Source organism: Rattus rattus, chromosome X (assembly GCF_011064425.1).
Source record: "Rattus rattus isolate New Zealand chromosome X, Rrattus_CSIRO_v1, whole genome shotgun sequence".
Lineage (NCBI taxonomy): Eukaryota > Metazoa > Chordata > Mammalia > Rodentia > Muridae > Rattus > Rattus rattus.
In genome coordinates this window covers 30,001,585-30,073,673 of record NC_046172.1, presented here as the reverse complement: position 1 = coordinate 30,073,673, position 72,089 = coordinate 30,001,585, and the positions used below count along the sequence as shown (strand labels likewise).

General features: G+C 41.4%; 1 protein-coding gene and 1 pseudogene across 1 annotated transcript; both read right to left on the bottom strand.

Annotated features, from left to right (window-relative positions):
• Positions 1 to 18,291: 18,291 nt before the first annotated feature.
• Positions 18,292 to 54,127, bottom strand: Prps2 (phosphoribosyl pyrophosphate synthetase 2). The gene is made up of 7 exons (XM_032889995.1): positions 53,690 to 54,127; positions 45,218 to 45,401; positions 36,637 to 36,735; positions 35,095 to 35,219; positions 24,580 to 24,753; positions 23,264 to 23,423; positions 18,292 to 20,894 (listed from the first exon to the last, which is right to left on the bottom strand). Exons 1-7 carry the CDS (start codon positions 53,809 to 53,811, stop codon positions 20,802 to 20,804), a joined length of 957 nt encoding a protein of 318 aa, XP_032745886.1. The 5' UTR covers positions 53,812 to 54,127; the 3' UTR covers positions 18,292 to 20,801.
• On the bottom strand, positions 35,688 to 35,805 carry LOC116889465 (annotated as a pseudogene).
• Positions 54,128 to 72,089: the final 17,962 nt, after the last annotated feature.

The following is a 72,089-nucleotide window of genomic DNA, read 5'->3' as shown; positions in this document are numbered from 1 at the left end:
AATAGGTGTTCCTCCATTACTATGTATGACAGTCACCAAGGACCACAAGACATTAAACTGTATGTGACCTTTGATGTTGCATCTCTTTAATTTCCATAAACCATAGAGTAGAAAACTGTTTCTGCAAAGAGCATTTTAGATTCTGTAAGTGGTACAGCTTCAGTCAACATTCAGTTCATTGACTAGTTGACCTGATGGTCCAAAAGCAGCTGTAGACCGACAAACAAGAGCACTATTTTGTGAGCCTGGAAATTAGAATTTAACATTACAGTATAATGGATTAGTAATTTCCTCACTGATACGTTTCAACTACTTATTTACTTTTTGTTTAGCAGCTCTGAGGGTTGAACCTAAGGCCTTGCGCATGCCAGGCAAATACTCCACCATTGAAATGCATTCATTTCTGGTGAAAATCCCCCAAGCATCCTCACATGAACAACCCAAACTCAGCCATATACATTTTTTGTGAAATTACATGATAGAAATAATCTATTTTTGGGTTTCAAGGTGGCTACCTGATTAATTTGGAATGACACCTTTTAATTCCATGAACTTCTAATTTTTAAAAACAATCATATTTAATTTATGTAGTAGATACCTTATTGCCCCCATTATTTAGCCATGAAAAGCAGTAACTGTACTTAAAATATTTCACTTTTAAAACTAATTGCTTAGCCACTGCAAACAGTTTGGTAGCTTTTTTCTTCTAATATTGATTGATGTCCCATCTATTTCATATGGTGAGGATCATGTTAGTAATAGCCAGCACTTTGACAGAGGGGAGATTTGGTTATAAAACTTAGTCTGCCATGCAAGAACTCTGGTTTTCAGGTATCGCTTTACCTATAACTAACTGGGCAGCTAAATCAGTTATCATGGTAGCTAAAGAGATGGCTGGGATTTTAAGAGAGCTTACTGCAGAGTTCCGTCCCCAGCACCCATACTAGACACCTCACAACTACCTCTAACTCCAATCCCTGTGGCTCCCACAGGATGCTTTTGCTTGAACAGGCACCTGCATGCTTATAGTACACATAGACTCATACAGGCACACACAGCCACACACACAGCCACACACAGCCAAACACATCGGTACACCCAGAGACATACATAGTCTCTGCAACATGTAGAGCCATGGGTACCAAACTCCCATTGCATTACAAAAAGGAAAGGCCAAGGCCAAGGACGTAAGCAACTTTTTAAAAAGCACACTATTTATGTGAATTAACTAATTATTATTTCACATAAATTAATAATGCTTAAATAAAATAGATCTGTAAAATGGTTACATTCAGGGCTGTTTTGAAAAATTAAGGTATATAACACATTATTTGTATAAACCATAACTATAAATTATCCAGTGTTTAGTAGGCATCTAGAACTTATCTAGTGTTTGCATTAAAAACATCAGAAAATAAACCGCCCTTACTGTCCCCTAACCTTGCATTTCATTAAATTAAAATTACATTGTATCTTCTTAAATCATTCAACACTCTGTTTTCAAAATATGACTTGATGGCTCTATAACATTTCATTTAGTAATGTCCCACAGTGGTAAAATCTTTTCCTCTGGTGAGACATGTTGCCTTTGTCTTGTTGTGAATCCCATTTTGGCAAATAGTTCATCACCTACAAGAAACTCTTAAACTAGAGTGTCTAGAAATGGAATTTCCAGATTAAAGCATATGATGAGACTATTGGCAAGACTGGATATTTTGTCTTTATTTTTGGACCACTTGTACTTCTTATGAAATTGCTTTTAGGGGTTTTCACATCCGAGTACACAGACTTCCCCTTAGTTTGGGCCTCCAGTAATTGTTTTGAAAATTGTTTTTATGATTTTTCATGTAAAAGTACAGCAATTTTCCCTTAGTTTGTAGAATGATATCACAACAATGCTAACATTTGTTGAGTGCCACTGGGTAAAAGTGCATGTCAAGCTTGGTCTTGGAGAACAGAGCAATCTTCAAGAGTCCAATCTTCAAGAGGCCCAGCTTCAAGATGTGGGTTACAAGGACCATATCCTCTCTTTAACCTCTCAAGCCTCAGTTTCTTTATCTGTGCTTCAGACCAGCTTTGAGGCCAAAATGGAAGCACGAGCCTTGACTTACAGTAAGTGGCCAATGAATTAAACTCTCCTTTTCACCATCATCCTAGCATGCCACCCTTAGAGGGGCAAAGACAGATGTGGGCATGTGCATGCATTAAAATAGACATCATCTGAGTTTCTAGGAAATGAAACTCAAAGCAGTTCCCTCCTTTGTAGTAGTGTGGTCTCATGGGTAATGCATCATTAGACCTTAGACATTAAGCTTGGGGCTAACAAGATGATCTGGAAATTACAATGTGCTGCTAATTCAACTCTTTTCTTGGATTTAGTTTGGGTGAAAAAAAATCATTTCAGAAGAAACTTTTCTGATTTGGTTTGACCTACCTAATTAACACTTGCAAAGGTTTTGAACAAGGTACAGAGCTTCACTGTGTCTCTGTAAGATGACCAAGAAGAGATCAAAATGCTCATGTGGTCAAGAAAGTGAATTGCAGAAGACTGAGCTAAAATGTATGTAGTCTCTCAGCTCGGCATGGCAGAACCAGCCTGACTGAATTTCAGTCAGGCTGCTGAAAGCCCTAAGCCTTGGTATGGGTGCACTGTGCCTTCTTTGTTTTGCTTAGCTTAAGAAGTGATCTTGCTAGGATTTTATTAAAAACCCTACGTTGGTTTATTACCACTTCCAACCTCCCTACATCTTCCATGCCTCAGCCCCCACTGAATCTGAGCATTCTCATTCCCCTTTTCCTCCAGGAAATGCTTCCCCATCCCACCCAGCCTTCTTCAAGAATTCTGCCAGTCCACTTTATCTAGAACCCCAACATATCTGAAGAGTCCTCTTAGTAATTTTCCATCCACTGACTGTCACCCACTCTTTCCTTTAAATCCCATCGTTTCTGATGGTGTTAGGAATTGAGTCCAAGTATATCCTGAGGCCTCTGCCTGGATATGCTCATCCGAAAAACCCATTTCATCTAATTGTAAAATTCTGAGCATTTTCGACAGTAGTAGATCAAGGGGTACCCCAAATCCAGGTTCTCCATGTCTCCTGGCTTCATTCTTTCTGTACAGTCACTCAGATAGCAACATGTGGTAGAAAAAGCATTAAATCACTTCAGGGACCTGCATGGCTTTAAACCTCAGACTGGAGAATTTTTTTTAAAAAAATTGAAATTCTCAATTCAAAAATCTACTCTTGCTCACTACAGTATGTATTTAGCTTATAGGAAGTTGGGCAGAGCAAACAGTGACTAATCTCAAATTATGAAATACTACATAGATTCATTTTGATTATGAAACATCACAAAGCAGCTTCTCCTAGGAAACAATACTCTGGGCTTGGGACCCAGGGACTCCAGGCAAGTGTTCTGCTGCTAAGCTACATCTCCACTCCTCAACAATCCCTAAATATTTCTCTTGTCAACTGACTGCAGTTCTTAGCAGGAAGATTACCAATGACAAATGCAGGCTCCATAAATTGTTCTTACCATTTTCAGTTTTCTTTTCAAACTGGAATCAAGAAGTTTGGTGGAGGAGAACAGAGCCTGAGATAGACCAGGATCAGACGGAGAAGGGATCCAATGGCATCTGGAGTGAAAAACAGAGATCCAATGTGACACTTAAAAGGAAGCAAAGACACACTGGCAACATTGTTTTACAAGTGTGCTGTTGAGAATACATATAGTATTTATTTCATTAAAGATAGATACAAGAAAGACAGACTCCAGGGAAACTTTTCCAACCTTACTGAAAGTCTGTCTTGGAGGAATTGACATTTAGACTACAACATTATTTTCTTAACATTCTAAAACATTCTTTTTGGCATATGATTTAGATTCCTTCTCTTTGCATCCCCACTCCCTTGCAACAGCACATATATCTACTTACTGAAATTATCCCAATGTGTCCCAAAGCTTAAAATACCTTTCTTGAAGGCACGGAGTAGTTCTCTATGTGGAGTCCTCTGAGACAGAGAGAAGGCAACAGAAAACCCAGACTTGCAGAGCCTTTGAGCTGCATGCCTTGGGGTTTCCAAATTTGAAATTGAGGCTGAGTAGCAGGAGGAGGGCAGGAAGGGGCATGACTACTTAAGACACTTCACACATGAGGTTTGCAGAAACACCAGGTTCCTCTTATTTCTATCACCAGATTTGAGGCAACATCTCTAAATCCAAACAACCTGATATACCATTCTGTCTTTATTTTTTAAAGCAGGGATTTTTAACTTTGCTATAATTGTGTGTGTGTGTGTGTGTGTGTGTGTGTGTGTGTGTGTGTGTGTGTGTGTGTGTGTGTGTGTGTGTGGTGGTGTGAAGGTTCAGGAAGAAGCTAGAAGGAGGACTTCAAGTACACATTCTATCACTCTCACTGCCCCTTTGAGACAGTCTCTTACTGAATCTGAAGCTAGACTGGGGTCAGCTAATTCTAGAAACCCTTCTATCTCCACACCCACAGTGCTGAGATTAGAGAGATTATCCTTTAATCACCACATTACTAGGGTTCTGGGAATTCAAACTTTAGATTTGTGCTGCAAGTTCTCTTCTCCACTGAGCCTCTCGCCAGCTCAGTATTGACAGTTTTGACTGCACCATTCTTCGTTATACTGTAGGATGCTTGGAGGCAGCCCTGCCCCCGTCTCTAGAAATTAATAGCACTGCCTTCTTCTACTTGTGATAACCACAGGTGTCTCCACAGATCTGAGAGTATACCGAGAAGGGCTGTGTGGTTTAGGTTGAGAGACGCTGCTTTATAAATATCTTCGAAGCAAGTCAAAGTTTGCTTTGGTTTTGTTCCAGTTTGAAGGGACACTAATTTTTGAGTAGTAGAAAACATTTTAGTTCCTGAAGGTCAGCCACACTTACGGTCTGGATCAATACAAAAAAAAAAAAAAAAAAAGGTTGCTTCTCCCTCCTGTACTGATTATGGAAGCCTTTTGGGGACACACTTAAATTATTGTAACTTTGCTTAAAGTTATTTATTATATCTATTTCATCAAGAAAGAAGATGCAGAGATTAGCATCTGGAGAACACCTAATAAGGACCAGGGTTAATATGCCAGTCTGCATTGGTACCCCAAGTTAGCTGAGAAAATATCGACTACAGGTATACCACATTTGCTAAGGGCTTGTTATGTTAAAACATGCATCTGCAATTGGTTCGTATTTATGTCATTAAATACTGAAAATAATGGTGCAAATGCCTTCAAAAATTTGTTAGATTTATTTACTTTACTTAATGTGTATAATTGTTTTACATAAAGGTATGATGTGTATGCCTAGTACCTGAGGAAGTCAGAAGAGGGCATTGAGTCCTTGAAGCTGGAATTGTTCTCATGGGTGGTGAGAAGGAGCCAAGTTGTTCAGTTATAGGGCCCAGAAGCCAGTGTCTTAACACTGAGAGTTTACAATCCAAATCTTGGTTTCTGGCAAGGCAGCTACCTTCTTTATTTGTTATAGCATGCCAGTCGCACCAGAAATAAACTTACCACTAAGACAACCCAGATGGTACCCTCTGCTTCTGCTTTTCAAGAGCGAGGATGGAAATTAATAGATTTTAAAAGGAATTAAAGTTTTCTTTAGGGTGACTATGGCCCCAACAAGGGAAAACTTGGAAAATATATAAATTAACAGCCTTCTCCCATAGAAACAACAACTGGTTCTGGAAGGGGAGAAGCCATTGAAGCAGGAAAATCTAAAGTGCGTGTGGAAAGAAAGAAGTGACAGGAAAAGCATTCAAGGAATTCAGGTGGTGTGACAAATAAGATGCTAACAGAATTGCATACTTACACTGAGGGCCTAGTACAGTCTTGCAGCCTTTCTATACACCTTTGAGAGGCTGGAGCCTGAGCTATACAAACAACAACACCTTGTTGGCTGCTGCTTTCTGATTGGGTTTCTGCAAAGAGAAGCTCTGACTACACATCAGAGGATATTCTCTTTCCACAGCTTCTTCCCTCTCTTTGGCTGGAATTGGTTGTAACTCTTATCTACCGATATTCTTGTCCCTCCTATGGTATTGTCCCCACTCAATGCTAGTAAGTGTTCCTTGCCCTTGCTACTTTGAGTTCAAATCAGGAATGCTCTTCTCTGCAATGCTGTGCGTCATCCCTTCTGATTTCCTTAAATCCAGCCCAACTGTACATTCACTGTGCTGAACTCATCAGTTTCTAAAACGGACGCGTTATCAGTTTCCTGTCAGGATTGTGGAAGCTGCAAACACGTAAGTGACATGAAATATATTGGGACTGGAGAAAGTGGCCACAGTACTGTGAACGAAATGCAAGTTTGGTTAAAATTGATTGGTAGTTGCTGTGCAATCTCAATCAAATACCAACAGGATTTCATGAGAAACTTGCCAGATTGACTTCAAATGGGGACATTTGTGGGAGTCAGGACTTTTTATTCAATAATATGAGGCAATATTATCTGTGGGTGCCTTCTTTTTTTTTTTTTGAATAATGAAGGGAACATTACCAAGTGTTCTGCATTTGAGTCTGATAGGGTAAAATCATATTTGTGCACAGCCAGGTAATTATGAATGAAAAAATGCTAAGTTGAAGGCTTCTCCCCTAGATATAGGAATCCATTTCCATAATGCTGCAATGCTAAAGCAGCATGATTCCCACTTAGCAAGAAAACAAAAAAGTCAGAATTAGGTAACTGCTCATAAAGGGTTATTAACGTCACTTTGATGGCAAAAGAGATTACTCTCAGGCAACTGGCCTGGAGTTTAGAAATCAGTAAAGATATTTATTACCCTCAATTACTTTCTTAGGATCCAAAATGTCTTTAAACATAACAAACAGCATATGGAGAGTGCTAAAAGAAGCCATAGTTGGGCTGGAGAGTTCGTGCAGTGGATCAAAGCACGGGCTGCTCTTTCAGAAGAACTGGGTGTGGTTCCCAGCACCATCATGGCAGCTCATAATCATCTGTAACTCCAGTTCCAGGGCATCCAAACACTTTCCTCTGACCTCTTCAGGCCAGCACCAGGCATGCATGTGGTCTGGTCCAGTGCATATGGACAAAATGCTCATGCATATAACATAATACAATGAGAGAAAACCATAGAGAAATTATAATTTTGAAGTGTGTACCGACAAGAACAAACAGCAACAATCCAATGTCTTAAAGAAACGATGGAGAAGCCAGGCATTAGTGCCATATGCCTGTAGTCTTGATTCTTAGGAGTCAGGGCAGTTCTAGGCCAACTTGGGCTATATAACAAAAAAAATCTGTGTCAAAAAAAGAAAAGGATGATGGAAGGAAGGAGGGGGGAAAGGAAGCACGGGAAGGAAGGAAGGACAATTGAGTGAGTAAATGACTAAAAATCAAATCTAATTACCCACAAAGGGAAGGATAATGCTGTGCAACCAGAGCGGACATTTAGGATTTCCATGCCAAGGGCCTGAGAGATCATGATATTTTATATTCTGCCTCCTTGTATTGCTATCTATCCTTGATCCTCACCTCTTAGTTACCCAACATTACAGTCCTACCAATCCTGTTCATAATTCCTTAAGCTTAAGAAATTGCTCTTTATTGATGATGAAAATGATCATGCATATCAAAACCAGGATGAATTTTGAGCGAAAGAGCATCAGGTAGAATCATTGACTGAAGTGGTCAGTAATCTTATTAAGGTCACTACCTGGTTGAATTAAATAGTTTAATCAAGTGCAGCCTTCTGTGTCATTCAGAATCAGTAAAGCATCTACTTTCTTCTTTCCTGGTGCAAGTGTATAAGGTACTTATACATACTCACCCTCACCTCCATTACCAGCCCCTTTCTCCTTCCTTCCCCTCCCGTTAGTCTCCTTGTTCCTCAGATAGTTTCACTTCTACATTCTAGCCATTGTACACATGTGTTTCTACATGTTCATAAAGTGAGATGCATATAGGAAAGAAAACATGCAACATTTATCTTTTTGAGATTGATATAATTCTCTTAATATGATGATCTCCAGTTGCATCCTTTTCCCTGCAATTGACACAACTCCATTTTTCTACAATTGAAAAAAATTCACTGTATATATATATATATATATATATATATATATATATATATATATACATTTCCTTTAGCCATTCCTTCCTTGTGGGCATTTTGGTTGATTCTGCAACTTGGCTATTATGGATAGTACCGCAGTAAGTGCCGGCATTCAAGTGTCTCAGTGGTGTAGGTGGGCCGCATGATAGGGGTTTTTTCTTTTTCTGAGGAGGAGGGGGATCTCCATATTGACTACCATAGTGACTATACTAGATCACATTCCTGTCAGCTGTTATTCTCTCTCTTCTTTGCTGTATGCTTTCATGAGAATTGCCGTTCTGGCAGGGATCAGGTGGGATCGCATATGGTTTTTATTTGTTCCTTGGTGGCTAACGAAGTTGAGTGCCTTTTCATAGTTTGACTGGTTATTTGCATTTCATTTTTTGATAGCTGCATACTCATTCAATTAGCCCACCTATTGACTAATTTGCTCGAGCTCTTGTTCTTTGTGTGCCCTGGATGTTAATCCTATGTCAAGTGTTTAGCTAACATTCTCCCTGCTCTGTAGGTTGTCTTTGTTTGCTTTGCTGCGCAGAGCTGGTTCTTTTTTTTTTTTTCCCAATTTCACAAGTTCCTGTTTATCAATTGTTGCCTCTATTTCTCAATCAACTGGAACTTTACTCAGAAACTTCTTTTTAAAAATTGTTTAGTTCTTATTGCCTGTGTATAAGCTTCCCGTATGTCCGGCAGTACCTGCTTGCCTAGTGGCCACAGAAGCCAGAAGAAAGTGTCGAAATTGGAATTACAGATGACTGTAAGGGGGCATGTGAATGCTGGGCATCAATACCAGATCTGTTGAAAGAGCCCTTAGAATGGCTTTGCCATCTCTCCAGACCAAAAAGTTCTTGACTACAAGGATGTCTTTTTTTCCCCATTCTTTTTTTAATTAGATATATTTCTTTACTTATATTTCAAAGGTTATTCCCCTTCCCTGTTTTCTGTCCATAAGCCCCCATTCCCTCTCCTTCCCCTCCCCCATACAGGTATTTCCCCTATACATCCTCCTTATTGCCCTCCCCCATATTCCCCTGCACTGGGGGTCCAACCTTGGTAAGACCAAGGGCTTTCCCTTCCACTAGTGCCCCAACAAGGCTATCCTCTGCTACATATGCAATGGAGCTCTGGGTCAGTCCACATATAGACTTTCGGTAGTGGTTTAGTCCCTGGAAGCTCTTTCTTAAAGCTGAAGAAATTCTTTACTGATGGACAAATACATAAACTTGACAATTGAATTGCTCAAGTGGGTCCAATGAATAAAAACCCCCTCACTCTCTCTCTCTCTCTCTCTCTCTCTCTCTTCTCTCTCTCTCTCTCTCTCTCTCTCTCTCTCTCTCTCTCTCTCTCTCTCACACACACACACACACACACACACACACACACACACACACACCTTGTCTGATTTGGGAGAACTTATGAGAGAGAGACAGGTACCATTCCTATTGATTCCTGTTCCTATAGTTGTTTCATCTTTTTGATGATATAAGCCAGATATTTGATGACAAACATTAGGCCTGGGCATGGCAACTCTCTCCTCTATTTCCAACATAGCATGCTTCAGGCCATCTTGAGCCACAATGTGAGGCTCTCACTCAACATCATGCAGGCAAAAACCACACACCACATTGTTTTCTTAACAGTTCCACAGTTTTGATCTCATTGGTTAGATATACCTTAGGACACTTAAAACACAATAACCTTCTCTATGAGATATTTGCAGATACCTTAAACATGCTCTTTGCAAATGGGATATGAAAGAGGAACATAAACTATTTAAGTCTTCATGTATGGTCTATATGTTTTTTAGACGTGTAAAGCTCCACCATCATAATGAACTTTATCTTTTGTTTGTTTTGTCTCCTTTAGACTGAAATATGAAGTACCCTGATGCTTAGTTCTTTGGTTAAGTTTCATTTTACTAAGAAATGAAAGTGCTGGGAAGACAACTGTGGCAGGACATGCAAATTAATGTGACACACGTCTTCTTTAGGGCTGAAGGCTTTTCCTAAATACAAATGGGAGTTCACCGAATGAGTCTGAAGGTACAGATGTTTGGAAAGAAGGCCCCTGATACAAATCATAGAGTAGCTAGCTGCCTTGGTTTCAAAGAAAGAAAAGGCTATTTTGGGGATGAAATGATAAAAATAGGTGAAACTTCGCTATTTCTTGAAAATGCACATATTAAAGAAAATCAGGGTTTAAGGTCGCAGTTCAGTGACAGGGTAATTAATTGCTCAGCTTGAATATGCATGTGGATTTGATCCATTGGGACCACAATCCTAAAAGTGAGAACTTAAGCTCATTCCATCAAAAGCAGTCAATACTTTTCTAATTAAGCCAAGGGCTTTTGCTAATGTTTAACCAGTCAAACATTTGCATTCTTTTACTTTGGTGGTTATCCTATAGAAGTTTTGTCTCCTCTGTGTTCCTTCTGTAGAGTTCCTGAGTCACTCTGGCTTGGTGTTTCTGGGGTATAAAATCTTGTTTGTTGGAATCAACCCTTTGAAAATTTTGTCATGCCTCAGTTTGCCTTTCAAGCACTGTTTTCATCTTGTTGACAACTCCATGGAATTAGAGGTACCATTGCCCATGTAAATGTAGAAACAGAGTAGCTCAGACACAGCTATTATTAAACCTAATTTGCCCAGAAGGAAACCATTTCTTAGAGAAAGGTAGATTTATAAATAAGCCAGGATCCTATCTTTTTACATTTTGTATTATGTTAGGTTTGTGCACATGAATGCAGTGCTCGGAGCCCCTGCAAGTGGAATCACATGTGGTTGTGAGGTACCCAGCATTAATACTGTGACCTGAACCAAGGTCCTCTGCAAGACCATGTGTGCTCTTAATTGCCAAGTGCTCTCTCCAGGCCCTCAAGTCTTCATTCAATGGTTCACCTTTATATTTCACTGAAAGTTATAGAATCGGACAGGCTCTTAGCAATTTGTCAAGTTCTGAATTATGAGTTTAAGGATTTCTTTTCTGTATGTGCTACTCCTACTCATCTTCCATAAGGTCGTATTTTGCTTATCTGTAGATGTGTCAAAATCAACACAAATCTTAAGGTCTTAACTCCAGCACCAGTTTGTTCCTAATCCCACCGTGTTGGCTGCAGCTATGCTGTGAGCTTTTCCGTTGGTCACAGTTGTGGTCTTTCATGGGACCCTCTCCCATAAGGCTATCAATTAAATGGCTTTGCTTCTATCTATTGCTTCTGTGCAGTATTTGGGAAACAAAAAGATGGGCCTGTTGGGGCCAGACCTGAGTTCTAGCTGCTTTGGCTGCATGATCACTTCTCTTTTTTTCAATTCGGATAACTGGAACCTCTTGTTATGGTGGCTACATCTTAACAGCAAGCATTTTAAGAGAAACAAGCTGTGGTGTACCAGCATATACTAAGTATTTGCTTACTTCATTCTTGCTAATATTTTGTTACTCAAGGCCAAACTCAATATGGAAAGGGGGTCCATAATGATGTGAACACTGAGGAGCAGAGTCCATTAGAAGCCATGAAGCTAATAAGCCACCTCTTGGGATTTCTAAAAAGTCCCCGTAAAGGAATGAAGATATCAAGATCTGTTGTTTCTGATTCTTTGAAGGCTGTTGGATTGTAAACATCACTGACCATGAAGCCTCAGCTGGGCACTATGCAATCTCAGCATTCAGGAGGCAGAGACAGGAAGTTCACTAGTTCCCACTCAGCCTGCACAAAATACTGAGACCTTTGCTCAGAGAACAGAAACAAAGCAAAAGAGCACTCTACACGGACTGGGTAAATTGGTCACTGGTTAAGAGCACTTGCTGCTTTTGCTGAAGATCTAGGTGTAGCTCCCAGCACCGACATCAGGCAGCTCATGACAGTTCATAAATCCAGTTCCAGGAGATCTGATGCATTCTTCTGCTTCCAAGGCCACTGGGCAGGCAGTTGATGCATTACACACATGAAGCCACTCACACATAACCATAAACTTTGTCTTATTTACTATTATTGTTGTTGTTGCTATTGTTGTTGTTTTTGTTGTTTGGAGACAGGGTATTTTTATGTAGCCCTGGCTGTCCTGGAACATGCTATATAGAATTTTTTCTTTTTAATAATACTACACAGTTTATAAATGTTGTGTTATTAGATGAATTTTTTTGAGACAGTGTTTCATGTAGCTCAGGCTTAACTGAAAATTACTATTTAACCGAAAGTAGCCTTGAACTTCTTATCCTCTTTATTAGCCTCCTACATCTTGCAATTACAAGCATGTCTCCTGTGCCATCATACCTGACTGTGCATTGAACTTGAACTTGAACCCAAGGCTTTCTGCACACTAGGCAAGCACCTATCAACTGAACCATACTCCAGTTCTTACTTTTAGAGCATTAAATAAGAGAAAGTACTATATTCTAACAAAAAGTACTATGACAAGTATTCATTTGGATATGAGCCACTCTTTAGCCATTGATAATATTGCTTATTTTTAATATTTCTTGTCCTTGAATTTATTAAAATATTACTAGTGAATGAAGCCAATTACTTCTTTGTTGCTGTGAAAAGATATCATGACCCAGGCAACTTATAGAAGAAAACATTTAGTGGAGGCCTACAGTTCCAGAGGGTGAGTCCATGACCATCATGGAGGCAGAAGGAGAGGGAGGGAGGGAGGAGGAGGGAAGGAGGAGAGGAGAGAGAGACTGAGGAATGGATGGATGTGGCCTTTTCAAACCTCAAAGCTTACCACCAGTGATACACTTCGTCCAACAAGGCCATACCTCTTCTTCCTTCAAAAACAGTTCTACGAACTGGGGGCCAAGCATTAAAATATATAAGCCTATGGGAGCCATCTTCATTAAAATAACTACTTCAGCCTACTACTGAGTCATGCAAAGATAGGGAACAGTTTAGTACACTCAGATTCCCATTTTGCTTTGGGCGCTCTCTCTCTCTCTCTCTCTCTCTCTCTCTCTCTCTCTCTCTCTCTCTCTCTCTCTCTCTCTCTCCCCTCCTTGTATTTGTTGTACCCTGACAGCCTGGTTCCTTTACCTGCATATGCAATACATATCCTCCTCTGAACAATGTACCTAGAGACTTTAGGAATAGCCTCCACCTTACATTTGCATTAGCTATGTGTGTACTTCCATATCTGAACAGTAGTTCTGGGGAGTTCATAACTTCCACCTAAAGACAGGAGTATGGGAACCAATTGTCCCAGGTTTCCCAGAATTGAAGAGTTTTGCAGATATCAGACCTTCACTTCAAAATCCCAGAAAAACCAAAATGAGTTGGCCACTCAATAGAGGAAGATAGAGAAGCACCTTTCTATCATTCTTTTATTGGAACCCGTCATCAGTGGGTCCAACTATTTCAAGTAAAACTAGAATGATAAAATTGCTGGGGCATTGGTAAAAATCTTCCCTTTCATGAGTTTTGTACAGACATTTCAATCTCACACTTGTCATGAGGTCACAATGTGCTTATAGCATGTCAGGACCACACTCCAGCTGCCATATTCCCAATTGATGGCACTCCTTTCCTTTTTCAGGCATTCTCATTACCCATTTTATCACGCTCTTAAAATGTAAAATGGGTCCAGTGGATTTATCTTGTGGCCACAGAACTCAACTGAGCATCACTTTCAACTGTACTTCTGATAGGATGGGGACAGAAGCCTGGAGCACAACCCACTTGTATAAGGTCTTGGTGGAGCAGCATCTCCATGGTCACAACGCATTCATCCCTACCTTCCATTTCTGCAGCCCATTGGAAGTGTTTTTCCACTTACAGCTATTTGAGCCTCAGTGCTCAGACAGGCATGTGAGAAGACCAAATACTTACACTTTGTACGGTGGTAGGCTAAGAAATTGTATCCCCCTTCAGGCTCAACACCCACAAAACTAATGATTGTCTTGCCTTTTCTTGTCATACACCCAATTGAAGATATAGTTACAAGGGCTGCTTTAAATTTAAAGCTAGCATATAATGTGTGAGATAGTGTCTTGCTCTGTCACTGATTTATCCCTTTGAGACAAGGTCTCTTTTTTCTTTTTAATTTTATTTGTCTTGGATATTTTATGTATTTACATTTCAAATGTTATCCCCTTTTCCCCCTCCCATATCCCTGCCCCTTACCCTTGCTTCTATGAGGATGCACCCACTCTCACCCATCCACTCCCATCTCAATGCCCTGGCATACCTCTACACTGGGGAAATGAGCCTTTACAGGACCAAGTGCTTTTCCTCCTATTGATGCTGGACAATGCCATCCTCTGCTACATATGTGGCTGGAGTCATGAGTCCCCCCATGTGTACTCATTGGTTGGTGGTTTAGTTCCTGACAGCTGTGGGGGTTCTGGTTGGTTGATATTGTTGTTCTTCCTATGGGGTTGCAAAACCCTTCAGCTTCTTCAGTCGTTCTTCTAACTCCTCCACTGGGGTCCCCATTCATCTGTTTCAGTAGGACTCTGTCAGACCCTCTCAGGAAATAGCCATATTTGGCTCCGGTTAGCAAGCCCTTCTCTGCATCAGCAATAGTGACTGGGTTTGGTAGTTGCATATGGGATGGATCCTTTTCTTTAGTCCCTGCTCCACTCTTTGTCCCTGTATTTCCTTATGTGAGTATTCTCCCTTTTAAGGGACTGAAGCATCCACATTTTTGGTCTTCCTTCTTCTTGAGCTTCAAATGATCTGTGAATTTTTTCTTAGGTATTCCAAGCTTTTGGCCCAATATCCAGTTATCTGTGAGTGCATACCATGTGTGTTGTTTCATGACTGGGTTACCTCACTCAGGATATTTTCTAGTTCCATCCATTTGCTTAACAATTTCATGCAGTCATTGTTTTTTAATAGCTGAGTAATACTCTATTGTGTAAATGTACATTTTCTGTATCCATTCCTCTGTTGAAGGGCATCTGGGTTCTTTCCAGCTTCTGGCTATTATAAATAAGGCTGCTATGAACATAGTGGAGCACATGTCTTTGTTATATGTTGGAGCATTTTTTGGGTGTATACCCAGGAGAGGTATAGCTGGATCCTCAGGCAGTACTATGTCCAATTTTCTGAAGAACCTCCAGACTGATTACCAGAGTGGTTGTACCAGTCTGCAATCCAACCAACAATGGAGGAATGTTCCTCTTTCTCCACACCCTCGCCAGCATCTACTGTCACATGAGTTTTTGGTCTTAGTCATTCTGACTGGTATGAGGTGGAATCTCAGGGATGCTTTGATTTGCATTTCCCTGATGACAACAGATGTTGAACATTTTGTCAGGTGTTTCTCAGCTATTCACTATTCTTCAGTTGAGAATTCTTTGTTTAGTTCTATACCCCATTTTTAATAGGATTATTTGATTCTCTGGAGTCTAACTTCTTGAGTTCTTTGTGTATATTGGATATTAGCCCTCTATCGGATGTAGGATAAAGTTGGTAAAGAACATTCCTCAATCTGTTCATTGCTGTTTTGTCCTAGTGACAGTGTCCTTTGCCTTACACAACCTTTACAGTTTTATGAGGTCCCATTTTTCGATTCTTGATCTTAGAGTATAAGCCATTGGTGTTCTGTTCAGGAAATTTTCCCCTGTTCCCATGGGTTCAAGGCTTTTTCACACTTTCTCTTCTATTAGTTCTAGTATATCTGCTTTTATGTGGAAGTCTTTGATCGACTTTTACTTAAGCTTTATACAAGGAGATAAAAATGGATCACTTTGCATTCTTCTACATGCTGACCTCCAGCTGAACCAGCACCATTTGTTGAAAATGCTGTCTTTTTTCCATTGGATAGTTTTAGCTCCTTTGTCAAAGATAATAGGTGTGTGGGTTCATTTTTAGGTCTTTAATGCTATTCCATTGATCTACCTGCCTATCTCTGTACCAATACCATGCAGTTTTTTTTTTTTTTTTTTTTATTAAGATTGTTTTGTAATAGAGCTTGAGGACAGGGATAGTGACTCTCCCAGTTCTTTTATTGTTGACAATAGTTTTTTGCTATCCTGGGTTCTTTGCTTTTCCAAAGGAATTTGCAAATTGCTCTTTCTAAGTCTATGAAGAATTGAGTTGGAATTTTGATGGGGATTGCATTGAATCTGTAATTTCTTTCAGCAAGATGGCCATTTTTTTACTATATTAATCTTGCCAAACCATGAGCATGGGAGATTTTTCCATCTTCTGAGATCTTAGATTTCTTTCTTCAGAGACTTGAAGCTCTGAGACAAGGTCTCTTACTGAATTTGGAGCTATGCTGGGAGCCAGCAAGTTCCATCAAACTTCCTGTATCCACTCCTCAGAATGCTGGAGTTACAGGCACGTGAGTGGCCGCATCTGGCTTCTATATACAAGCTAGGAATTTGATCTTGGGCCCTCATACTTGCATATCAAGCAGTCTTAAGGACTGAGTCATCTCTCTAGCCCCACAAGGTCCACAAGCTGGTCAGTTCTAAGTAATGTTGACTTATACGCACAGTTTAGATGAAGGATATGGTGTCTTCTACTCCAACCTCCCAACTACATGGGCTACCCTCCTTTAAAGATACCACGAGCCACAGCCTGTGCTGGAAAATAGCTACTGCATTCTGGACAACTCTATGGCAAATTGTCTCCTCTAGCAGTTTCTACCTTCACTAAGCTCTTAGTGAGTTCCTAACTAGACAAAATGCTCCAAATTCCTCAGCCTTCTACTGTGTCTTCCCTATTTGGCCTGATGCCTGGGCTTGTGGGTGAATTATAGGAGGCTTTTATAAAGAAGGAAACACTTCCAAGATGTGGCAGCATTATTGAGTACCACTGTAAAGCTGGTGTGTTGTTTATTCCTTTTTTTGGTAGCACTTCTTTTAAGTAACACTATCCCGTTCTTTCCTCAAAGACCCTCGTGTGGTAGTTCTTTACATTGCATAGTGGTTTTGGTTTTTTTTTGTTTTTTTGGTTTTTTTTTTTTTTTTTTAGACAGAAACCCATGAGACAGCCTTGGCTCACCTGAAGCTCACTATGTAGACCAATCTGTCTGCCTTTGAGTCTTGAGTGCTGGGAGTAAAGGCATGTGCCCCCATGCCTGGCTGTCTGGTGATTTTAAAGGCCTTTCGGTATTACTTCCACCCAAGCATTTCTAATACATCCACAAAAGTAATTGTGTGTGTGTATGTGTGTATATGTATATGTATGTGTGTATATGTATATGTATGTGTGTATATGTATATGTATGTGTGTATATGTATATGTATGTGTATATATATATATATATATATATATATATATATATATATATATCTTGTCCTGGGCCTAGAGAACTGGCACAATTTCTAATGCATGTGCTGCACAGAAGCATGAGGACCTGAGCTTGTGTCCCCAGAACCCATGAAAATATGGCATGGCAGCAGTCTGCCTGGAGATAGATTTATGGAGCTCACTTGCCAGCCTGCATAGCCAAATTAATTAGTAAGCTCCAGCTCAGTGAGAGATGCTGTCTATAAATAAATTAAATAAATAAATAAATAAATAAATAAGGAGCGAAGAGTTGAGGAAGAAAGTCAAATCCCAACTCAACCTCTGGCATTCACAGTCATGAATATGCACACACAGACAGACACACACATTCACACAACAGAGACATGCAATTATTTTGTTTCCACTGCCAAATTTAAAGCATCACCAAACAGGGGGTGAGGGGTGTGTTCTGAAAGGACAGGAACCCTTTGGAGCATCCTTTAAAACACAGCATATGGACAACTTCTATGCAGTCTGAATTTAAGTTTGGACTGCTCCAATATATAGATAGTGAACTTCTCTGCTTTTATCTATGATACACTATAGCGATGTATGGATATGTGTGTGTGTGGGGGAGTGGGTATTTGCATGCCATATTTCCATGTGGTAGTCAGAGTACAACTCTCTCCTTCCACCATGTGGGTTTCAGGGACGGAACTGAGGTCAGCTTGGTGGCAGGTACCCTCTCCTCACGCCTGCTCTTTAATTTGAAAAGTAATCTCTAGAATGGTCAATTTGGATGTGTTCAGTGGAGCAGCTCTGACGCCTTGTGAGAGAAGATCGCTAATAAGCCCTTCACAAAGAAGAGGCTTCAAAATGGTGAGGAGGGCACTTTAATTCCTTCTAGCTTTCATTTCCTTTTGCAAACTGGACGGTTACCATATCCTACAAATCTTCTCAGGCACTTCCTCAGCAGATCATTTCATCAAAAACAGAATTCCAAAATGATGACACCAGCTATGAAACAAGGAAGTCAGCACAATTTTATTGAAATGTCTTAGTAAACGGCATGGGATCTTAAAATTCTCTAGTCTCTAAAACCAGGGCAAGCACTGCAAGGAATATATCCCTGAATTTAGTCGACATTGTATCTAACAAAGGAAAGTTAGCATATGAACATCTATCAGTTGACTAATAAAATTTAGGTGGAGGCTAAACAACTTTGGCATATTCATTTTCCTGGCTCCCCTTTCTGGCTAGACATCCCTAACATTCTCCTTCCATAGAGTTGGACAGAGCTGATCTATTTGGTGGTTTCCATTATATTTCTTTACCACAAGCAGCAAGAAACAAGAAAAGTTCTGAATTAAGGCTGCTCACGAGGCAGCCTTCGTCATTTTAGCCAAACTGAAACCATCAATATTTAAAACCGCATTTCCACTAAATAAGGCTCAGTCCAGGCTAATTAGTTCACAAAATGTATTCAGAGGTGCTTTAAAATACTAACTCAGGCCAAGTAAGGGCAGAAACCATGAGCTCTCAATTTCATAGAACAGCCAGATAGATTTTTTTCTGGCAGGGTTTTAAATCTGAACATTATTATTTTAAGATCCACTGTACACATTAAGCTTTAAATATCTTAAACAAAATGATTACCAACTGGCTTTTGTCATGCCAACACTTTGGGACCTGTGTACACAGACACACACACAGAGCTATCTCCATGTGGGTATGCACAAGGATGTTTGCAGCATAGCCATAAAACCCAAGAAATACATTCATCACACATTTATCAAAAGTAACAGTTGCATAGTATCAAACAGGTCTTGACACACGTCTTAGCCAAGGCTTTACAGTCAGACTGTACCACAGAGCTGAGCATCCCAGGTGATGCGGACCACTTTCTTCAGAACGGTTACAAGTAAGGTATTGTCAAAATGCCAGTTTCTATAATAACATAAATTATACTTTGTAACACTGATTTGAATTCTGCTCCTCTGACAGCTGATGTTCCAGGGTGCTGGTTGAGTATGCTACTCAAATGGATAGGATTTTTCTACCTGCAGAATTTAGGGCTGAGAATTTACCTATAATAACCAGCAAGGGGCGGGGGTGGGACTTTTTTTTTTTGTTGTTAGCATTCCTAAGCTTTAGGTACACAGGCAAATCCTCTTCTTGGTGAGAAGGAAAATGATAGGTTGTCCACTTTTAATGATGATATAGAGAACTGCCTTTATTGTTTCTTTCGGTTTGATGACACACAGTCTAATTCTGCAGCCCAAGCTAAGTTGGAACTCACTGTATAGCCCAGGCTGGCCTTAAACTTGTGGTCCGTACAGACCTCCACACTTCACTAAAAGATTGTTTTATAAAGAATGCCATCCACAATGAGATTCTTCTTCTCTAAGCTTTCTGAGCCATTTCTTTGAAGTTTATTTTAATGGATCAGACATTCACTTTTGCAGCCACTGTTTTGTAGCCATCTCATATCTACATTTTAGCAGCTTTAGAGATAACTAGTCATTAGAAATTTAGGACTTCCGATGACATAGGGCCGAAGAACATTTAACTCAAGCATAATTATGCAATTTTTGAATAAGTACATTTGGTGGCATTCGACACTTCACTATTTTATGTATGTGAAAAAATAATAATCAGCCAAAAAAAATGTAAGGGGATTTCAAGGAGTCTCTCTTTTGGAAGACACCTACGAGAAGAAATTATTAGGGAAAATGCATGGACGTGAGCTTCATCCTAAAGAGTAATTCCCCTGGGATAGACAAAGTTGTACATCTAGGTGGCCACAAAATCATTGCTACATCCTGAAATGGTATCCAAATCACAGTGATCACTGATCATAATTTGGGAGTTTTAGTTAGGTTGACAGTTATGGCATATCTTCAAAGTGGCGATTAAAAATGGTACAGCCTTATATTGTCTTCAATATGTCTAATATCTACTAAGGAAAGTCAGTATGTCAATGACTATCTTAGACTCAATAAAATTCAGTCCTGATAAAGGACAATAAAATAAACTGTTATCATTAAAAAAAATTTCAAAATTCATGATAGTATAAATTTTCCAAGGTTGTCTCTGAAATAAAGGCTATTTAGGATTTTCCCCAAATAGCCACAGGCCTTATTATATATTTACACAGAAGGCTTCCATTTGAAGTCACCTTTGGCAACCTCAAAATATATGTATGACAAATTTCCACAATGGGATTTTAGGCTTAAAAGTTGTTGCCTCAAATTACTAAAAAAGAATGAGGGAAAAGACTATTTTCTCATTGACATCACTTCATTTAAAGACCAAATAACCAGCACCTTCCTCTGCCCTCCCCCAGAACTGCTAAGTAGTAGTCTTGCGCTTGAGAAGGAGACAGAGGACCCTCAGAGTGTACACAGATCAGACGCTTTTGCCAGTGATCATCCTAAAATTGCTGAGTCCTAATGCTAAAACAGCAGGCAGACAAAGACAGTGAGAAGTTGGAGGAGGCTTGCTCCCCCTTCAATATTCCAATCCAGACTACAGCGGGACATGGCTGAACAGATAGGACACGGATTCCCCATTGTGGGTTCTTCGAATGGCCTCAGCCAGAATCATTGAAATGTCGATCACCTGAACAGCAAGGGGAAAACACAGAAGACAGAGTGAGTTCTATTTCTTTAAAAGCTGAAAAGCCAGAAAGCCTACAAATGTCTTTTCCAACACAGAGATGGGATGTTTTGGTCAAACCTCCTTCAGCCATTTCTTTGGGGAATGACAAACAACTGTGGATTTTAGCTTCAAAGACATCAGAGCCAGATGAATCAAGTACTATCAGTTCTTGGGAAGACGTTCAGTGTGGACACTCAGGGATGCTGCTACCCACCACAGATGGTCCCTTCTTGGGACACTGGCTGTTTAAAAACTTAGTTTTTTTTATTCATTTGCAGAGCTTGTTTTCTTTTTTTTATTTTTATTTTTTATTTATTTATTTTTTTTTGGAGCTGGGGACCGAACCCAGGGCCTTGCGCTTCCTAGGCAAGCGCTCTACCACTGAGCCAAATCCCCAAGCCCCAGAGCTTGTTTTCTATTTAGAAGATATATCTTTTCAAGTTATAACTTTCATTTTCATTTAAGTTTTTACTCTAATCCCAGCATCCATTTATAAAACACGGCAATATTTTTCACAAAATAGAAAGTAAATCCTATACAACCTACATCTCAATCTGGAATACTAACCAATAAAGTTTTTAAAATTTTTATTTACCATTATCATTAGTAGTGTGGTGGTGGTGGTGGTGGTGGTGGTGGTGGTGTGTGTGTGTGTGTGTGTGTGTGTGTGTGTGTGTGTATTTACCATCATTATGAGTAGTGTGTGTGTGATATGTGTGGCTGGGCACACATGTGTCTTGGCATGCATATAGAGTCCAGAAGGCAATTTTGCGTAGGCACTTTTCTCCTTCTACCTTTAAGTGGCTTTTGGGAATGGAACTCAGATGGCCAGGCTTGTGCAGTAAGTGCTTACATCCCAAGTCATCTCACTGCCCCCCCCCCAGAATTGTTAAAAACATTGAGTGTCTGTCATGATAAAAAGACAACCATGGTCATCATTTAACCTTGGGTCAGCAAACTCCTTTTCCTGTAAAAATATCAGAAAGTTAATAGTTTTGGGTTGTCTCTGCATCAAACCCTCAGTTCTTTCATTGTGGTGCAAAGGCAGACACAGGCCACGTAGGGATGAAACATGAGGATGTGTCAGTAAAACTTCAAAATAAAGAGATGGGATAGACGTGGCCTTTGGGTAGCAGTTATTGAAGTACTATTTATCAGGCATAAAAACTTAAGGGGCCATTATTCTGTCAATTTTCAAACTTATTTCCTTGTGCTCAGATGTATCTTTTTATCACTTAGCTAGATCAGAAACCACGAACAGTACCACTGGGTCCCATCTTCATGCTTACTGAGGGGAACCAGAGCTTCCAAACACATAATGATTAGCCAGGGGTCACTGAAAAATCAGGTTGAAACAGAAGCTGCAGTGGATGTGAAGTGACTATCACTCTGGCACCTTGTGAGCACATAGTCAGGAGGGGCTTGAAGAAGCAGCTCACTATATATGTTAGTATAGCTGACTGCCCTGCCCCAACTCTATTTTCAGAGACTCTTTACTTAGGGATAGAGTTGTTGGTCTATGCAGTCAATCTCTGTTTAACTTTGTTTTTCACTGTTGGCCATGTTAGGCGAGTGCTATATCAAGCTATTTCCCTGATTCTTTAATTGTTTTATATTGTGATTTTACTCATTTGCTACTTCTTTTCTTTCTCACCATCTACCACTGGTGCTAGTTGCTACTTCATTTTGTTTGTTTGCGAGATAAGATTTTCTGTAGCTTGGGTTGGTCTCATGATACTCCTGCCTCTACCTTTCAAGTCCCACCCTACACAGATCAGTTCCTGTTTCCTTTTTACATCATATTTTTAGAGATAATGCCTCATCCCTCCTAGGATGCCTTTGAAATTCGAGGATGAGTTTGAGTGCTGGATCTTTCTACATCCACCTCCCTGAGTGCAGGGATTACAGGTGTGCATCATGGCTACTTTATTTGGTGCTAAGGCTGGAACATCCAGAATCATGCATGTTATGTAAGTGCTCTACCAACAGCATTCCATCTCAGCCTCCCTTCTTCTCCATTTCCTTCCTTCCTTCCTTCCTGCCTGCCTGCCTGCCTGCCTGCCTGCCTGCCTGCCTGCTTTCCTGCCTGCCTGCCTGCCTGCCTGCCTGCCTGCCTGCCTGCCTTCTTCATTTGCTATTTCCAAATAGTGACCATTCAGCGCTCCATTCTGGCCTTTCTGAGGGGTCTAATACGACTGATATTCCATCGTGATGAGAAACTTCTGTCTCTCTCTGCTAGCATCTGCCTTAGCAAACAGAAGGCTGGATACTATGGAAGGGCCTGAAGCAGGTGCCTTGATGCCTGGATCTGCCTGGGGTATAGACCGTACCTGAATTTTGGAACAGTGTTTCATTTTGTCCTCTTGTGGAATTGTGTTGGTGACAACAACTGCTTCAAAGGCAGCATTATTTATTCTGGAAATAGCTGGCCCAGAGAAGATTCCATGGGTAAGAATAGCATAAACTTTGGTGGCACCAGCTGAGAGTAACCTGCACAATAAAAGAAAAAAGTTACTAGACGTACCGTATGCCTGTAACTCTAGCACTAGGGAGGCCAAGACAGGAAGACTGTGAGCTACTGAGCTAGGTCCCATCTCAAAAGAATTAGGCATCCACAAATATTTAAATAGTCTTGAAATATTCTACCTTGTTTCAATATTACAAGTAAAATGTGTGCCCTATAAAAGAAAGGATGGGACAAAATCCATCTGTATTATTATTCTAAACTAGGATCATTTAAACGTATGTTAGCAAAACCCTTTGTATTCAGCTAAATTAAAAATTATCAACCTTGACACTTATACCTATACAATGATTTTTGTCACGGGGGGTAGGAAAGTTCAGTAGCATCCTTGGTCCACACACTAGCAACATTCCTATGTCCTTAAAGGTGACCCCCATTGACATCTTTAGACATTGTCAAATCCTGTCCAGGGAACCAACTCTCCCATGTTGAGAGCCACTGATTTCAACCAATAGTGCCAAAACATATGACAAGGAATCAAGTTAGAATTATTACCAGTGAGACCATGGAGCGTCTCAAATTGCATCATACAGTCATCTGGCCAAGGGAGTAGGAGAGGCTCCTAGCCTTCCAAGTATAGCCTTGTAGCCTTTGGAAAGCCACATGAGCTATGAGACTAGCCCAAAGGTTGAGCCGAAGGAAGCAAGTGTGGAACAAACAAACAAACATCCTCTCTTTCTGGGCCTGATTTCTAAGGAAGTATTTTCTGACTCTTTCAAAAATGATTTGAAAGCTCAACGCAGAAAATAAAAAGCCCACGCATTTTTGCTGGTGGTGGTGTTTGCCTCCTTTGGCCTAAAAACATTTCTGTCAATTCATCAGCAATAATTAAGAAAAAATAGACTAAATTTCTAATAATGGACGCTTAGTGTGTAACGACACTTGACAAGCTGAGCTCAATCTGTGTGATTCATAGTGGAAGGGGAGAATTGACTCACCAAAGTTATCCTCTGACCCCCACTACTGTACCATAGTATACATGCCTTTCCTAATGCACGTATGCATACACGCATACACACACACACACACACACACACACACACACACACACACTGAATTTTAAAAGGATGTCTTTCTTTCCTAAGGAGATGTTTGTCTTTCCGAGTAATCAATTCCACATACTTATCTGCAGCATGACAGATGGTACCACATGTGTCAGCCATGTCGTCCACCAGGATAGCCACACGGTCCTTCACATCGCCCACAAGAACCATCCGGTCCACTTCATTTGCTTTCTTTCTCTCTTTGTGAATCAAAGCAAATTCCACATTCAGTCTGTCTGCAATTGATGTAACCCTGTGGAAAGAAGCAAGGAACATCTAAGAATTCCTTACTGGGCACTAGGCTGGGAACTAGCTCAATTGGAAATGCTTGCCTTGAAGAGTAAGAACCCGATTTCAATCCCTGAACCCATGTTTAAAAAAAGCCAGGAATGATGGCACATGGCTGTAATCCTAGCACTGGGGAATCAGAAACAAACAGATTTCTGGGTCTTGTTGGCAAACCATGCTAGCCTACTTAGTGAACTCCAGGCAGGTCCTCACTGAGAAACTCTGCCACAGACTTTTCATGAGCATGTATAAATGCCTGAGTACTATCCCTAGCACTGAAAATAAATTTAAATTTATTTACAAAAATAAAATCTGTTTTTGAAAAGCATATTTTAAGTATTCAGTAAGCAACCACAGTCAAGATAATGAAAAGAATTGGGCCACACTTGTAATACCAGACATAGTCGAGACTCTACACTGTACAATCTATATGGAAAAGCAGGCTAATGATGAACTAAACGTCTACTGCAGATTGCTACAAATTGTCAGGGCACCCTAGCAGCTAGGTAAGACGGCTGGTTAAGAAACTGGTACTGCATTTGTTAGGATTTGGGAGTTCATTTAAAGCTCACAAGCATAACTGAAGACAAGGTGATTAGAACTTACAAAACATTTTCTTGACTTCTGGAACCAAGTTACAGACAAATGTATTTGTTAGCACATCCAGACAATCTGTAGGCTTGTGAGAAGGGGCATCATTGAGGCCTAATGAGATTCTGCCCAGATGTATTCAACCTGAAGGTCTGTAGGCTGCATGTAGCCAAGGACAACTATAAATATGGTCCAACACAAAATTGTAAACTTACTTCAGAACATGAGATTTTTTTAAAAAAAAAGTTTATCTTTGTTTTTTAGGCTTGAAGGTTTTGCTTTTTGTACCAGTGGTCATGGAATCCAGAGGAGGGTGTTGGACCTCTTTTACTGTTTACAGGTGGTTGTAAGTTCCCTTGTAGGGGCGGGGAATGGAACGTGGGTCCTCTGGAAAAGGAACCAGCAGTGTTCTTAACTCTAAGCCATCACTTAAGTCAAGTTTTAAAATAACATATGAAGTTGCGAAGGAAAAGTGTGTGTGGAAGGCTGGTAGAAGCAAAAGTAGAGGTGAGAGAAGGGAGTAAGGATTTAATGAAAATGCATTATACACATGTAGGACATTATCAAACAATATAAAACAATGAGATTTAAAAATAAACCTCAGTTGCATGGTTCTCAAATGGAAACTTTCCTCATGACAACAGTATTACAATGTCAGAAGTTTGCGATGCCATCCAATGTGACTGGTCATTGTTCTCGACTCAGGAAAACCGGAGCATGGATGAGAAAGAGAACAGGAAGTCAGGGTCGGAGGGAGCCCATGACATTTTTGGTTTGTCTGAGAAAAACGCACTCTGATGACAAAATCTCTTTTGAAACAGTGCATCAGTCCAATGTGGCATGAAGGGTTTCCCTGTTTTAATTTTTAATACAATAATCAGTCACAGTATAATTCAGGTTAAAAAAATGGAGAGACTAACACAAATTCATCCCAACTTAGGAAGCAGTGCATGGAGGATACTCTTTTCATATAGGCACATTCATCATGTCCGCCTTAGATGACAACCAAGAAAGGAGTATGTGACTGCATCCAGACAAAGCAAGTAGACAACGGTCTGAGAAAACTCACTTTTTTGTGACTGATAGGGCAGCATAACACACACAATGTTAGTACTCCACTCAGGCTGTCATATTCCAAGTCTGAAAACTTTCAACATGACACACACACACATACACACACACACACACACACACACACACACATATATATGCGTGTGTGTGTGTGTGTGTGTGCGCGCGTGCTCATATATATCATGAATAGATATTTACATATTCAACATGACATATATATATATAGCATATGTATTTTTTAAAGCAGTAAATGTATTTAAAGTGATACATAGCTATTAACCTCTGTCTAGTCCCAAAACATGTCACAAAACCAAAAGGAAACCCCATACTTATAAATTGTGTGGCTATGCATTTTGGCATATGCACAGATGAGCCTATTTTTTCAAATCTTCTAAGCATTAACCCCAGAGATGAACTGCTAGACCATCCAGAACGCTCTACAACTTATTCAGCCAGATTTCCCACAGCCTTAATACCTTTTACTCAACAAGACCAAAGAAACTGAGATAACCTTGCTTTGTTTTTTAGTGTGTGTGTGTGTGTGTGTGTGTGTGTGTGTGTGTGTGTGTGTGTGTGTAGGTGCTTGTGATCATGCATGTGCAGCTGCCAGACAAGCATGTGGAGTGTCCTGCTCACTGTACTCTGCTGTATCACTTGAGACAGAGCTCACTGAACCTAGAGCTTGCCATTTTGGTTAGGTTAGCTGGCTCACAACTCTCTAAGATCTGCCTATTTCTGCTTCCTAGTCCTGGGATTACAGATAGGTGCAGCCATGTCCAATGTTTACATAGGGGCTAGGGATCTAAATTCAAGTCTCCAAGACATGTGAGGCTATATTTTGGCTTTCTGGGAGATTAGGCAGCTTGACTATCCTTCCCAATAGAAAGAAGCACAAAGGTAAATGATGCAGGAATTTGAGGAAACTATCATCACAAAAATCCAGAAGCTGAAATGGGTACATATACACATACACACAGGTACCCACCAATGCTAGAATTGTGTATCCAATCCTGTGGAATTGGGAATTATAGGTGGTTTTGAGCTGCCTGATATGGGTACCAGGAATTCAGCTCTGGTCCTCTACTAGGTAAGAATAGCAAGAGCTTTTAACCACTGAGCCATTTCTCCAGCTCTTTTATAATCTTAAACTTGTGTGTTGCTGCTGGGACTGTTGGAAGGTGATGGTGGTGAGAGAGTAAACCTGGGACTAAGTTGAAACAAGACTCCAACAGGAAACCCTGCCTAACGCAGAGATTCGCACATTTTCTCTCCAGAGTAACAAGCAATGAAATTCTAAACTGCTGCCCCTGTGGGAACAGGAAGGAGATTTACCCTGCCTCACTTCTGATTCAGGGTGAAGGTCAGATCTTTTTAGAACATTCTAAACCACATCTCAGCTCTCCTGATGGCTGCTTATTTCAGTTCCCATTATGCATATGAAGAAAACCCACAGGTTGAAAGTTGAATTTAAAGTGATCATTTGGGGTAGTTCTTCAAGGAACCCCAAAGAAATATGTGCAAATTCTCTCAGGATTACATAAAATCTCACAATTTGACAAAGGTATGTGTGTGGGGGAATAAGACATTTAAGGATAACGAGACAACCAAAGTGGAAGCCATTAACAGCTGTAACCAAGTCATAAGACCAAAGAACGAGCCAGTGGAATTAGTTGAAAATGAAGATGACGGAATTTCTTCATGCTTTAAAAAAATAAACTGGATGCTTGGAAAGGAATAAAAGGGTAATGAGGAACACTCAATCGAGAGTTGTGAGAAAAGAATGTGCTTTGTGAAAGAGAAAATAGCATTTTAAATTATATCGAACTTACAAACACAGTAGCTAACGCAATGCAAATACCTAAATAGAGTAGATTAAAGGTAAGATGAAGTTATAGAATGTAACCTAAAAAAGGAGAGAAGAGAAAACATACAAAATGAGCTCAAAGTCACGAAGAGCACAGTGACAAAGAGGCAGGAGTAGCTATCTTCTGTCAAGAGAAAAAGAGAGGCTGGGTGGTGGCTGAGTTTACCAGGCATGCCCACAAAGACCATCCTCAAAACTGGATGTTGTGGTATGTGCCTGTTATCTAAGTTCTGGGAGAGGTAGAGATAAGAGGATTCCTGAGGCAGTGGGTCAGGCAGGCTCACAACTGAGAACTCTAGGTCACAGTGACAAAGTCTGTGTCAGAAAACAGATAGCTGCTCAAGGATGACACCCAAGGGAACAGACGGACGGACACACACACACACACACACACACACACACACACACACACACACACACACACACACACACTTCAAAAAAAAAGGAAAAAACAATGGCTGACAATTTTCTAGGACTCCTGGAAGACACAAACCCTCTGAGCAATAAACCTAATAAACGAATACTTCAAGCAGGTACAATAAAACTATGGAGGATACGATGTCTTAAAAGAGGTAAAGATAGGTTACCTAGAAAGGAATAGCAGAAATTCTCAGCATCCGCCCCGGAGTCAGGCTATGAATTTATAGTTACTAAAACTGCAGTTCCACATTAAAGGCAGCATGAAGCTATGTCTAGGCAAACCATACAACCTGAAAATTCAATTGAATAAAAACCACAGTAGGAACCAAAACCGTTGTCATAGCAGCAGACACCTTTCCTTTCTAACACTGTCCATCTACCAAGCTTCCTTACTTAAACAGTTAATTGAAAGAAGAAGCCTATAATTTGAAGGCAGGTAAATCTTTTGCCCCATAATCATTGTCAAGTATATACTATGCACATGCCAATTTCATGATAAGCCTTTTAAACTCCAATTGAGGAAAGGTGGGCTCTCAGAACATGAGACAGCTTTTTTTTTTTTTTTAAAAGATGCTTGGGCAGATTTTGTACAGTGTAGATACAGAATAATTTGTATTTATTTATGTGGTAAGAAACAGGAAGGGCTCCTTGGCCCATAGCAGTGGGATGCACTACAGTTTGTGGCTGAAGCTCTAAGTCCAGGTATAACCTTAGAATTCCACTGCAAACAGGCAGGCAGAAAGGCAGAGAGGCCAGGGAAAGAAAGTGAGCTCTGTAGCTCTTGGCACTGAGGCCCGTAGACACCTGATATGGGTGGAGATCCAGGCATGTCAATTACTTGCTGGTTCATGCAGCCTGGGACGCTATAATATTATCATTTCCTGAGAAAGCTGCATGGAACCAATTTCACATACACAATGGAAACTCGACGTGCCCTTTGTAAGAGAGGTTAATACAATAAATCACATCGAAATCGTAGGTGGAAAGAGCCAGAATAAAAATTATGTTTGATTGGTGCCTGTACGTGTGGAAGCCGGAGGTGGTGTTGAATGTCTTGCTCCATCACTTTATACATTATCCTTGGAGCCAGGCCTCTCACAGTACCTCAAGTTCACTGTTTTGGCTAGACTGGCTGGCTGGCCTGCCCTTGGAATCTGTCAGTCTCTGCCTCACTAGTGTTAGGAGACACACATTGCCACACCTAGCTTTTCTATTGGTGCTGGTCACCTACAGAAAACTCAGGGTAACACGCTTATACTGCAAGCAGTTTCCTCTCCAAGCACTCTCTCTCTATAGATACATTATTTAACTGTTACTTGTTAGTAGTATGGGTGTGAGTGCAGGCATGCACAGGCCACTCTATGCCTGTGGGGGACAGAGGACAACCCTTGGAAGTCATGTGTTCTGCTGAGCCATTTCACACTACCACCCCAGGTCTTTTTTTCTTCTAGTTACATATTTCTTTCCTCTTCCTCCTCCTCCTCCTCCTCCTCCTCCTCCTCCTCCTCCTCCTCCTCCTCCTCCTCCTCCCTCCCTCTCCCTCTGTGTGTGTGTGTGTGTGTGTGTGTGTGTGTGTGTGTGTGAATTCTCAGGACATCAAGTACACTAAATCATTCCTACCTGTGTCCCTAAAATTATAAAGTATTAAATTTTTCTTCCTTCCAAGTTTCAAATTTTGATAGCACATGTTTAAAGAGGATATAATCAGAAAAAGGGTTTTATATATTAAGCACCCAGTCTCATCTACTTCCCCACCCCCCTTTACATTTGTGTTTACTATATATAAACACACACACACACACACACACACACACACACACACACACACACACACACACACAACTATAGTGAGGCGTCTTTCTTATTGGTAGATATTCCTCAACTCAATTAAGTCTCAAAGACTACCCAAGAGTGACCTCCTGTGGCAAGACAAAGCTTTGCTTGGAAAGATTTGGCCCCAAAGCTTTCTCTAAAACAGTCTTGATAGTCTAGATAAACAGATATTTTATCTAGTGCAATATGACTTTGCATTAAGCAAAGAAACCGACAATATGCTATCATGAACTCTATGTAACACGCACTACTTGCCAGGATGCTCCAGTGGGACTGTCAGTGGAAAAATTCGCCCACTGCAAAATAAAACCATTACAAGGAAGTATAGCAGACAAGGCAAAGAGCAAAGAGGTGACATAAATTCCTATATGTGCCGTGGATCCCTAAAGAGCCTGGAGTTCCTACATGAGGGTGTTCTGAAGAGTTTTAAACAAAAGGACATTTTAAACTTGGTCACCCACTCTCTCTCTCTCTCTCTCTCTCTCTCTCTCTCTCTCTCTCTCACACACACACACACACACACACACACACACACACACACACACACACACAGAACTATTACACACCTATAAAAACAACCAAGTAATCCTCAATAGAGGTAACACTATCCCTTGAAATGGTTTCTTGCACTAAATAGAACAGAAGAGCATTAAGACCCAGCATTTGTGTGTTTTCTGTCCAAGAACACAATGCACCTAGCCAATCCACAGGTAAAAGTCTCCAGATAAGACAACGACAGTTTGGCTCATAGGAAAAACCATCGCGCTAGAAAGGATTGCCTGATCACAGGAAGATATACCACAGGCCTGATGCCACGCCCTCCAAACCATAGTAGGCTGTACCTCCAAATCACAAGGCAAAATAAATCCCACTCCCTTGAAAAATAATCAAGAAAATATGTTACGTAACTGTGAAGTTCTTGGTAAAATATAGCAAGTGTGCTTTAAAAAAAACCTCCATGGAGAAGTGTGTACAGCATCTATGTTATCTTTCACTGGTGTGACCAAACACCTGACAAAGAACAGCTCAAAGAGAAGAGGTTTAACTTTGGCTCGTGATTTGAGGAAATAAAGCCCGTCAGGGTAGGAAATGGCTGGTAGTAGGCAGCTTCTTTGTGGCAGGAGCAGGTGGCTCCTATATGCCACATCTTAGAGGAACAGGAAGCAGAGAACACGATCTGGGCTATAAACTACAACCCCACCACGACCTTCTTCTTCTAGTAATACTGTACTTCCCAGGCTCTAAAACCCCCGACACAGCTGTGGCCCAAGTGTGCAGGCAAAGGAGGCTGGGAGAAACGTTCTACATTCAAGTCATGGTAGCATATTAGCATGTCTATGAAGCCAGGGGATGCATGTTTGAACACTATCCTAACACTGGAAAGAGCAACAGTGCTTAATGAAGCTGAGTTACCTTTTTTATTACTATCTTTCAATTTGTTTTAATTTTTTATTACCCTCTGTGTGTGTGTGTGTGTGTGTGTGTGTGTGTGTGTGTGTGTGTGTGTACATGCCAAAGCACATGTGTGGCAGTCAGAATAAATTGTAGAAATAAGTTTTCTCCTATGAGGCTCTCAGGTATCAAACTCAGGTTGTCAGGGCTGGATGCAGGGACCTTTTTAGTTCCTGGGCCATCTCACTAGCCTCTACTTTAATATTTTTGCTGAAAGCATGAATGATATCTTTGGCTGTATATAGAGACAGTTGGGATAGGAAAAGGAAAAGGGCCAAAAGAACTCTATGGAATCTATTATTCTTTCGACTTACTCTAGCCAAAGTTCTATTTTCTTTTTTCTTTATGCCAGACAAAAAGGTCATTCACTGTATGATAAACTGATATGAACACATCTCTTATGTGCCTTCCCATAGAAGTACACTGGAGTAGCCAATCGGATCAGGGAACATGGGTGACAATTGCTTAGAGGTGTGTGGTTTTTCCACTTGGTGTGAGGAAAATGTCCTGGAGGTGGTTAACAGTGACAGTTGCAGTATATCTGAAAATATACTGCAATCCCCCTACTGGTGTTATTATAACCCAAGTTAACTAACACTCCCGGATCCATTGGCCTAAGGGAGATTTGATAGATGTGAATGCATAGCAACTGGAAAGTTGATAAGGAAGAAATCCAGGAGAAGTGACTCTGCAAAGTCACTCACATTATTATTAAAAAAAAAAAAAATTCCATAGGAAACCCTCAATGTGTTTCTCAAGGTCACATGTGCGTCTCATGTTCTGGGCTAGATACTGACTATTGCTCCCAATCCCATCCCTGCCTAGCTGAGGGCTTGGGAACCTAACGGCTACTGTCTTTCACGTGAGTCTCCTTTCTGTGCAGAGGCACTTTTGGCGCTGTCAGAGAGCCCCTCTCCAGTTATCTGCCCTCTTTCCTTCTCCTCTTCTATGCTGGGAACCAGTGGCTATTGGACAGCAGTTAAGAGCACAATGAATGTGCTCTTCTGAGAACCAGAAGCCCATAATGCATTGGACATCGGGACTACTCTATGGGTCACTCTAAGTTTTTTTTTTTTTTAAGACTTATTCATTTATTATATATGAGTACACTGTAGCTGTCTTCAGACGCACCAGCAGAGGCCATCAGATCCCATTACAGATGGTTGTGAGCCACCATGTGGTTGCTGGGAATTGAACTCAGGACCTGTGGAAGAGTAGTCGGGTGCTCTTAACCGCTGAGCCATCTCTCCAGCCCTCTAAGTGTTTTTTTTTAAGTGTGATTCTAGGACTGCAGGTAGATGAAGATATCAACAAGTTGGGAGAAGCTACGTGAGAATGAGAGAGTGCGCATGCGTGCATGGGTATGTACTCAAATGTGTCTGTGTAGTGCTAGAGAAGAAATCAAGGGCTGTGGGCATGACTACCAATGTTCCTCCATGGAGCCACACCCAAAATCCCTGCCCTTTTGAGTCATTCTGAAGCTTGATTGCCATTCTTGACCCTGGACTCAAATGACTGACTGACGTTTATAAACCTCTTCGCTTTAGCTGGTGGGTAGAGATCTCTCTTGCCGTTGTCTTTCTTGTGGTGGCCCCTACCAGGGCAATGCAACTCCACTCCACCAGGTTTTGTCTTTCTAGAGAGCAGCTGGCAAGTACGACATGGTTCAGGGTCTTAAGCAGGATCAGCATCAACTTCTTATTCTTGTTGCCTCCTCAACACCAAGACCCTGCATGGCTCAGGCACTGCTTGAAGCTCCCCATAGAGCTGACTGACAGTGCCACTTCCTTAGGCCGTCACTGTGGCAGCATGCTCAGATTTTCTTTAAACGTGTTCATTTGGCAGTCATTCTACCTCTCCTAAGTACTGCCTGGCTGTGCCTTGATATCTATATACAATAAGTCCAGGTCCTCGGGGCTGGCTGGCTTTGGATGATCAGACTGACAGGTCACATTGTACAGTGACTGCTCCCCTACCAACTCAAACTGTGGAAGTCTTTCTCCATAGTGGTACTACGGCCTCGGACTAATTTTGTGTTGATTTTCTTAGTCTAGGGAGTCCTGATATTTACCTGCCTGTGGCACAAACTTGTGGCTGGATGTCTCATGGGTGACTACCTTTTCCCTCAGCCAATGGCCCTGCTTATTAGATAGGGGTCTAACTTTTAGCATCCTGCTTTAGGGAGGCCCTTGAATAGGTGGGGCAGGCCGAGCTGCCAGCTCTTCCCCACCTCACCCACATCCCCCAGACCACCAGAGTACAGTCCAGCCCCATTTGTAATGAAGGAAGACTTTAACCCCCCCTTCTTGTTGTTCCACATACATTTTTGAAAAACTGGGCTCTATTCTGCCTACTCCAGTCAAGTGTTTGTGGTTAGAAGGACTAACTCAATCAATGGTGTTAATTAAAATTCTTATTATATAGAATGCATGGGTGTGTTTGTTTTATTTTCATGAATGATGTGAAATGCCGAGGGTGATGGTCTTCTGTCCTGGAGGCAAAGACTGAGACCTATGCAGTTGCTTATTTGCAAAATAAAATGTTATATAAATAAAAAGCAAACTTCCTGGTGGGCAGGGATATAGATTAATGATACAGCACTTGTTTAGCATCTGAGCCATTGAGTACTATCCCCAGCAAAACACAGACAGACAGACAGACAGACACACACACACACACAGCACACTTTCTACAAAGGTTTTCAGTGTGCCTTGGTGTTGTGTACATGTATGTACACACATATGTGGAGGATCCAGGTTAATGTCAGGAATGTGCCTTGATTGCTTTTACCTTATTTATTGAAGCATCGTCTCTTAACTAAATTCTGCGCTAGTCAGATAGCTCAGGCAATTTCCTCATTCCTGCATTTCAAGGCTAAAATCACAGACAGATCCTTAAAGCGTACTCAGCTTTGATATAAATTCTTCAGACCTAACTCCAGCCCTCAAGCTTGTGGGGCAAACTATTTTCCCCAGTGAACAAGGCATTCTTTCTCACTTAAGATATAGAGGAATACAGAAATCAGGAACGTAATAGGTAAAGAGAGAAATGTGCATGGTGTCACTTGTATGGTACCTTTTGGCTCCTCCAGCATCTGGAGAAACAATAATACAGTTTCTCCATTCAGTGATGTTCTCTCGAATCCACTGAAGAACTGCAGGTTCTGCATATAAATTATCCACAGGAATATCAAAGAAGCCCTAAGGAGGAAAAAATCAATGTCACTTAGTTTACTGATTGAATGTGATATTTATTAGAGTACATGATTGGCGGGGTCAACGGTTCAGCACAGTGGAAAACCTCAGGAATGCAGGGCCCGTCACATGCCTAAGGGACCATGATGAGAGATGTATTTGTCCCACACTCATTGAGAAAATGCTGCTTCTTCAATAACACCTTTTCAGACTAATCTGCATTAAGCTTGCTTGTATCTCATTTTTTTTTTTTGAGATGTGGATCTTCTGGCAGTCAGGGAACTTGAACTTAACCCTTGTACTATCTCAATCACGTGTTCCTTCCTTTGTAGGTTGGTATAATACACAAGAGGGCCTAGCCAATGTGAACATTGGCTACTGTGGCCTGGGGCTTCTCAGTGATGACCTATACACCTGTCTGAAGCTTAGACTGGAGACAAGATGAGAAAAGAGACATGACTAGTCACCAGAAAGTTCTGTCGCCAAGTTCTCCTAGAGAAACCCATATTCGCAACCTCCCAAGTAGGATACTGTTTGCAGCCACTGCACAGCAGCATCCATAAGGAAAGGAACTTAGCTTAATTGGATGTAGATTTAAAAAAAATAATTGCTCTCTTTCAATTAATATTTGAATTATTGATCCAAAAGATCCCTTTCTACAACAGTCTCCCCGTGGGTAATTGGAACGGAATTAAATCTTAACAATAATGATGTCTCAAGACATCTTTCAGTCCAGTCCATTTTCTAGGCATGCTCTGACATTTTTTATGTGGTGGTTCAGTGCACAGAGAGAAAGAACAGCACTGCAGGCCAAACCGGAAGAGAGTTGGGTTCTGCTGTTGTTGTTTTAGCACTTAGCACAAATGGAATACTTCACATTCATTTTATATCACAAGTAGGCACAGGGGAATGTGGCCTGTCTTTGTGACAAAAGCTATAAAGAAGTTAAAAATGGGTACTGCAGGACTAGAGAGATGGCTCGGTGAGAGAATGTCTAGAATACTTGCTGTACAAGCAGGATATCCTGCACGTTACATATCCCTAGTGTTGGGGAAGCTGAGGCACGCAGATCCTTGGAGCTCATTAGTCAGCCAACGTACCTGAATTGATGAGCTCCAGGTTCAGTGAGAGACCGTGTCATCAAAACTTAAGATGTGGAGTGACTGAGGAAGACACACAATGTACACAAACACACACTACACATTACTGTGCTAACTAATTTTCAGTAGTTTACATGGAAGAACAAGGCATATAAGAAAGCATTTCTGCTCCTCTGTAATGAATTGGAGGCAAGCTGTGTTAGGAATGGTGGCATTCACAGGAAAGACAGACAGCCACCAGAGTAGCTGCGAGACACAAAATCTTTCCAATTAGTTAAGAGAGAGTTAGGACCTAACTGTGGGCAGGAATACAATGCTCGTACCTGGATCTGAGAGGCATGCAGGTCCATGGTAATGATGTGATCAGCCCCAGCAACTGACAGCATATTGGCCACAAGTTTAGCAGAAATTGGAGCACGACTCTGAAAAATAGAAGCAAGGATTTAATGTCAGAAAAAGATGGAACCTGTTAGATTCCTCTCACAATGATTGTCATGAGGAAACCAAATCATAGATGGAACCAATAAGGAAAATTACAAGTTGTAACAACAAAAGATACATTTGATACATTGGATTTGGTTACTAAATATATACTATTAGTTGGCAGTGCTTGTTGGTTTCTGAACCTGGTCTCCTATAGCCCAGGCTGACCTTAACTCCTGATCCTCCTTCCTCTGACTCCTGAGTGTCAAGATTATAGGTGCCACCATGTTCAGTTTCTGTGGTATTAAGACTGGAATCCAGGAATTCCTGTATCCAGACAAGCATTCTACTGACTAAACTCCATCTCCAGCCTTACTTCCTACTGTGCAACCGTGCACCTGACACTACATACAGAATACAACTATCAAAGGGATAAAGTCAACCTATTTAGATTTGGTGTCACAATTCTATAATCCAAAAACTAAGGAAACATGAAAAGGTTCAACAAGATGGTTTAAGAAATCATTTTTAAGGCAAGGCCAGCCAAAGCTGGCAGAAGAGTTTGCTAGAAGGAAACAGTGACATACATAAAATCTCCTAGGACAAAACACCATCAAACAGTTCATCCAAGGCCCCAAAGATGCTTAGCTATGGAAGAATTACCATGCCTTGACAGAAGAAAGCTAACACGGCTACAAATTCAACAAAAAGCTAAATGAAAGAATGAGCACTTATAGGTAACTGTGAAGTCAACATTCAGAGAACCTAGTTCCTTGTCCCTTCTGTCATATGCCTTTTCTAAAGTTACCTAACTTCTTTATAGATACAGTTTCCACGTCATAAATCACAGGCAAAGAAAAAGTCCGCATCAAAGTCACCAAAGAGATTGCACAGATATTATTAGGCATCATCCAGACATGTGTGGGAGGAGATTAGTATTGAGAACATTGTGTTCTTATATGCAAGCCACAAAAAGAAGATCCAATCTTAAAGATATATCAAAATGTTAATATTGAATACTGTCTTTATTTCCTTTCAAACACGATTATATTGTTTAAAAGATGAATACATATCGCCTTATAATAAAAATTATACATATTTTACATTATAAATACAATCAATTAATATCAATAGTATAGTTAGTGTTATTAACATAAATAACATTCATTTATATATTAATTTTACATTAATTATACACACATAAATAATCATAGGAGACATTCGTAACATCACTAGCAGATTGTCTAAAAGTGACACTATAGGCAAGTATTCTTTTTTGTTTTATTGTTGTTGTTTTGAGACAAGGTCTCTCTATGTCACCCTAGCTTTACTGGAGCTCACTATGTAGACCAGGCTGGCCCTGAACAAAAATATACCTGGTACTGCCTCCAGAGAGCTGAAGTTAAAGGCATGAAAAACCATGCCTAGCGGGAAGTAGTTTTTCTTTAAGATATATATATATATCTTAAAATATATGTATTTTTAATTTTAGGTGTATGAATTTTTTTGAATGTATGTATGTACATATGCTGTACATGCAGTGCCCTGAGAGGCCAGAAGAGGGTGTTGTATCCCTTGGAATTAGAGTTCCAGATGCTTGTGAACCACCATATGGGTGTTAGGAACTGAACCCAGTCCTCTGTAACCTCAGCCTGTACTCTTTATCCTTGAGCCATTTTTCCATCCTCTCTTTTTCTTATTTTTAAAGGGAGGGGAGGTTTGATCTTTTATACTTACTAGACATCATAACTTATGCTTTCATCTTTATTGAACTCTCCTGTGTGGTGTTTCATGTTGCCTTTGGAAAAGAATCAAAGTGTTTTCAGCTTTAATATCCAAGTACTCTAGTCAATCTGCTTGTAGCTAACTCCAAATTGCTCTCCCTTGCTTCTGACACAGCACCCTTCCCTGTATAGTAGATCGTTTACTTTCTCTAGAGAACACCATTGCCTTGTCTCACACATTCAGCTGCTCCAATCTCACACATTCTCTACTATACCCATGTGTCTGATCTTTTAAAGTCTGGTTCAAATATCACAATAATAAGTACCTCTAAGAACTCCAGAAATAATCCCTTTCTTGTACGGTACCAATGTTTGGTGACCAAGAACTTGTGACTAGATAGTCCAAGGACCTAAGGTAAAACCAAATACTGGTCTAAAAAAAACCATAGGGATAAAATGACTCCTAATGATGCTCTGCCAGCATCATAGATCAGTGCCTTGCCCAGCCATCATCAGAGAAGCTTCCTCCTGCAGCAGATGGGAGCAAATACAGAGACACAGCCAGACATTACGCAGAAAGGGAGAGACCTGGAACATTCAGCTCTCAATGGGATATTAAATTCCTTCCTTCAGAGCTCAGGGAACCAGATGGAAAAGCCAGAGGGGAGAACACCAAAAGAACGAGGTCCTCTAAATAAACTGAGCAAAGATCTTGCCAACTCACAGAGACAGAAGCAGCAAGCAGGGGGCCAACAGGTGTCCGCACCAGGTCCTCGCATTATATTTTATGGCTTTCCAATGGAAGTTATGAAAGAAAGGATTTAATTTGGGGAATTGCTGTCACTTTCACAGGGTAAGTCCATGACCACATTGGCAAGGAGCATGGCAATAGGCAGACAGGTACGGTGCTAGAGCAGTACTGACAGTTTATAGCTCATCCATAACCAGACAGAAGTAGAAAGACAGGGCCTGGCCTAACATGGGCTTTTAAAACCTCAAAGTCGACCCCCCAGTGATAAACCATTATACTTCGTCCAACAAGGCCACATATCTAATCTTTCCTAAAGAGTCCCATCAACTTCAGAACAAGCATCCAAACATATGTGCCTAGAGGGCCACTCTCATTCAAAGCGCCACAAGCCTATAGAGAGAACAATCAGTGTGGCATTTAAAACAGGTAAAGCACTTGTCTTGAAAGCATAAACAGCTGAGTGCAAGCCCAGAGTGCACATCAAAATGCTGTGGTGTGGTGACAAACACTTATCATCCCTGTGCTGGGAAAGTGGGGACAGGCTTGGTGCTCACAGGCTGTCTACCTGGCATGTTTCAGGCCAGTGAGAAATCTCAGCAAAGCAAAACCAAAACGAACCCACAAAGGGTATACAGAACCAGATACCAGAAAAGTGATGTGGGAGTTGATGCACTTACTCATGCACATGGAGATGTGCGGGACTTACACACACAGACACGTGTTCCCCCAAACATACAAACACATACACAGATTACAAGATTAAAGGGGGTTGTGTCAATTACTTTATCATTAAAATATCAACATGACCTTACACGTGATTCTGAAAAAAGAAAAAAAAATTCAAGGTCACAGCCCCTCTTCTCTCTCTCAGAAGTAATTATTCCCTGCCTGGCTCATGACCCACTGTTCTCTCTGGGGCAGAGAAGTAACAATTGCTGAATGTCTACTACAGGAGCCAGCAATGGTCACTTGGTGGACTAGACTTGCCTGATGCCTAGTTGGGAGCTAGGAATGGTCTCTACACTTAAGGAAAACATTGGAGAACAGACAAAAATAAGATTTTTGTAGCATGTGAAGGTGACATAAAACCCATACTTCAGGCTGGAGAGATGGTTCAGCAGTTAAGAGCACTGGCTGCTCTTTCAGAGGTCCTGAGTTCAATTCCCAGTGACCACATGGTGGCTCACAACCTTCTGTAATGGGATCTGATGCCCTCTTCTGGTGTCTGAAGACAGTGACAGTGTGCTCACAAACGTAAAATAAATGAAAATCTTTAAAAATATTTTTTTAAAAAAACCCCATACTTCCGTGTGCACAAATGAAGCGCCAGTGGGACACAGTCACACCTATTTCTTTGCGTATTTGGCTATGGCAGTCTCTACACTAAAATGATAGAGGTTGAACTATCACAACCATTCAATTGTGACAAAGCCACCAATGTTCGGTGCTTTTCAGAAAGCTCGTCCACTTTTGTATGATAGGCTAGGAGCTTCAACTCTACTAGCTAAGATGGTCTTTAGTCTACAGGTAAGGAAACTGAAGGTACAGAGCTTAAGTAACTTTTAGAAAGGGCAAACCAGGTGAAACATGGTATTGGAATTCAAAGTTGAGCCTACTTCATTGCAAAGCTCCAACTCCGGGGTTTACATCATGCCTTTGACAATTACTATGACATCACTGTCAGTTTCCTGTGTGAATATTCCATTGTGTTCAGTGGTCATTCATGCAACTGTTTCTTTCCTGTGAGAAGCTGTGCTTGAATTTGTACCTTACAAATCAAAGCTAAATAAACCTTTCAGTATTTATAGTGTAAATGGTAAAACAAAACAAAACAAAACAAAACAAAATAAAAACAAAACACATGAAACAAGTTTGGAAAATGTTTTAAGGCCCTGAGATTTTTCTGGGCTCTTTCCCGCTGGTACTTCTTGGTAGAGGCAATTACGCAGAATTTCACTGTGCTATTAGTGGCCATGGGCAATACAGTTGCAAAGGAAGAGAGAGAGGAACAATAGGCAGCAGCCTGGGAGGGCTGCCCAGAGCTCCTCTGGTCGCCAGCAAGAATATTCTGTCTACGCTAAATGTAGCACATAGCTTTCTATGACATTCAAACAGCACCTGGCTTTCTGCCTCTTTAAGTGAAGCAGACAAAAAAATTTAAAAAAAATAAGAAAAGGAAATTAGGAAGTACTTTCCTCCATCTCAAATCATGGTTGGTATTCTCACAGTCCCCAGACACCGGGAAATGGTAACAGTAGACTAAGAAATGAAGCACACTACAAGGGTCTGGTCATTTCTTGTTTCTCTTACTAAAGTCTCAACACCCACCCAGCAGTTTCCCAGCATCAAGCTAAGAGGCATGGTTGAAGGGAAGACGTCAATTTTCAGAACTTTACAGAAAGCAAATGGTACACACTGAATGGCAGATGCACAGATTCAATTGGATGTGAGAATGAAATCGTAATTGTTTCCTTTCTATAATTTGAATCATACTGACTACCCAGATCCATTAGAAGTCATGGTTGAAAGGACTCGGCAGGTGAGAGTGCTTGCTATGCAAGTCTGACGTAGACCTAGGTAGAGGGAGAAAACTGACTCCACAAAGTTTCCTTCTGACCACAGTGTGCCATGGGATGTATATGTACCTGTACACACACACACACACACACACACACACACACACACACACACACACACAGAGAGAGAGAGAGAGAGAGAGACAGAGACAGAGAGAGAGACAGAGACAGAGACAGGACAGAGGGACAGAGAGAGAGAGGAGAATTAAAATAAGATTAAAAATAAAGGAAGCCATGGCTCCAGAACAATCCGTGGGTCCTGACTTCCTCTAAGGCCACTTTAGGTTACAGACCTGTACAAGACTTGCTGAGAACAGCGTGAACAGGGGACACTTGTTTCCTGGCACAGTCAGACTTTGACTTCCTTTTTATCACTAGAGTTTCCTGTTGGAAGTGATCAATGATTGGAAACCAGCACTGTGTCGAAGCTTAACCAAGCCTGACAATGCTCACCATATCCATCAACAATTCCATTTAATACCCATCGGTGGAGATGGAATGTTGGAACCTGATTTGGCAATTTTGGACTCCAGAGTTCTGTGAGAATGCACGGCTGCTGTCTTTAAGCCATTCTGTTTGCAGTAGCCATTTGTTGCAGGGATTCTAAGAAACAAAACACTCCTACGGTTGCTCCTTGTCTCTAACAGTAAGTGGCAGTTTCCTGAGCTGTACATATTGTCTCTTGAATGTCATTCTATCCTTGCTATTTGATGATAGTCTTATCTTGTGCACTAGCAGCTAAGTTTGGAAAGGCATGGGACACATGTTCAAAATGGTCCTAAAAGGAAAACATATCTAAATGTTTAATAATGGGGAAATTGGTGGATAGCTGGCCACAGTGCCGTTCTGAAAAACAATTAAAGCCACTGGGGGTGGGAGAGGGGTAGGGTTAAGATGATTTAGTTGGTAAAGGCACTTGCAATGAAACCTGATGACCTGTGTTTAATCCCTGGTGGAGGAGAGAAACAATGCCGACAAGTTGTCCTGACCTTCAAATGCATACACACAAACACACCTCACATACCACCAAATATAATATATAACAAATTTACTGGTGTTTTGAGAACAGCTGGGATGGTGCTTGCAATCAGGGGACAAGAGACCAAAAGACCAAAACATTCCCTGCAGTGCAAGTGATGGGTGGCAGACAGAGCTAGTTCTCTGTCATAAATTTGGAATGAAAGAGAAGTTAGCAAATACGACTTTAGAAAAGGTTACCATGTATCAGTATGTCGACAATCACCACCAAATGTGTCTCAATACTTGTATTCCTTAAAGAAGACTCTGGAGTGTGAACCTACGCCCCGCAAGTGGACAGGACCCTTGTAAGGACAAAATTTACTGAAGAAGTCATAAGGTAGTATTATCCCTGAGGCAAACACAAAATACAAAGGGCATGAACTGGATTCAAATTAATCATGCTGGCAATGTATCAAACTCCTTGCCCGTCAGTTCAATTTCTGTTGCTATGATAAAACACCCTGACACAGACAACATAAGGGGAAAGGGTTTAATTGACTCACAATTCTAGGATACAGTCCATCATCGTGGGAAAGTGGAGGGGCCAGGGACTTCACGCAGCTAGACACATTCATAGTCAAGAACAGAGAGAATGAATGCATGTGTACTGATAATCAGTTCACTTTCTTTTCCTTCAGCTCGGGACCCAAGCCAAAGGAATGGTGCCACCTGTATTCACACTGGCTCCTCCCCATGAATTAATGTAACCAAGACAATCCCTGAAAACATGCCCACGGAGAAACCTCACCTAGACAATTCCTCATAGCTTTCTTTTCTCAGCTGACTCTAGGTTGTGTCAAGTTGACAAAGAAAATGAAAATTAACCATTTCAGTGAGCAATTTCCCACAAGAGTAGGTTATAATAAAAAGGATGAAGCTGGTCTATCCCCACTCGGTTGTCCCTTGCTCACCCATATCCCTTCTACATGTGGCTAGTTCCTCCTGCTATATCGTGAACAGCAGCCAGGATGCCAAAGTCCAGTTGTTTGGATCTCCCAGCCTCACTAAACAAACCCCTTCATTTTATAAGTCACTCAGCATAGATCCTTTACTTACAGTAACACAAAACTGACTATAAAAATAATGCAAAGTGAGGCTTGTGGACCAAACCTAGCCTGCCACATTGGTAGATACTATTAATGAGTTATGAATTTCTTTTGCATGTTTAAATGGTTCAGGGGAAATGAAAATAATATTTCAGGCATATAGAAATAGAAATTCACAAGTATCTATAAATATACTTTAATTTTAATTTGGATAAGCTTGGCCCTAAAGCCAATGATACATCCTTATAAGGATAGAAGTGGAGACATAGAACTGGAGGAAAAGCCACGACATAGAGGACACAGGCTGTAGCCAGAATGAAGGAATTGCCTGAAGGCCCCAGTTGCTGGGCAAGGCAGGATGACCCTCCTCTAGGGAGGGTCTTCGAGAGGAAACTATCAAATTATGGTGGATTGAATGGAGACATCCAAAAATATATGTCTCTATCCTGACCCTCAGAATCTATTTATGCCTCTTGGAAGTAGCATCATTACATACGTAATTATCGAAGGATCACGAGATGAGATCATCCCGAATGAGGATGACTTTCAATTCAGTGACAGTATCACACATATAGAGAAGTGTCTTGAAGACAAAGACTGAAACACTGAGGCCACTGACCAAGAGAAGCCTGAATACCTGGGGAGGTGGAAGAGGCAGGAAGGATTCTCCCTTACAGCAAGCATGGCACTGACACACCATGGCATCAGACATCTGGTCTGTGAACTAACGAATAATTTCCTGCTCTGTAAATGTGCCCAGCTCATGGTAATTTGTGATGGTGCCCCTAAGCAACCTTATCTAATGTGTCAAAGAGGCTAAGAACAATTTTTTTCAGCTTCTCCTGGAAGCTTAGAGCCTCCATTAATGGGAATTTTGCTAAAATAATATCAATGCTCCTTATAAGGCTAAAAACAGATAGAGTATTAATTTTAATTAAACTTTGGGGGAAGGCACTGTCAATTTACATACAGTTAGAAGCAACGATGCAGATGCCCTATGGCCCCTTTACCCAATCTTACAATGGAAACCACTTGTAAGAACACAATATTGCAACTGGAGCCCTCACAATGATCCAAGGCAGTGAAGTAATTCTCTTCACTTGTACTCATTGAGGTGTGTGTGTGTGTGTGTGTGTGTGTGTGTAACTCTATCCACCACCTTGACTGCCTTTGAAAACATACATTGTCTGTGTTGATATATATGACGGGTTCAGTGACAAATCTGAAATAGACAAAGCGAGGGCACATATTTACATGGTCATTGAAGAGGAAAGCGGTTGCTTCTGGATAGTCTACTTGAAGGCAATAGGTGAGAAACTACGGTAAGCACAGTGGGTTTCTAGGACAGGACACACCTAGCCTACCTTGTCCTTTTTATCTTGCCGGGCGTAGGGGAAGCAGGGTATCACAGCTGTTACCCTGGATGAGGATGCAATCTTGCACGCGTTGATCATGATGAGTAGCTCCATCAGGTTGTCATTAATTTCCCCACAGCCGCTCTGGATGATATAGACATCTTCCCCTCTCACACTTTCACCAATCTCGACACTACAAAAGAACAATGCCAGCCGTCTTAATATTTTTTTGCCTGTTGCTATGTAAAGTACTCTAAGAAAAGTGACTTATTTTATTTTGCCTCACAGTTCAAGGTAGATTCCATCATGGCTAGGAACTCAAGATGGAGGGGCCTTGAAGCCGCTGACCACACTTCAGTCTTAATTGGAAAGCAGAGTGATAGATGCATGCTACTTCTCAGCCCTCTTTCCCACTTACAGAGTTCAGGGCCCAGACAGAAAACAGTGCTATATACTTGGGTGGGCCTTTCTATCTCAGTTAACACAATCAAGATAGCCCCACCACCCTCAAAAGCTGGCTCAGAGGCCCATTTTCGCAGGTGATCCCAGATTCTGTCATGTTGACAATTAGCAATTAGCCATCACAGCATTGGTTAGTATTAGTCTCTGAGACTCCCTGAGACCAACCCCAGCTTCAGCAATCCAGCAGCAGGTCTAATCATGGGACTCTGCAGTCATAATCCTGATGGTGACTAATGAGATGGCATGGGCACCAAACAACATCAACAAAGGAAAAGTATATGGGTAATACAGGTGTGACCTTCAAGCATTCTTCCCCAGGGGGTGTTACAGAAGTCCAGCTCAAAGTGTCCAGCAATGAGCTGTGACAACTGCGAAGTGTTGTCTTCTACTAAGGAAGCATTACAGACTGGAAGCTGGTCATGTATTCACCCACCATCTAGTGCATTTCAAAATGCTAGCTTCGCACCAGGCAGGCGGGAGCTCAGTGTAAGTCACATTGTTTACTAGCTGTTAATAGTTCACACACAACGAGCCATTCTTAGGAAAGAATGGTGTGGGATCCTTGTAAGAGCCAAGAGCTGACCTTTCAAGGAGTCAATCTAAGTTCCAGGCCTTCTCTGATAATTCTTGATGGCAATTTTTCTATTATTAAAGTTAAGACTGGATATTTTCTTAAAAATTCAAATCACGGGAGCTAGACAGGTGGCTCATTTGGTAATGTGAGTACCAAAACAAACATAGAGCAGCTCAGTTTGGCTCCCCAAAATCAACATTTAAAAAACGCCAGCGGCAATGGCATGCACATCCATGACCCCAGCATTGGGGGAGCGGAGACAGCAGATCTTTAGAGCTCACTGGCAGCTGAATGAATGAACTCCGGTTCAGTGAGAGTCCCTGTCTCAAAAAGGAAAGATGGAGGAAGATGGCCTTTACATGTATAGGACTACAGAAATATGTACATATCATGCATGCACACCACACACACACACACACACACACACACACACACACACACACACACACACACACACAATCAAATCGTGACTAAAGTTTGGTAGTTGAGTCTATAATCCCAGTATGCAAGAGGCTGGGAGAAGAGTATTCCTTTGAGTTCCAGGCCAGCATAGTCTACAGAGTAAGAACTAGTCTATATCTCTGTCTCTCTGTCTGTCTCCGTCTCTCTGACATGCATGCAGAGAGGGGGGGGGCACACTTATTCTGTTAAGCTTGTAACAGTTAAACAGCCTGGAGACAACCAATTTCAATCTTTGATGGCTTTTTCAATAGAGATTTATTTTCAACTCTCTAGCTAACATTTAAGGCTCGGATCTTAATTTTTCATGAGGCATCAAGTATCGACTTCTCACTATGGAAGATGAGGATTTAACACCTCTTCCTCTCTTCCCCATCACGCAGATGAACACTTCGCACCTCACCATCGTGTCAATACCCATCAGTATTTAAGCTAAAGACTGACGGCTCCATTTGGATTCTGGAAATGATGATCAGAGCTGAGCCACGGGGTGAGCTAGATCAACATTCGTATTTTTCTTTCATGCATGAGTGTATGTGTGTGTGTGAGTGTGTGTGTGTGTGTGTGTGTGTGTGTGTCTTTTACCTTAGCCTTTCCTCTGCTGAATTTTCTATTTACTACACATTCAGATTCCACTCTACACAGCCCATTCAGTTTCAAGCTCTTAGTGTCAGTCTTCAAGTCCATCTCTACATCCTCCCCCAGTTGGATGACACGAATGGCCCAGTTGCCAGAGAAACTCTCTCTACCTCTTTGCTGCACACCATTTTTTGTTTCTGTATTTTTTTTTTTGGTGTGGTATACTTCCTTGCTTTCCTTGTTATCCTGTAGCTTCTGGAGAAAAGAATCAGTTGTAGCCAAAGCTTTGTAAACCACATGTCTAAAAGTTCCTGAGGTACTCAGCATGAGCAGAGTCAGCACATCCATGTTATCTGGCTGCCACACAGAGAAGGAAACCATCATGCATTCTGGTACATCCTTCATGGGGTATCACAGCACAAAGAGTCAGATCAGCTATGATGGAACTCTTGTTTTAAAATGGCAATCCTGATCCAATAGTTGGAGCAATTTGATATATTTGAGACACTATAAATGTCATGCAAATTTTGATTCTGTGTAACTTCTTTTTTTAAAAAAAAGTTGAACCTGTTCATATTCTTTTTAAAAGCGGTTTACTTATTTTATCTATGTGAGTACACTGTAGCTGTCTTCAGACACACCGGAAGAGGGCATTGGATCCATTACAGATGGTTGTGAGCCACTGTGTGGTAGCTGGGAATTGAACTCAGGACCTCTGGAAAAGCAGCCAGTGCTCTTAACTACTGAACCATCTCTCCAGGCCGGTGTAATTTCTTAGAGTGAAATACAATGAGAAAACCGGGGTTGTGCACATAGCTCAATAGTAGAGTATTTGCATAAACACATATGAAACCCTGGGATTCCATCCCCTGTACTGAAAAAATAAAATGAATACAGAAAATTTCACTCTGCCCACCAAAATAAAGCCACTTAAAATACACCATAAGAATCTGGTGTGGTGGGCTGGAGAGATGACTGAGCAGTTAAGAGCACTGACTGCTCTTCCAGAGGTCCTGAGTTCAATTCCCAGCAACCACATGGTGGCTCTGGCAACCGTCTCTAATGAGACCCGATGCCCTCTTCTGGTGTGTCTGAAGACAGCAACAGTGTACTACTCATATGCATAAAATAAATAATTCTTTAAAAAGAATCTGGTGTGGTGGCACACATTTATAGTCAAAGCCAGGATGACTTTGGATGCCTCTTCTTCCTGCCTCCATGCCACGCTCTGAAAACTAGTTTCGGTATTTGCTCACACTCCTGCAAAGGGATCTCTCCTAAGGATGCTACAGTACACAGGAAAACAAAAACCTGAAATGCATCTCCTTATTGTGAGTGCTAAAGAGTGAACACAATTCCTGGGCTAATTAGGTGGCTTAGTAGACAAAAGCAGATGCTCCCCAAGCCTAAACAACCTATGTTCAGTCCCTGGAACCCATAGAAAGCTGGATGTAGTGGCATGAATCTGTAACCCTACCACTCCTGTGGAGAGGTGGGAGGCTTGGACAGGAGAAACATCTGGCTTGGGGGCCAGAGAGCATGGAGGATACAGCATGGCAGAAACAAGAACCATCTTTCTTCAAGTGCAAGAAGAGAACTGGCTCCTCAGAGTTCTTCTCTGGCATCTACATAGGTGCACACATTCATGTGCACATACATGCACACAAATCATTTGAAATTTAACAAAATTCCATCATGCATAGGGCTGACTTAAGTTGGGGAGCCAGTATTAATAGGTCAGGGGCTGACAAAATACAGTGCTCGGCCTGTTTTTGTACACCCCCCCCCAAACACACACATAATGGTTGGTACTCCCAGCAAACAATACCCTCCAAAGACATTTATGTCCCATTCCTTTGAATTGCTTAGATTATATAGCAAAAGAGATGTTTATACCCAAATGAAGCGTGTGAATCAGGTGAATTTAAAACAGAAAAGTCACTAGAACTATTTACATTTAACCTCATGTGATCATAGCTAGCCTTCAATGTGGAAGAGGAAGACTAGAAGAGTAGAAAGAGATGTGATGACTAAAAGCAGTCAGAGAGATCCTCTACTGATGAAGGTCCCGAGATCCCAGAGCTGTGGGTGCCCATAAAGCTGAAATGGGGGGGGCTGGGACTATAAGCTTAGTTGGTAGAATGTTTGCCCAGTATATATGAAGCTTGAGCCCCACCAGTAGGTCAAATCAGGTATGGTGACACACATCTGTGATTTTAATATTTGGGAGGTGGAGACAGAAGAATCAGAAGTTCAAGGTCATCATCAACCACATTGAGAGTTCAGGACTAGCCTGGGCTTCATAACACTGTAAGAGAAAAGAAAACAACAACAAAAAAAGCATGAGAATAGAGTTTCCCTTGAAGCTTCAGGAGGGAAGCAGCAATAACGGAGACATGTGGCACACAATGCCTAAAATATTTATGATCTAGCTCTTTACACAAAGTTTCCCAAGTCTTGGTCTTATGACTGTTTATCCCAAGATCACATTCTTTGGCCTGCCTTTCCTCACTAAGGAACTGCAATCCTCCTAGGACTAGTAGTCCAGGGGAGCACAGGAAACACCATGGTAACAATTCTTCCAAAGCCAGTTCTGCTTCTACTTACAAAGACCTCCATACTCCAATCTGTAGGGGAGGTTTCCAATGGGTTGTGTGCTTCAGTCCAAGGACAAGAGACCCCCAGAAAGGAGGCTGAAGCATATGACGGACTCAATGCTTAACGACTACAATTATCACACTTTTTTCTACTGTGGATCAGGATCTCGGTCCGGCCACCAGAATCTAGATGCTTTCCCTAGACCTAAGAGGGCATTGTGTTTAGCCAAAACAATGTTATAGACGTGATGATGTGCCAACTTCTAAGTTCAAGCCTTAACAAACTGCTACTTAACTACTTCCTGTCTGTTACAACTCTCCCTCTTGTAACATACCTTCTATGCTAGAAGGGAACACAAGCAGCCCTGTGGAGTGATTCTTAGTCAAAACATCCTGGCCAAAGCTCGCCAGACTTATCAGCTATGTGGGTGAGCTATCTTCAAAAATTAATCTCAAGGCCCCAGTATCCACCCAAGCTGCCCCCACCCCGGAGATAGAAACAAGCCTTTCTTGCTCTGATCTGCACAAACTTCAGGTCTGGGAGCCAAATAAACATTGGTTGCTTTAAGGCCCTGAGTTCTTGGTGATTTGTTAAATGCTAGTAACCTGCACATTGGGTCCCATGAAGCAGTTAAAGGACCCCAATAGCAGAGTAAAATACAAGAAACCCGGGATCCCAACATGAACACCATCCTCCAAACCATGTAGCATTTGCTGGGGTTGGGAGAGAAGCGGGAATGCACTTCTCCCTGTACAATGGAAATAACACACAGATGAAAAGGTAAAAGCAGAAGAGTGCCTGTCTGATAAAGTAGCATTTAAGAAAACTAGGAACTGATGTGTCTGCCGAGGGCCAGGGCGTAGCATTCAGACTTCTGTTCCTCACTGAGCAAGAGGCTCTGAAGAAAGAGTACCTTATATAAATTGATTCTACTTTCTTTTTCTGTTGTCCTTTGTTTTCTGGTCTCTACAGCCAAACACGAACACCCAATTTGAGGACTGTGGGAAAAAAACCCCAAAAACAACCACCTCCTCTGTGCAGTTCCTGAGAAAAGCTAACCTTTTAAATTTTCTGTAAGATAGAACATAAAATGTAGCAAAGTGTAGTAGCATGGTGTCCTGGCACATGGATTCTGTGATCCCAACATGGGAAGTGAGGGCAGGAGGGTCATGAAGCCAAGGGAAATCTTAGTGACGCAGTGAACTCCACACCAACCTAGACCTCATGAGAACTTGACTCAAAGAAAGGGAAAGCAAATCCACAACTAGAACAAACAACAAACCAAGACTTCAACCCATTCAACAGGAGAGACAGAAAGTGGAGCTGGGGGGGGGGGTCTTTGATATCTTAGGATTTCTAATGATCAACTTCTGTGAAAAGATAACCCAAACTGAAGATAAGACTTCTTTCTACTTAAAGTAAATGTACGAACAATCACACCGAAACATCTGAGTGAGTTTCACCTATCAGCTGATACAGGACTTGTAGAAATCCATTAGTCATCCAGGCACAGATCAACTAGATTAGCCATGCCTTACAAGCAAAGAATTGTGCTACACTGAGATTACAAGGAAGGGTTGCTTCACTTACTCAAAACCCACTCCAGCCAGAAATATCTCCCTTACTTACATGACAACACCTTCTAAACAAAGAGACTTACTAATTCTACTTGTTTCCCCAGAGCTGCTGAAACTTGGACTAGGACTAACAAAATCTTGCAATGTTCAAACATAGCTCCATCCTTCTCCGAAGTCCTAGAGAACCCTCCATAGATCTAACTCTACAAAGGGCATTGCGGATGAGGCTCAGTGGTTGGGTCTTCTTGCCTAGTATGCACAAGGACCTGGAATCCATCCTCTGTACTAGAAAAAAAAAAAAAAGCGCAATGGAACGTTGAAAAAAAAAAAAAACAAGCATGCTCTCCTATGTAGCTGAAACCCCACTGTGTAGCCAAAGATGCTCTTGAATTCCTGCTTTTCTGGCTTCTTCCACCCAAGGGCTGAGACTGTAGTGTACGCTAGCACATCCTGCTTTGATGTGGCACAGGAGATCAAATCCAGGGCTTCATGCAAACTCCTGCAAGCAACTCTACCAACTGAGCTAGAGTCCCCCACCCCAAAGTGGCATTCGATTTAGTGCTATTGTTGTTTGAAATTATGAAAATCAAATTTTCACTGTTCTTAATTTAATTTCATACTTCATTTCATTGCTGTTGTCTTGTTGATGACTCCAGGATGGTTTGGATTCTTTCTTTTCTTTTTTTTCTCCCATTAATTTATTTTGGGGTGGGGGCTTGGAGGAGGGAGAACTTCAATCGCGATCTAAAGTGAGTAAGTAAGAGAAATGGCAGTTCTTTTAGCCTGAATTGTCCACAGTGTTTCTTCTATTATCACCCAAGCTGTGTAAATGGAGCTTAATACCTAGAAAAGGTCATACAGGATTCACATAACCTCTAGAAAAATCATCTTTGCCATCAATATTAACCTGTTAGCTGGGTCTGGTAACACACACCCCTACACCCCTGTAATTCTAATACTTGGGAGGTAGAGGCAGGGGTACTCCTGTGCGTCTGAAGGCTGCCTGGGCTACATGGTGAGTTCAACAACAGCCTATATACACAACAAAATTCTGTCCCAGAAAACGAAAACCAAACCAAAATCAAACGACAAAAGGGAGAGACAAATGCCCTTAACTTCATAAACAAATTCTTGATTCAATCTGCAAGATTTTTTGCTTTCTTCTCGAAATCTCAGTTTTAGTTTTGAGATTTTTGTCTACAATTCATTTCTAGTTTATTTCTGTAATTACAGAGAATGGTCCGCATTTTTTTTTCCTCTGTAAAACTTGCTGAATGAATTCGAACGCTACTAAATGTAGAACGGTTATCTGTCACTGTGCACCCTATAGTTGGTTAACTGTGCTAAATAGAAATAGGTAAAAAGAAACTGGCTTTGGGCAAGTGGGACAAGGAGTCCAACCCCGGAGGAGGGCTTCCGCCCGCCTGGTGGCCCCGAATACTGGTGACTACCACTTGCTAATGTGAGAAATGGGTGGAATTTTTGCCAAACTATGGTCTTGTTGCTGTGCGCAGCTATGCTCCATAAACACAAAGAAGCTACTAGTTCGCGATAATAATTGCGGCAAAGTTTAAAGGAAGGGCAGGAGCGCTCAACACGTGCGTCTCCGCTTTCCCACGCTCTGCCTAACTCCCGCACAAACCCACCCTTCTGGATAAGGCAGCGTTTAATTAGCTGGCTGCTCTAGAGTCACCTGAGCAGCTAGCAGTACTCTGATCGCCAGCGGCTGGAAGTGGGCATTCGAAAGTTCCCCCGGGTAAACCCAGTGCCCAGGACTGAAGAGCCTTTTCAACCACGCAGGAGTCTGGGGTTCAGCCAGGCAGACTTGGAAACTGGGGCGGGCGGATCCACCAATATCTCCCCGCCCCCACCATTCCCGGCACCGATGTGATGCCCACACACTGCCCACTCTCTCAGACGCTCTGTAACTGCCCCGATATTGCCCTTCCGAACAGAGCCCAGGCTCGGCGGTGTAAAAGAGGGGCCTGGGGTGCCCAAGGGTCCACAGGTCGCCGAAGTGAGGGACAACAGCCGGAGGACGCGCGCAGAGACTCTAGGGTGACCGGGTTGGGGGTGGGGGGGTCCCTTTGCTGAACTTCTTTCTCCCTGGGCGCAGCCGCGCTGGCTCTGCAGCAGCTTGTTGCCGTCCCGCCCCGGAAGGGAGAGCACGACGCCCGCGGAGCTGGCCTGGGCACGCTTCGGCCCCTGCCTTAGCCCCAGTGAAGCTCCCACCTGGTCTCCTGGTTGCTAAACTTCTTGGTGACCACCTTGCCCAGCTCCAGGCCCAGGCGATCGGCCACGCGCTGCGACAGGTCCTGGTGAGAGCTGCCGCTGAAGAGCACGATGTTGGGCATGGTGACTCACGGGGACTGAAGCGCGCCAGAGAAGGAGAAAGCGACCGCGACGCAGACTGCTGCTACGGTGGCTGCTGCAGTGGCGGCTGCTGCGGCTGCTGCTGCTGCTGCTGCTGCTGCTGCGGTGGCCGCCGCTGCTGGTGAAGCGGGAAAACGCGGCAGCAAGATCTAGGGAAGGGGCGGGCTAGGGGAGGAGCCAGAGGGAGGAGGAGCAGCCCAAGAGTCGCTGGAGGGTGCTGGGCCGCTGCTTCTGCCCACGCAGGCTGGGCAGCAGTGTTTGAAGCTCTGGGTGGTCCCGAAGCACCCAGGTACAGTTGCTCGGTACAGGAGCTCAATGCTCCACACTGGACTTCCTGACTCGCTTTTAAGCGTGGATCAAGCAACCAGATAAAGTGGGCACAGGGAACCACTGAGGGAAGGGACCATGTGGTGCCTCACAGCCTAAAGCTGCCTGTCAACCCGGAAGCTCAGAACCCAGAGGTGATACCTGGGCTTCAAGTATACGCTGTGTCTACGTAGCCCAGACCCACACAGCGGCCTGTATTTGCACACGAGAGTGAAGCATGTTTGCATTTGAAGTGATGACATATACTGCTTTTGAAATGGACTAAGGGTTTTCTCACCAATGAGAAGTCTCTTATTTAATTTAGATGTGTATTTTTTAAAATGAACTCGAATATTTTGGTTTCCTTTTTTTTTTTTTCAACAAAAGCTGAAATTTCGGGGTTTTTTTTTTTTTTTCCTTTTTATATAAATGCCTACATAATTTCTTGTCTTTTGCCTCTTGGTCCACGAAGTCTGAAAATGTTACCGTCTAGCTGGCTAAGTGTGTGTTGCTTTTTATAGGAGCCATTGATGAAAGCCACCATTTGAACCCTAAGCTCAGGTGCAAGAAGAAAACCTGTTTTCAGGACATCAGTTGACTCTTTCTAATTGGCTCTGAGTCCTCATTTTTATGTAGATAGGCTGGCTCTCAGGCTCCCTTCACAACTTCCTGTCCCTTGGATTCTCTAGAGCCAGACTACCCCAGGAGTCCTCTGCTTTCCCTGCCCCCAATCCCCACCTCAGCATTTCTGAAGTAGCTAGTGTGGTATGGAGCCAATCACTGGGTACAAAACACCAGAAGAAAAGGAGATTCATCCCGAGCTCCTGGAGGAGTGATCGTGATTTACCTATTTTAAAAGCCTCCAGAGACAGATAACTAGTTGGCTCTACCGATATCCCTCGAAAATTAGTTTGCCATCCACAACCAAGACTACCGAATCATAGCCAACTCTAAAGGCACTTCTTGTGTTACTGGGACTTGGGAGACTATCTAGATTGTACCTATCTTTGGGGGTTTTGCTTCTGGGTCCTTCCTTGAACTTTGCAATGGTGTCAGCCACGGTAGAAAAGCCTTTAATCTCTACACTCTGGAGGCAGAGACAAGTGGATTTCTGAGTTCAAGGCCAGCTGGTTTAGTGAAACTGGGTCCCTCAGAACCCCATAAGCTCCCTCAAACCCAAGCAAATTGAATTTATGAAAGCGTTTCTTTTGAAGCTCCAATGACCTGCTTACCAAGACGTTCTCCAAAGCACCACATCCATTGTATTTCTGCCCTTTTTCATTTTGTCTCAAAAACAACGGCAGCATCAACAGTCTACCTACAGTGACTTTTAAGCTACACCTAGTATATGCTGTATAAAGATTCAGATGACAGACCACACCATTAAGATTACAGCGCTTAATTATGCTCCCGCTGTCTTGGTTCATTTATGAACATGCTACAATGCTTACACGACCATGACGAATTAACCTTGTGACCTATCTCTCAAAGCATTCCACATGTTCAGAGGCAAATAACTATTTTATAATAAAATTTGCATGATAAATTATCATATCCAAGCATGTGTCTAAAAATTTTATTGACTGAATCTGGTAACATAATTATACTTAAACTCACCAAATAAAATTTATCATCAGCAATGTTATTATGATGTTTTTCTGTTAAATATTTGTCTCATAGACAAAATGATCAATTATGGCATTTCTTTATGTGTGTGTGTGTGTGTGTGTGTGTGTGTGTGTGTGTGTGTGTGTGTGTGTGCTTTTATCAGGGGGAAAGTAGTTTCTGATCAGTGTGGGAGCCTAGGACGCTTTGTTAACAAAGCTGCTCGGAGCATAAAATAATGTTAAAGTTTCCAAGTTCCCAATCTGTAGGTTACTTCAAGGGTGAGATTCTAGAGGCAAAGATCAAATTGTGACCTTGATAGTGGCTTGAGAGGAAATATTCATGTTGTCCTGACAAGAACAATGGTTATTGAGGAGCTGTGCTTGAGTGCTGAGCATACAAAGGGTAAATTGTTGGAGATACTAGTGGGAGTCAAAAAATCATCCTCAGTAACAAGCTAAGCACAAAACCTACACTGAAAAATGTACAGGCTCAAGACAGAAGCTCTAGATATTGGGTGAACAGTTTTTCTCCCAAGGACCTTGATCCACAGGGGGCAAATTGTGGGAAAACCTTGACCTATAACTGTCACTCAACTGACAGCCAGATTTGATCTATAACTGTCGCTTAACTGGCAGACTGGGTAATTCTTTGTTGTGGGGCTCTCCTGCATGTGTAGGTTGCTTAAAAGCATTCCTAGTCTCAACCCACAAGAAATGTGTTCTGTTCTGACAAGTAAAAGTGCCTCTAGGTGTATTTAAATATCTTCCCTCAGGACAAAATGACCCCAGGTAAAGAATCAGTTGTCTGACTGAATTTCTGACCCTTTCTTCCTCTATGTGCACTTTTTCTGGTGGCTTTCCAGGCTTCCTGAAAATGTAGCTGTAGAGTCGCAAGAAGGACTCTTCCAAAAAGACAAACCTCAATGATAAATGAATAAATGAGAATACATGTAATGAGATCCATCTTGTATTCTACCAAGAAATTAAAAATAAGATAAGCTTTGTAAGCAAACCCTTATTAGCACTCTGCTTGTATCTTGCTTGCTAATATCCTGCTGCCCAAAGCAAGTCACATGATCAAGATCAGAGTCAGTGCTTCATGAATAAACCAAGGAATTACACATTGGGTTCACCAAAGTTCTGCCACAGGAAAATCCCTTTCTGAGTGGGGTGAGGGGCTCCCTGAAAACAAAGCCACTGATCACTGTTTAAATTCAGAAGAATAAAAGACCATACACTCTGTGCACACAAGTTTTCATTGCCCATAATTCATTATTTTTTTTATTTTGTTATCTTTATTAACTTGAGTATTTCTTATTTACATTTTGATTGTTATTCCCTTTCCCAGTTTCCAGGCAAACATCCCCCTAGCCCATCCCCCTTCCCTTCTATATGGATGTTCCCCTCCCCATCCTCCTCCCATTACTGCCCTCCCCCCAACAATCATGTTCACTGAGGGTTCAGTCTTGGCAGGACCAAGGGCTTCCCCTTCCACTGGTGCTCTTACTATGTTATTCATTGCTACCTATGAGGTTGGAGCCCAGGGTCAGTCCATGTATAGACTTTGGGTAGTGGCTTAGTCCCTGGAAGCTCTGGTTGCTTGGCATTGTTGTACATATGGGCTCTCGAGCCCTTTCAAGCTCTTCCAGGCCTTTCTAAGATTCCTTCAATGGGGGTCCCGTTCTCAGTTCAGTGGTTTGCTGCTGGCATTTACCTATGTTCTTGCTGTATTCTGGCCGTGTCTCTCAGGAGAGATCTACATCCGGTTCCTGTCAGCCTGCACTTCTTTGCTTCATCCATCTTATCTAATTGGGTGGCTGCATAAGTATAGGCCACATGTGGGGCAGGCTCTGAATGGGTGTTCATAATTCATTATTTTAAGATTGAAATACTTGTGGCAAAATTAAAGTGGTGAGAATTTCCATTGTTAATATGTGATTTCACTTGTGAATAGAAAGGAATGAACTTGCGGACAGGTTTTTATCTTGTGTTTTCTGTTTCACTTTTTTTCTGATTTCTTTTCATACAGTGAGTTTTCTGTATGTTTGCCGAATGACTTGTCACCTAAGACTAGTGTTTGGAATAAATAACTCAAAGCTGCATAGCTACTCACAGACAGCAAAGGAATGAGACCGTGAAGGTTCCAGCACAATCGTTTTCATTTTAGAAGAGTGCTGGCCCGAGTGCATATACCACAAAGTTCTTATGTTACTACATTTTGAAAATAGCAGGAAGAATCCTGTGGAGTCATTTTAATAAATCACATTATTTAATATAAAATATCCAAACTAGTATTACTCCTCCATGTAATCCAACATGAAAAGATTAATGAGATGTTCATTGTCTTCTTTTGGTAGTAATCGATCAAACTCTGGTGTTCATTTTATACCTGCAAAGTACACATTGCAATCTGGAATGTGACGTTGCCACACCTGAACTGCTGGACAGCCAGTGTCGGTTAGTAGCTGCTGCCTTTCAGCAATGAGTTTCAAGTGTACTCAAAGCCAAGGTCCCCTGACAAGTCCATTTTCTTAGCAAATAATACATAGCTAACTATAAAACACTGAAGCTTATCAACAATTAGTTTCAAAAGAACCTAAGGTGGGGCCTGAAGGATGGCGCAGTGGGTAAGAGAGCTTGCTGAGTACCCTTGAAGACGAGTTCAGATCCCCAGCACCCTAAATAAAGGCCAGGTAAAAACCTAATATAGCTACATTCCTATTGGCCTGTTCTTCTGGTTGCATGAGTGGAGACAAGAGGATTTCTGAGGCTTGTTGGCTACCAGCCAAGCTCCAGGTTTAGTTAGCGAGCTTGTCTCAAGAGGAGAAAGAGGAAGGGAAGAAAGCGAGAGACAGGATGCTTTGCCCTCCTTTGCACACACAGGCGCATAATATGTATGAGCACTTGCACACATACACACCCCCAGTGCACCCCCACATGTCCTAAAGTGGGTTCAACTTTGTTCCTCTATTAGGGACATTTTCACTTGTCATCAAGCACTTTGCTGATTTTAATTTCTCCTTATTTATTTCTTTTTGCTTGCTACTTACAAAAATTCTTTCAATCGACTTTAAAGCATACATGCATCGCATAGGTTTTGCAATAGAGTTGTTTCTATATTTCCTTCCACCCACCGGCTTCAGATGTTCACCTAATTCATCTGCTCTTTTGTTGTTATTTGTAAAATGGTAAGAACATCAATCCATACACGCTCATTCAAAATAGGTAAGATAATTCAATGGGATAGACAAAATGATAAATTCATGGAAGAGAACCTGTACAAGTCTTCATGACTGTGGCTCAAACAATGATATGGTATAAAAATTATAAGCCACAGCCACTACTACACAATTGTACAGGCTGGACATCAAAACTAAAATAAAGAACTTATACTTCAGAAGACAGTATCAAGGAAGTAGAAGAGAACTCAAGGAGTGGTAGAAAATGTTTATAAATCTTATATCTCATACCTATGGTGTGGGAAAAATGCCACAATTCAATAAACAAAAGATAGCAATTTGGTAGCAGGCAAAGGAGCATACACATGAATGTTGACAACAGTTTTATTCTTTTTTGTCCATTTTTCAAAACTCAGAAACATCTAAGAAATCCTTCAGTAGGTGGAAGGCTAAGTAAATTATGGTATGTCCAAGTGATGGTACACTATTCACGGATAAAAGAAAGTAAGTCCAATGAGATGGGATTCATTCGGGGTGGTATAGCTGGTAACAAAAGGAAATAAATCATCAAACCATGAAAGGACATGGAGGACAGGGCTGAGGATGCCCCTCAGTTGGTGGAATGCTTGTTCGACAAGCATGAAGCACTGAGTTCCATCCCAGGCATCACATAGGACATGGTGAAGCATTCCTATAACCCCAACTCTTGGGAGATGGAGACAAGAGTATCAGATGTTCATGCCCTGGTTTGGCCACCAAGTGAAATGGAGATGAGTGTGGAATATATGAGAGACTTGTCCTGAAAACTGAAGTCATGGAGGACACTCGAATGCATATTACGAGGGAATATCTGCACGACTCCATCTACATGACAATCTTGGAAAGACAAAACTATAAATACAGTTTCAAAAGATCAGTGCATGCCTGCGAGTTGAGGGAAAGGAAAGATGAATGAACAGAGGATTTTTTTTTAGGGTGGGGAAAGTATTTCTTCCATGGGACCTGTGTGTTTGCACCTTTGTTAAATTTACAGAAGGTACAGTACCAAGAGTGGATTCTAACATAAACTCTGAACATGATACCTCACAGAAGTGCATGGAATGTATGATGTCCATCCCTCTAGTATTGAGTGTGGTGGAGGCTGTGCACATGTGTGAGCAAAGGGGTCTAACTTTGTATTTCATTTTTGTGTGGGTATAAAACTTCTCTAAAAGTAAGCTCTGTTAAGCAAAGGGGAAAATACATAGGGAAAACACCTGATTACATATGTCTTCAAAAAAGAAAGATGCGCAAATAACTACTAAGTTAGCCAGTTGGGTAACAGTCATCAAAAAACCAAACCAAAACAAAAAATCTCAAATGTTAGTAAGAATGTGGAACAACTAGAGCACTGCTACACAGCTGGTGGACATATAAAAAGGTCCATCTGTTTTGGAAAAGTGTCTGGCTGCTCCTTCAATATTGAACACAGAGTTACTGTATGAGTCAGTGATTCCATTTTTTGGGATATCCCAGAATAATTGAGAGCAGGCATTTGACTACTCTCAGCAGCATGATTCAAAATACGGAAGGAAGGAAGGAAGGAAGGAAGGAAGGAAGGAAGGAAGAAAGAAAGAAAGAAAGAAAGAAAGAAAGAAAGAAAGAAAGAAAGAAAGAAAGAGGGAAACAACCAAAGTGACCACCACAAGAATAATTAAATGCATATAAATGTGACAATTTAACAGACTATTTTTAACAATAAAAATTAAATGAAGGGCTAGAGGGACAAGTCAGTTAAGGGCTTGCTGAGTAAACAAAAAGACCTAAGTTGGAATCAGCCTAGATTTCCATCTCCTGGTGGATGAAGACATGGTACATACAATTTCATGCAGCCATAAAAAAGAAGAAATTACAAAATCGGCACAGAAATGAGATTGGAAAATATTGTATTAACTGAGGTAACTCAGGCTCAAAAATGCAAACAGTGCTTGTTGTCTCTCATATGCAAATTCCAGTATCTATTTTTGTTGCTTGTATTTATGTGGGAGTGAGTCTGTATGGAACCTAGGAAGCTAAACAGGGATCCATGAAAGGAGAAGAAAGGCCTTGCCAGGGAGAGTGATGGGGACAATAGAGTCCCTGAGACATAAAGCTGGAAGAGGAATAGTATATGAAGGGATTTAATGGGGATGGGAAGCATGGGGGAGGCATTGGTGGGAGAGAGATTCAACCAAAGCTAAGTATCCATGAAAATGCCATAAGAAAATTCTGCTACTTTTTAAGCCAGGGAAGAAAAAAAAGAAAAGACCATGGTAGCACAGATTTGTAATCCCAGCACTAAAAAAAATGGAGACAGGTAGATCTCTGGGCTTGTCTGGCCAGCCAACCTAGACTGACTGACAAACTTTAGGCCAGATGAGGACTCCTGTCTCAGCAAATGGACAAAACCAAGAACAACAACAAAAGCCAAGTTGGATGGTGCCTGAAGGACACTAGAGGTTATCAACTAGCCACTGGGTGCCTCCATGCTCATATATGCATTCAGAACACATATCCATTAAAGAAAGGAAGTTCTAATGCATTGTACAGTAATGCATTAAGACTAGAAACCTGTGAGAGATAAAGATCCAGACTACATACTGCATGATCTCATTTATTTTATATGTTTGCAATTTACCAATCCATGGAGAGAACATAAATGAGAGGTTGCCTAGGGTTGGGAGCCTGGCAAGATAAAGGGAGGTGGAACTACGGCTAAGGAATAGGGAGTACTTGATGAGACTGTAAAGAAAGTGTTCTGACATCAACCATGGTACCAATTGTGTGAATACACTAACAGCCTTTTTATACTTTCGTTGGGTAATTGGATAGTACATGAACTGTATCTCAGTAAACCTACTCAAAGCAATAATGATACTTATGGTAGTTAGAATGAGAATGGTCTCCATAAGCTCATACATTAGAATATGTGGTTCCCAGTTTGGGAGAGATTAAGAGGAAAACCAGAAGCCAGATAAGCCTATGCCATTCCCCATAGCTGTCTCTGCCTCTTGCTGTGCATGTGGATGCAGATGTAAGCTCTTAGTACTCCTGTGCCATGCCTGCTTGCTGTCATATTCCCAGCCATGATAGTCATGGATAGCTAATCCTCTGGCACCATGTACTCCAAATTAAACTCTTTCTCTTATAAGTTGCTTTGGTCATGGTATCTTATCACAGCGATAGAAAAATAACTAAGACAGAATAGACATTATTTTTATGTTTCCAATACCGTGATCCCACATGAAGAACTAACACATCAAATTCTCCTGCAGTTACAGAAAGGGAAATCCATTGCTGGTTGTTAGGCAGTGACAACCAGCCTCTCTCCATTGTGGAGCTATTTTGAAAACCTTCCCCCAAATGCAAACTTTCTAATCCTGTCACTTCTTCCAGTCTACAAGCATTAGCAGGAATTGCTCAGTAAGGCACTTCCCTTTCTCTTCATAAGATTATCCGAATATTTGGGTTAGATTAGAAAGACACAATAAAGGTTTACTTTTTAACCCTGAAAGGTTTATTTACTACCTCTATCTCTAAGGAAAGGAATCTGCTGTCCTTGGAAGTCTGGTTAATTCAACCCCGGGGGCAGGAATGGATGGGATATGAGCCAGCACATGTTGGTTAGGTATTTCAAAGAACAGGGTTAGATCACATGGATGAAACTGCCTGTTTACTTACTATGATTCCAAGGTAAGACAATGTGAACAAAACCTAATTCAATTGTATATGCATAGGAAGTTTGTAAAGAATAAAAAGGTAACTATGCTGCAATTGCTTAAAATATAGCCAATATATAAAAACCAAGAAGGCCAAAATACAGTCACTCAGAGAAAAACCTTAACAAACTAAATGAAGAGCTTCATTAGATTTAAGTGATATCTATTAGTTTGCTTTCAAACTAATTCATGTTCATGAAAATTAGTTATTAAAGTCTGTTTTCTAGAGAGTCGAGGTGAAGTTGGGACGACACTGATCTCTCCAGTTGGTCCACGGAATCTGATGCTTTTAATGAGACTCATTTTCACAAGGCCTGCACCAGCCACTTCTGGAAATAAGGTCAAATGCGAGGAGTCTGGTGACCTCTTTTGGCTGCAGATAGCTGGATACAGGCTGACAGTGTGCATAATTCATGAGGAGGAGGAATGGAGACAAGCCAAGTAGTATAGAAATTCACAAACTGTGTCCAGGTGGGAGTGTAAACAACATGGATAACAACCGAAGTAAAAGGTTCTTGCGAGGCGGTCTGTCAACAGTTCATGTTTTGGAAGTTTGGCCCCCAGCAAGACAGTGTTGGGCGAGTGTGTGGAAATGACAAGAAGCAGAACCTTGTGGTTTCTCTTTGCAGCAATGCTCCAGGAACAGAAAGGTAGTCTTTGTGAGACTCTCAGATGGCTGCGAGGAGAAAGTTGCTATAAAACAAGTCAAAACAAACAAAGAAAAGGCCCTTTGCTTTCCTGCCACATGGGCTCCCTTCATGATGACATCATCTGCCATGAGCTTAGTGCAAACAACAGGGTCAGATCTAACGGCAGTATGAGACAAATGAATAGAGAAGTGGAGGGTCTAAGTGAGGACCAGTAAAAAGAAGTTGCCTTGAATCTTTTCTAGAATAAATAAGTTTTAAGAGAAGAAACAATGGTATGCATGTGGGGAGCTCTTATTAGAGGCTTAACTTTCCAACTGCTCTAAGAGGTGAGAGAGCTCTTTGTTATGACTCCCCCTGACCCTGTTTCCTTCTTCACTTCATATACATACTAGCAATAGAAGCAATTTGAATTCACTGTGATTTAAAAGAGAGGACTTCCTTTTGCTTTGACAGTGGACTCTGCTTCTAAATAATCCTAGGTGTGTGTGTGTGTGTGTGTGTGTGTGTGTGTGTGTGTGTGTGTGTGTGTGTGTGTGTGAGTGTGTGTGTGAGTGAGTTTGGATGTTCATGTGGATGCTTCCACATGTGTGTGGAGGTCAGAGGTCAAATGAGTGTTCTTCCCCAGGCTCAGGTTTTCGGTTTTCTTTTTTGTGTTTTTTTTTTTGTTTGTTTGTTTGCTTGTTTGTTTTGTTATGTATTTTTGCTATCTTTTTGTTATTTGAGACAGTTTCTTACTGCCATGGGCCTCAATGATTAGGCTTACCTACTAGAGAGGAGAGGGATCCAACCTGGTTTGTTTATATAACTTCTAAGGATAGAACTAAGGTTCTTATGCTTGTATCCCACATACCTTATCTACTGAGATATCTCCTTAACCTTCAGAGATTCAGATTTGAGGAAGATTGCCCCACAAGGTAAGAAATGCTGGAATGCTTGCAAACATGCTACTATGCTCCCCCTTTCAATGTCCCTAAAGTTCTGGTGATGAAACCCCATGGTTTTAGGCATGCTAGCCAAACGTTCCACTACAAACTATCCCCACTGCCTGAGCCTTGCCGCCTTCTAAATCTTACTCCCTTTAATCTGATGACTTAAGTGTTTATGTTCCCCAGCTTGGCTTTGCTGTGAGGTTCAAGTTGAATACGCTATACTCTCAAGGCTAGCAAATTGTGGCTCAGGGTAGATCCTATTTTACCTTGCTTTGGTAAACTATATTGCTCACATTTACATACCTGCTCATCCATATATTTTCTGTGAGAACTCTCATACCACCAGGATACAGGTGATAGATTGTATAAATAAACTTGTTCTGGCCTGGAATCACCAAGTGTGAGCTTCCTCTCACTGGTTCCTTTACCATCTTGATTTTGTCAACTTGGCTTAGAAATGTCACGTCCTTGCCCTCCTTACACACAATTGCCCCCCCTTCTGACACCATTTGTCTTTATCCCATTTTTCCTTGTGGACTGACTACCTTTGCAACATTTATCTTAATTTATGATCCTCTTGTCTTTAGGCAGGTATTGATTGTCTTCATCATTGTGACTGAAATGTGGAGAGCATTAGTTTGCCTTTCAGAGTTTGATCTTCAGAGTCTCATGCACAGTGCTAGGTGGGACAGTAAATATGCTTAACTTTGTAGGCTACAGGTCTCTAGCCTAGTCTTCAGTCAGCACAGATAAAGCAATGGGTGTCATTGTGTTCCAACAAAGCATTATTTATGGATTCCCAAATCTTTTTTAAGTATATTGTTTATTACTTTGTGGACTTTCTTCCAATCATTAAAAAGTCTAGATTAAACATTCTTGGCTGAAAGACTATATGAAAGTAGAACGTGTAGGCTTTGGCCGGTAAGCTGTAAGTAGCTTACTGTCTCTCACCCAACAAAATGGCAGACAGATTCACATAAAGTAATTTCTTTTTCTTTTCAATAAAGAAAGCATGAAAAGCTGGGCAGGATGATACACGCCTAAAATCTCAGCTCTCAGGAGGCTGAAGCAGGAGGATTGTGACTTTTTGGGAAGTCTCAGTAACATAGCAAAACCCTTTCTTCAAATGAGTAAATAAATAATCACTCGAAATAAAGAATGTGTGTAGTCAAGAGCTTAAGAATCAGAAACGGTCTCCATCAGATATTCCCTAAGCTTGCTTCTTGGAGAAAGTATAGCAAAAGTTCAAGTGAAAACATGATTCTTTTGCAATTGATGTGGTATAGGCAGCACCCAGGAGTTTCTTACGTGTTTGGAATCTTTGAGACACACTTTTCCTTATCCTGTGCTGGCACAGCCACCTCTCAAAAATATTTTAGCTGTAAAACATCAGCTGGGACTTAGTTATCTCTGGAAAAGAAACTTCTTTGAGTAGTAGGTGCTGGCAGAAGCAAAGGATACCTTTCTGATCAGTGTGTCCTAAGGCACGCACAACTGAAACCATGGCAACCTGGCTAGTTCTGCTCCAGGGGCTTTGTCCCTCCAGATTCTAAATTGTGTTTTCCTTGTCTTCTCATCCCACAAAGAGAGGGATGGTGGAAAGCCACTGAACAGCGCCGCATCTAGCTTTGTTAGAGTTCTGCATGCTTGAGGCTTTATTTGTGACCTCAAACGTTGAGATCACCCCTGTCTCTTCCTCCCATCATCGGATGATTAGAACTGAGGTTATGATGTCCTTTCTCCTTATTGGCCCATGTACAGCATATGTTAAAGCTTAAAGAGCAGATACCAGCTTAAAAAAAAATACATCAAATATAGCCAGAGATGGTAACACGTTTGCCTGCAACCTTAATGTTTAGGAGGCGAAGACAGGAAGATAATGAGTCCATGCCTGAATTATATATACATTGAGACCCTGCTTCAAACAAATAAGAGATAGCATTATGTATACAAGTGGTTTCACCACGCCAGTGAGGAAACACTAAAATCAAGGCTTTCCAAACTTTTTTTAATTGTGTAAAGATTATATTTTTTAAAAGGTTAATATTTTCTAAACATTTTATTTATCCCCCAAAAGAACTCAGGAGGCAAAGGAGTTCAGCATGTACTCTTGGAAACTCTATCATTAAATCAGAATTAGATTGCACTCACAGTTTGTGAACAATAAAAAAAATGTTCCTTCCCATGGATGCCAATTTATGATAAAAAAAAAAAAACCTACCTTCAAACAGATGCTAAAAATGCAAGATGTGGCTTTGTTTTAGAGCTTTTTGAAGAAGGATTAATGTGACCTTATTCAGGCTTGAAAAACCTCAGCTCAAGTGTCTTTGGGGAAAAAGTTCTGCTTAGTAAATGATTAACTTCCCTGGCATGCCTTCAAGGTCACCCTGTCACGGGTAAGAGAAAAATTGGCCAGCCACTACCAGGGATTTTCAATCCAGCAGCCTTCTTTCTGCTCCTGCATAGACCCTCAACATTAGATGCTTCAGGTGAAGCCATTAAAGTATATAGTATGAAATACAAAAGCTAGACATCTTATCATTCCAATACAGAAAAAGGTTGATCATTCAACCGTGTATGGATGGGACCCCAAGAAGGGATTGTGAGTTCTTACGGTGTGCGCAAGCGCCTTTTCATAGCCATGTGTGAGTCTCCAGCAGCCTTTCTGGGCATTGCCTTTCACTAAGTTCAAATGAAGAAAATGAGGCTCATGTACAAGAACACATTCAAGGTTACCTGGTGCGTAATGGAATTATTTCTTGTTTTATGATCATACAGTGTCCAGTATTAGACAGAGCAAGTTGACCCTTCTAGAGGAATTGTTTCTAGGATCCAGGTCCAGCTTGCCACATTATCAGTAATATTTTTTGTTTTTTACATTAAAATTTTTTTATTTTATTATACGTGTGTGTGTGTGTGTGTGTGTGTGTGTGTGTGTGTGTGTGTGTGTGTGTGTCATGTATGTATTGTCCTGCACATGCACGCCATGATCTGACTGTGAAGGACAGGGAAAACTCTTAGAAGTTACTTTTATTCTTCCACCATGTGGGTCCCAGGATGGAACTCAGGTTATGAGGCTTATGGTAGTTGCCTTTACCCACCAAGTCATCTCACTATTCCTGATTTGTTTTTGTATCCTGGTTAGCCATAAACTCACCTTCCTGGCATACTTTCCATTAGGATTTTTAGATGTTACTTGTTTTTTTTCTTCATTTCCCTCCCCCCTCCGTCCCTCCCTCCCTCCCTCCCTCCCACCTTCCCTCCTTTCTTTCTTTCTTTCTTTCTTTCTTTCTTTCTTTCTTTCCTTCTTTCTTTCTTTCTTCCTTTCTTTCCTTCTGAGACAAGGTTCTCATGGGGCTCAGGTTGGCCTTTAACCTTCTATGTAGCTGAGAATGACCTTAAGCTCTTTATCCTCCTCCCTCCATCCCTCAAGTGCTAGAATTACAGGCCTACACTACTCCACCCAGAGTGGAGCAGCATCTTACCTATTCTAGGCTGGTCTAGAACTGGATAGGTTAGGATGTAGGTTAGGGAAACCTTAAATTCCCAATCTTCCTATGCATGTGAAGATAATTTTGAACTCCTAATCTTCCTGATTCCATTTCCTGGGTGCTGGGATTCAAGAGATGTGGATCACACCTGGGTTGGATTTTTCCTTCAGTACTTATTATAGAGACAATTAAAAAACACACACCCACAGCATTTGTGTCAATGTATATTTTCTGAAGCAATGCCATGCTGTAGAAATCTTTCCCTTAAGCCAGAGTTAGAAAACCAACTTCCTATATTTGGTTTTCCTGGTCTACACAAATGAATTTTGTTGTTGCGTTGAATCTCGTTGGCTAGCTGCCAATTTTTAAAATGTGAAAGATGCATATAAACACGAGATCTGTGACTCATCTTAAAAAGTGGAACCGTCTGATAACCCTGATGCTACTGTCTCCTGGCCATGGTAGTCTGTCAGTCCTGCAGCTAGGACTGACACCTTTGTCCAATGCAACATCCTTCCCTTTAACATAGAGACTGTGCCAGCAATCTCTATATTAGTTTCATCTGGGCCAAATGTCCATTGTACTTGCCTGCCTTGACTCTGCTTCAGCTTGCTACTGAGCCAGAAACTACCCTACATGATTCTTCAGCTCTTGCAGGCATCTGCTTTTGCCTGTTTTTCTCCATGCCTCAGGACCTGCTTAAATTAGAGGGCAAATAGCTGCCTGTCTCCAATTATGCTGGGCTGCAATGCAGCTCAGGACGTGCACAAGGCTCGAGAAATGTAATTATCTTCCTGAAAGAGAGGGTGCTTTCACTATGCCAGGGGAAAATCATATAAGGAACACAGCAAAGCAGGCCCCCATAGGTATTGTCTTATGCAGTGGTAGTACTGAAGCTCTGGATTCTGAACTAACCTTATTAGAACATCGAAGGGAAGGCCAAAGGTAAGGGTAGACTTCCATAGTGGTATAGGACTGTTCCTCTTCATCGCAAAGGATCTGCTGCCTGATTTGTATTCTTAAATAAATAAAATTCCCATCTTAAAATGAATAATGTAAAAAAAAAAGGCAACAGCAGCACTGTGCACCTTTTGACTTGTCCTTCAGATGCTGCTTTGTAGTAACTTTCTGTTCCATATGAGTCATAGTTATAGGAAACTGGAGATTTGCAGGTTTGGCCTAAGGCCCCTGACAGTACTTATTTTAGAACATACATCTGTTTTCATTGTCTTCCAGTAACAGGATTTATTGAATTGCCATGGTTTGGATATTGTCTCTATGATTTGGAAGAATTAATGTTTGGAAAGTAAATGCTACTCATGGTAAAAAGCCTTTAGTAAGAAGGAAAACTCACTATTTTAACTTTCTAAATGGAACTTGCTTCTTGAAAAGTAAAGGAAGTTTAAAAAAATATTACCTTTTGGTTACTGGAACTCATGTATCATAAAACTTGTAGTTTGGAGGCAAACAAGCAAAAAAGACTTGTCATGGATTATGTATTATATTACATAAATGAGACATTCAATTGTCTCAATAAATATATGTTTGAGGGCACCTACCCTTCAAAGGCATGCATGTATACATGAATGAACACTCCCCCTCTCCCCTCTCTCTGTCTCTGTCTGTCTCTCTGTCTCTGTCTCTCTCTCTGTCTCTCTCCGTCTCTCTCTGTCATCTCTCTCTCTCTCTCTATCTATCTATATATATATATATATATATACACACACACACACACACACACGTGTGTGTGTGTGTGTGTGTGTGTGTGTGTTGTGTGTGTGTGTGTGTGTGTTTTCTTTTAAGTGAGATTCCAATTTTTTTTTTTTAGTAAATCACTGAACTCTGCTCAGGGGTCTTGGTGTCTGGGCTTTGGTACCTGCTTCCTGCTTCCTGACCAGATCTCAAAGGCCTGAAGCAGGTAATTATGAATGTGTGTGTGTGTGTGTGTGTGTGTGTGTGTGTGTGTGTGTGTGTTTAATTTTATTTCCATTCCTAAAGGAATTTGGACCAATTTCAAGACAGAAAGCACAAAAATAACTAGACTAAACCCTACTAACACAGATTAAAAATGACCAACTTGATTTGGAAGAATTATGTTAGAAAGTCAATTTAAAAGAAAACATTTAAAATGCCAAAGAGCTCCAAGCTTCCAGGCAACCATGGGAGGCCCAGAAGGAAAGAATGGCCTCATGATGCTGGCTGGTAGTGAAGAGAGGAGGCAACAGACCCAGGCCTTCCAAAGAGAGCTTAGGTGAGCTCTACTTTCAGGAAGAAACAAAGGACCCACAAATCTTGATGATTTTAGCACCTATGTTCTTATTACAAGCATTTTATGAATCCTCTACTCTGTTGAAAAAAAGCCTGAACCCACGAGGCAAGATTGAGTCCATTTAATGGAGGAAAATGAGCTCTCTCTATAGGAGCCAGGGAGAGATTTGTACTTACAAGTCAATCCTCTAAAGACCTTCAGAGACAAACTGATTCAATATGTGCAAAAGGGATCAAGCTGAATCCAAGAGAAACCAGTTTGTTCAAGAGCAATGCTAGTGAGTTTTGTCACTGAAGATCAGTTAAAGTACACAGTGTACTGTCAGATAAGTACAACAGCTGTCGATGGGGCATTTCAGATCTAGGGTCCAAGCAAACCATGAATCTTTCTTTAATATGGATGACCTCAAAGAAATCTTAAGAACATATAATGTGGACAGGAGAAATCACACAAGGCCTTACCACAAAACGAAGAGATATGGGTAACCAACAGCTAATGAAAGAGTTGACTTTCCTCCAGGAATGAGGCCCATCATTGGTTCTCCAATCCCAGTGGTCATCTCTAAATACATACAAATATTAGCAACATTGAATGGACTCAGTAGATTGTGTAAGCACACATACACATGTATGTGTGGATGAATGCATGTGTAACAATAATTGAGGAGGTCATAAATTTGTGAGTGGAAGGTATGGAAGGGCTTGGAGGAGGGAACACAGTAAATAGTCCAGTATTATATAAACATACACACATATAACACACACATACACACACACACACACACACACACACACACATATATATCAGGAAGAGGTCATAAATTTGAGAGGAAATGGGGGGACATGGAAAGAGTTGGAGTGGGAGAGAGAAGGGTGAAAATGATGTAAATACAGTACCAATATATGAAACCTCAGAATAATAATTTAAATTTTTAAAAAGTTATACAAGGATGTCATCATAGAAAAACAAAACAAATATATAACCCTTATATGAATAGAGAATTGACTAGCTTGAAACCACCGTAAGCCAAACAAGCTTTGAAGTGATAACTGTCCAGTGAAAGCAATCACTGTTTCTTCCACGTTACCCAGTCTAGCAGGAGCCCTGCCTTACTGTCTACATGAGTATGTGTGATTCACCATGCATTGCACAAACCATCCCCAGACCCAAGTAACCCAAAAAGAAGCAGATTTCTTTGGCTTTGAGGGTGGTTCCCTTTCCGCCCTATCTGCTGAAGAGAGCAGTATGGAAATATAGAAGCAATGCCTTAGGCTGGACAAATATTAGTACTTTGTCAGGCTTAACCTCACTGCAAAAAAACATCATTGCAGAGGAAGATGAATACAGAGTTGGACTTTTTTTTTTTTCCGGGGCTGGGGGCCGAACCCAAGACCTTGCGCTTCCTAGGCAAGCGCTCTACCACTGAGCCAAATCCCCAACCCAGAGTTGGACTTTTTAAAATGTAACATTTTTATTAATTTTTTGATAATTTCACATAACATTTTGATCACACATTCCCTTCTCTTCCAAGACCCATTCCCATCTATCTACTCACCCAGCTTCCTGTTGTCTCTTTCTCTTTTAAACATGGGGAGTCCAACGTTTTTTGATGTTCAGGTTGCAACTCTTCTCTCATATATTATATCCCAACCTCAGCGTCCCTTCCCTCCATCCTCTTCTCCCAGTTCCCCTGCCCCATACCCCTGCTCTCCCTCAGATCCACTCCTTACTTTCCCTTCAGAAAATAGCAGGCCTCCCAGGGACATCAACCAGAAACGGCATATAAAGCTGCAAGAAAACTAGGCACATAGTTTTATTAGACTGGATGAGGCAAGTCAGTAGGAGGACAAGGGCCCCCAAAGCAAAAGTGTCAGAGATAGCCCCAGGTCCTGCGGTTAGGAGTCTCACAAGAAGACCAATCTACAAAACCACAATATTTATGTAGATGAGCTAGATTAGACCCATATAGGATTCCTGTTTGTCAGTTCTGTCTCTGTGAACCCCTATGAGCACAGGTTAGTTGATTCTGTGGGCCATTTTCTTTTGGAGTCTTTGACCTTTCATTCAGGTTCCTACAATTCTCCCTGCCCC

Excerpts from the sequence above, each read along its gene's own strand:
- Prps2 (XM_032889995.1), bottom strand. The coding sequence starts at position 53,811 with ATGCCCAACATCGTGCTCTTCAGCGGCAGCTCTCACCAGGACCTGTCG. Across the intron at positions 23,424-24,579 it reads ATCTGTCATGCTGCAGATAA|GTTACTCTCAGCTGGTGCCA; the intron begins GTATGTGGAATT and ends TTTATTGTGCAG. Across the intron at positions 20,895-23,263 it reads AACACTGTTCCAAAATTCAG|GTGATCGACATTTCAATGAT; the intron begins GTACGGTCTATA and ends CTTGCTGTTCAG.